The sequence below is a fragment of the Sander vitreus genome, chromosome 24 (genome assembly GCF_031162955.1).
Source record: "Sander vitreus isolate 19-12246 chromosome 24, sanVit1, whole genome shotgun sequence".
Classification (NCBI taxonomy): Eukaryota; Metazoa; Chordata; class Actinopteri; order Perciformes; family Percidae; genus Sander; species Sander vitreus.
This window is the reverse complement of record NC_135878.1, coordinates 12,824,069-12,886,218: the sequence shown is the minus strand read 5'-3', so window position 1 is coordinate 12,886,218 and position 62,150 is coordinate 12,824,069. Positions and strand designations below refer to the sequence as shown.

The window sequence follows — 62,150 nt, the reverse complement described above, 5'->3', positions numbered from 1 at the left end:
CTCCATACTTGTCTTATTAGATCTTAGTGCTGCATTCAACACTATTGACCATACCATCCTTTGACAGAGACTGGAACATTTAGTTGGCATTAAAGGAATCGCACTAAGCTGGTTTAAGTCCTATTTCTCTGATCGATCTCAATTTGTCAATATCAACGATAAATCCTCCAAGTACGCTAAAGTTCCTCAAGGCTCAGTGCTTGGACCAATTCTTTTCTCCTTGTACATGCTTCCTCCAAGCAATATTATTAGGAAACAATTAACTTTCACTGTTATGCGGATGACACCCAATTATACTTATCAACCAAGCCAGACGAAACCAGTCAGTTAGCTAAACTTCAAGTATGCATTAAAGATATCAAATCCTGGATGACTTACAATTTCCTGATGTTAAACTCAAACAAAACTGAAGTTATTGTGCTGGGCCCTAAACACGTCCGAACATCATTATCCCAAGATATAATTACTCTAGATGGCATTGCCATGGCCTCCAGCACTACTGTCAGAAATCTAGGAGTTATTTTTGATCAGAATATATCCTTTAACGCCCACTTAAAACAAACCTCTAGAACAGCCTTTTTTCACCTTTGTAACATTGCCAAAATTAGGAACATCCTGTCTCAAAAAGATGCTGAAAAACTAGTCAATGCATTTGTTACTTCCAGGCTGGACTACTGTAATTCCCTATTATCAGGATGCTTAAATAAAACTCTTAGGACTCTCCAGCTGATCCAGAATGCTGCAGCGCGTGTTCTGACAAGAACTAAGAAAAGAGATCATATTTCTCCTGTATTAGCTTCTCTGCACTGGCTTCCTTTAAAATCCAGAATTGAATTTAAAATCCTTCTCCTGACCTACAAAACTCTAAATGGTCATGCACCATCATATCTTGATGAGCTCATAGTACCTTATTGTCCCACTAGAGCACTGCACTCCCAGAATGCAGAGTTACTTGTGGTTCCTAGAGTCTCTAAAAGTAGAATGGGAGCCAGAGCATTTAGCTATCAGGCTCCTCTCCTGTGGAACCAGCTCCCGGTCTGGGTTCTGGAGGCAGACATCGTCACCACCTTTAAGAGTAAACTTAAAACTCTCCTCTTCGATAAAGCTTATACTTAGGGAGTGAGGAGGTCCAGCGTTCGCCCAGACCGGCAGGGATGGGTGTGTTGCCACAGTCATGGCGCACCCCCACCCTATCTCTGCTTCTCCCCATAGAAAGCTTACATATACTTAGGGAGTAATGAGTCGCAACGTTAGCCTAGACCGGCGGTGGAAGGTGTGTAGCCACAACCACGGAACACAGCCTCCCTATCTCCCCTTCTCTGCAGCTCTTAGTTATGCGGTTATAGTTTTAGACTACCGGGGTACGTCCTTGGACACACTAAGCTTCTCTCTCCTCTCTCTTTCCATCTTGGTGTATTCGTGTCACAGAAATGCTTGTTACTAACATAGCTCTGGGGAGCTTATTCCCCGGAGTCCTTATGTTCTTTTTCCGCCCAGCATCATCATCTTGGATCATGATGGCACCTACATCATAGTGGCAGCTGTCGCCGTGGTCATGCCCTACGCCCTGCTGTGCCCTATTACACCCTGCTACGCACTACAATGCCCGGCTTCGACTTGCTATGTCCGGCCAACGCCCTGCCACGCCCTGCTGTGCTCTACGACACCATGAACTATTATAACTATTACAATATCTTTATTGTGACTATTATTGCCATTGTTCATCATACCCCCAACCGGCACCGTCAGACACCACCTACCAAAAGCCTGGGTCTGTCCGAGGTTTCTTCCTAAAAGGGAGGGTTTTTCCTTGCCACTGTCGCACTTACGCATTCATGCATGCTCTTGGGGGAATCACTGGAATTGTTGGGTCCTTGTAAATTATAGAGTGTGGTCTAGACCGACTCTATCTGTAAAGTGTCCTGAGATAATTCCTGTTATGATTTGACACTATAAATAAAATTGAATTGAATTGAATAACTTTTTGGCTCTGGGAAATCAGGAATTAAGTTTGTTCTCATTGTTTAAAATGAACAGGTGACTGTATGTAAATGCTGGTGACAACAAAGTGTTGAGATAATCGACTGATTATCAGGCACTGCTGGGATTTGAACCCAGGATCTCCTGTTTACAAGACAGGCGCTTTAACCTCTAAGCTACAGCGCCTTGTACAGTTAAAAGAAACGGTATGCTCATTTTGTCGGGGCTGAACATGGCCCAGGTGTACACTAGGACACTGTAACATGACCCCCATGTGGGTGGGGATGGCACAGTGGATATGACACATGCCTTTGGTAAGGGAGACTTGGGTTTGATTCCCACTGTGATACAACAACCAATGTGTCCCTGAGCAAGACACTTAACCCCTAGTTGCTCGAGAGGCGTGTGACCTCTGACATATATAGCAATTGTAAGTCACTTTGGATAAAAATGACATATAATGTAACATCACTGTTGGGTGAGGCTTAAGGTGCATGTGATGCTGACTGTGTCAAAGGTGAAATGAACTTGAATTTTAAGGGCCAAGGCATTTAAGCGGCTGACTGCCTGATATGAGCTTCTTCCAGGCTCTTCCTTACAGAGTGGAGGAGAGGTAATAATCAATTTACTAGTTTTTAACAAAACAGCATAATGAACAGAAATGGCGGATGAATAAACCAGGTGTATATTGTAGCTTAAACTTGCATTGCTCGGGCTAATTTATCATACAGATTGAAACTCAACTTATAATTTAAAAAAAAATCTGAAAATACACCAAAAATAGTACGAACTAAATACTAAATCTAATGTATATAGCCTATATAGATAGAATATAAATGGGTATCTCCCCTGCCTTTGCCTGCTGCGCCATCTGTGTGTGTGTGACTGCTGGCCAGCGAGGTTGTTAGGCCGCATGCGATTGTGAAGTTTAACTCCGAAAAGGCAGTTAACCATAAATTCCCCTTAATCATATGATGGACATGTGTTGTGATATTTAAATAAACGATCCGTCAACGGAAAAATAAAAGCCTTGTATTAACGAGACCGGTCTGAGAAACCTTCAGCTTACAGCGGGGTCTCCGAGCGTGACTGTCCCAGAGACGAGCTAGTGACCCCGGCAGGCGCTAGCTGGCTGTCGCATCACTTTATGGAGCTTCTCAACTCCGAGTTTTTGGAGCAAATTCTCAATTCCGTTTTCTTAAGACTGCCTATATTCTAAATCTACACAGTTGATTGCTCCCGTAAAACGTTCTCAGAAGTAAATTTAGTGATAAATAAGATGGCGATCTCCCCCAACTTCAACAATATCATACCTGCAGAGCTTGAAATAACAATGATTCAAAATCTTTATTCATAGAGCACTTTTCAAAATACACGCTACAAAGCATTTTACCAAACAGCTAAATAACACATGACATGACAGAGAGTTTGGCTGTTCAGATGAGATGTTGAGTGTAACATTTCATAGACTCTTTCAATTATTTCATTATCAATTACTATTTATACATCTGTATTTATAGTACAATATCATCTCAGTTTTGTGCCATACCCCTCAGACCTCCATCCCCAAAAAGATAACCAAACTGGTGCACAGCTGATTCAGTCTGAAAGTCCTCTGTGCCTTCCTTAAATACAGGGGGCGGAGTGGTTTCTCTCCTTTGTGGATTCTCATGTGTTTCTGTAAGTGTCCACTGTCCAAAATCTTTCGGTAGGACTTTATAATAACTATCCATAATTCATCATTTGTTAAGCATTAGTTAACTATTGGTTAATTGGTTTGTTCATTAACAAGAGAAAAAGAACGACATTTAGTGAATTAAATTAATTCTGCATACTATATACTATCTAATACTGGCTATGCCTTGTTGTGAATAGAACGAAAGAGAGCTGTGCCTGAATCCACTGTCGTCACGGAGTTAAAGGCAGTGAATACCATTAAAATAGTGAGTCATTCCTTAGCACTAGGCCTTGAGTTCGCTAGCATTCATGCTAATCGGTGCTAATCATGGATGTATTAAGAGAACGGTGCTAATAGTGCAAAGCTAACTGGTTAGCTAAGGTGCTGTATTCATATGCTAATAGGGTAATTAGCCACAAAAGGCTAGCGGATTCCTATGTATTGCCTATGAAAAGGCTAATGATTCTATCTATTGGTTATGGAAAGTCATTGTGCTTTTTTCAACACTATTGCTAGCTGTGGGTATTTTGTTGAATGAATGTTAGTACAAATTGTGAGTTTAATTGTTTAACTGGAGTTTATGGTGAAGTAACTTTAAAGAGGCAAATTTTTAGTGTACTACTTTACTTTCTACTGTTACTGGTGCAGGGAGGGATAAATAAGCACGCATGTCTTAAAGATTACAACACTGTAGCTTAAGTTATGGGGAAATAATACAATTTGAGAGATTTTTACATGCATTTATGCAATTATATTAAGAATAGTGTTAATGTTACTAAGGTAGGTTCCATAAAACTTGAATTAGAAATGTATTTTTTGTATAAAGGTTACCTGTTAATATAAATGTACTTTTGATACCTGAAAGGGATTTATATACTTTTGATACTTAAGAGAAGAAATTTAAGAACGGTTGTAGAACTGAATAGAGATTTAGATATTTCAATATGGGTTAACTGAAATATCACTTCACTTTATTTTCATTGTAGCCTAAGCAATTGATTTTATTACTGAATAGTAATTGAGAGAACTGATTTGGCCTTATCTACAGGTGGAGGAGGTGGAGATTTGAGAAGCGCTATGCACGGGAGGTCCGGTCCAGAGAGGGATATTGGATCACATTGACTCTTCAGATCCCAGAGTCTTCCAGGGTTTAGAGATTCCCAGTTCAGTTGGCTGGGTGGCGAGCTACAGGATCGAGACTCTGATCTTATACAGATTGCCCTGGATTCCTTCTTCATGGTGGTAGGAAACTCATATGGGCCCCAACGTTGAACATCTCTGAACTCTTGTCATCAAAGAATATTTGAGCTCATAGAACTGAAAAGGGTTTCTTTTATGTGTGCACTTTATTATTTTAGTTATTTTTCATACCTGTGTTTTATCTGTATATGTGTATGCCATGTTTCTGTGTATATTAATACACGTCTTAAACTTTATCCTGGTTTCCTAGTCTCTTTATTGATGTTCAATTCTCTGGCTCTTAATCTAGTTTTCTTCTGGTTCTGGTCCAAATTCACACTGATATCAACTAAATAACACTACTACAAGCTATTTCATAAATGTAAATTCTTACTACATCGTAATAATGTTTACAAATACTGTTTTTACTTGTGTTTGTTGTATCTGCTAGCCTTTGCAACTCATTCATAAATGCTTTGTAAAGCATAGCAAGTCCTCACTTTAGATGGGCTCATGCCATTTAGTCAACAAATCAGTAGTAACTCCTGAGTTAATCATGAATTGATGTTTTGGTAAGTGGTTGTTCAAGATGCATTAACACACTAACTATCCATAGGCATATTTCTGAAGGCATGTCCAAATAGAACAATATGTGTGTGTCCAGGTTCTGTTAGCCTTTGCACCTCATTTATAAATGCTTTGTAAAGCATAGAAAGTACTCACTTTAGATGGGCTCACACAATATACTTAACTAATCATCAGTAACTCCTGAATTAGTCATGGATTACATTATTGGTAAGTATTTGTAACAGATGTGTTAACACCCCAGCTATTAGTTTAGGCCTTTTTCTAAATCATAACATTTTATTTAAGGCATGAACAAATGTAGGTGTAGTCTGTTAATCATTAACTTCCTAGTTTTAAACAACCTTTTACGTTCCTGAGTACCTAGTTGATAATGGTAAAATTAATTAATTTACAAATGGTTAATGCATCATTTTTGGAATTATTAAAAAATAAACTGAAACATTTTACATGAGCTTACTTACTATAGACCAACCATTTACTAACTGTATTTACAAATGCTTTACTGATTAGAATGAATGTAGGAACTATGCCTTACAAATGATAAACAAATAAATTACTAATAGTTTGTAGATAGTTTATGAAGGGAAAATTATTTAATTTACCAATGTTTTTTTGCAATACTTAGAAAGTGTCAAACCTCTATTTATAAACAATTATTGAGAGCTTTATTTACTATGAACAAACCATTCATGAGTGTGTATACAAATGCTTTATTTATGAGAATTAACATAGGAGCAATGCTTTACAAATGATGAACAAAGCATTTAGTAATAGTTTGCAACTGGTTTATAATGGGAAAATGATTTATAAATGGTTGTTTCATTATTTGTTAAGTATAAATCATGTACTTACAAACGTATTTTTCAAGATAGGCTTATTTATTATGAACAAACCATTTATAACTATGTGAAAAAATACTTTACTCATGATGAACTATGTATGAACAATTAATAAGTAATAATGAAAAAAACCATTAACTAATAGTTAACTAATGCTTAATAAATGATGAATTATGGATAGTTATTATAAAGTGCTACCAATCTTTCTTACAGATTGAGCAGCTAAATGGTTTCTCTCCTTTGTGGATTCTCATGCGTTTCTGTAAATGACCACTCTGTCCAAAATCTTTCTTAGACTGAGCAGTTAAGTGGTTTCTCTCCTGTGTGAGATCTCATGTGCCTCTTCATATCTCCATTGGTGCCAAATCTTTTCCCACACTCAGAGCAGCTAAATGGTTTCTCTCCAGTGTGGATTCTCATGTGTGTCTGTAAATTTCCACTCACTGTAAACGCTTTCTTACAGACTGAGCAGCTAAATGGTTTATCTCCTGTATGAGATCTCATGTGCCTCTTCACGTCTCCATTGGTGCCAAATCTTTTCCCACACTCAGAGCAGCTAAATGGTTTCTCTCCTGTGTGGATTCTCATGTGTGTCTGTAAATTTCCACTCTCTGTAAACGCTTTCTTACAGACTGAGCAGCTAAATGGTTTCTCTCCTGTATGAGATCTCATGTGCCTCGTCACATCTCCATTGGTGCCAAATTCTTTCCCACACTCAGCGCAGCTAAATGGTTTCTCTCCTGTGTGGATTATCATGTGTGTCTGTAAACTTCCACTCTCTGTAAACGCTTTCTTACAGACTGTGCAGCTAAATGGTTTCTCTCCTGTGTGGATTCTCATGTGTTTCTGTAAACTTCCACTAACTGTAAAAGCTTTCTTACAGACTGAGCAGCTAAATGGTTTCTCTCCTGTGTGGATTCTCATGTGCCTCTTAACATCTCCATTTGTGCTGAATCTTTTCCCACACTCAGAGCAGCTAAATGGTTTCTCTCCTGTGTGGATTCTCATGTGTTTCTGTAAATTTCCACTAACTGTAAAAGCTTTCTTACAGACTGAGCAGCTAAATGGTTTCTCTCCTGTGTGGATTCTCATGTGCCTCGTCACATCTCCATTGGTGCCGAATCTTTTCCCACACTCAGAGCAGCTAAATGGTTTCTCACCACTAGTACATCTTGAATCGCTAACAGGGAATGTATCATCATTCAGAGAGTTTAAACCTGACTGAGGTTCTCTGGTCTTCTTCCAATCATCACTGTCATCAGTCCCAGGTTCAGAAGCATCTCCAATCTTGGCATCAGTGTCTGGTTGTAAATGTGTATCTGGATCCGATTTCATGGCTGGTTCTGGTCCTCCACAGTCCTCTCCCTCAGCTTCTGTTTTTATCTCTTCAGTTTGTCTTTGATGAAGCTGTGAGAACTGAGGTTTCTCCTCATCATCTTCACTCTTCACAGGGACCGGAATGAATATGAACTTGGTGATATCAGCCTCCTCAGGCCCTTGAAGCTGCTCTCCCTCCTGACTGATCCGGAGTTCCCCCTGTTCTTCTTTAATGTGTGGGGGCTTTGTGTCCTCCTGGTCCAGACTGGAGCTCCACTCCTGCTGATGTTCTTCACCAACAATCACTTTCTGGACATCTGAAAGTAAAGGTGAAACACAAACTAACAGCTATTAATGTGAATCTTAAAGGAGAATTCCGGCCAAATTTACATTAATCTTGATCGCTATAGCTACGCGAGTACTTTTGATAGAAAAAAACCCGACCCGAATCAGTGCAGGCAACACGGAGTAGCTGCAGCTACGTACTACAAGCATCCCCTGAGCTAAAATGGCAGTTGTCGGGGCAAGTTTTAGAGTGCCTTTGTGCCTAAAGCTAGCCTTCAGTAACTGGAGGACATAGCAACACCACCGCCGCTCACTACTGTTTTTTTAGGGGGGAATACACTTCAACACGTGACATGACCTGTCCTCTGGAGGACATAGCCACACCACCGCCGCTCCGTGGATTGTTATTGGGATGATTATCACAGAAGCCTGTCTGAATACACTCACCGGACGGCAGCTAGCAGCTAACGGCTATCAGGGCAAGCTAGCTACCATCAAGATTGAGACAGGGACCAGGGTAGGTGAATTTAAACAATGTCTGAGTTGAAAATGCATCTTGTTGACACTTCAGGTCCCTGTTCATTTGGCACAGACATATTAATTGCATTTTGTGTCTGTTAAGAGGCACAAAGGCACTCTAAAACTTGACCCGACCACTGCCGTTTTACCTCAGGGGACGCTTGTAGTACGTGGCTGCAGCTTCTCCGTGTTACCTGCACTGATTCGGGTCGGGGTTTTTTTTCTATCGAAAGTACTCGCGTAGCTATAGCGATCAAGGTTAACGTAAAAATTGGCCAGAATTCTCCTTTAACAATACTTTGATAAGTAGCTCTATTCACTCTCATAATAAATAGGGGTGTCAGGATTTTCAATTAAATCTCGATTTAAAGATTTGTTTTCCAGCACTGATACTACCAATAACAAGGGGGACATCAATGCAATATGAGTTTACAGAGGGTCAGCTGAGTGCACCAAGCCAACAAGCTTTAACAATTGTTTGTTTACATAACTCACAGGGGAAGGCAAAATGCCATCACACTGGTAGCTCAAAAGAAGCATGAGGATTGTAAGGTTCTGTTATTTTTAGGGATGCAACAATTATACTTTGTTGGTACGATTATGGTCTGAAAAATAATCGTGGAATCATGATTACTATGCATTTATTTCACTGCTAATGTATGAAATCACATGAACACTGTAGATTTTAATTCATGTATTGCTGCCTTTTGAAAGAGAAATCACAGTAACAATTTTGAATGTTTTGAAATTATTATATGATCAACCTTTTTGTTTAAATTAATTTGAAAAGATTAGAGACTAGAGGCAAATCAGTCACATCACAAACAATGGCCAAGTTGGCAACAACATAGTGCTGGGTGGTATGACGAAAAATTTGTATCACGGTATTTAAGATTCTGGCGGTTTCACAGTATATCACGGTATTTTCTTTTTGCTTGACTGGGTCTTTATATAGGTTTATAATGGCTTATTTTACTGTCAGTATTCAGTACTGTCAGAATATAAAATGAAACGTTTCAATGTCATCATGTTTAGTAAAACTTCTGATTACTAAAGGGTTTGCCTGGCTCCACAACATTATATAATGTTATATGAAGGGGAATGCATGAAACAGTTATAGAATCTAAACTATTTTTTTATTGTGCAAAATACAAAGTAGTAAAATAAACTTAAATCAAATGAATACACATACAAACAACTTTAACATTGTTTTATAAAAACTACCTTGGCCACAGGTAAGTTAGGTTGTAGAAAGTGGGCGAGTGAACGTAGCTCTGCTGTCAGCCTCCTTCGTTGTTTGAATAATGTTAGCAGGTTGGCGGACGTATTTCAGTGAGGCAAGACATCTTAAATCCAGTGTTTTTGTCATTGCTTTGAACCCATCTTTCTCAACGGTCTGTAGCGGAACTGTAGGTTGATTGTTATTGCGTTCATTATGTTCCTCAGCTGCATGCTTGAATTGACAGGTCTTTAACGTTAGCACGGCTGAATAACGTTAGCGCAACCAAGTAATGTTGAAGTGACAGGCAACAACATTGGCTAAATTATGTCCAATATTTTTGAAACAAAAAACTTCGGAACAACAGACGGCTCCTCTCTTGAGTATACGTTGTTCTGGTGTATCTCCGGTCTTTCTTCATCCTCTAACTTTCTTCTTTTGTTCTCTGCAGTAGCGACCGGAGCCTCTCCCAGCTTAACAGACTGTTATGCTACCTGGCTAGCTAGCAGCTATAATGTTACGCAGCATGCCGTTCGGCGGTGTAAATTTGTAAATGTAAAATCACAAAATTGTCACAAGTCACAAATTGTTGCATGCTATGGTGTTTTATCCTGTTAAAGAGAGTTAGATGTGGGTTATTAATTGTTGTGTTATAAAGTTACTACCATGAGTGAGAAGGGTACGTAGTTAACAGGGCTCCCGTTCTCAAGTCACTCGCAGATTACTTCGGCCGTAGAGCTCTCTGCGGCAATGCAATGGTATTACTGTATATGAAAAATTCATATACGGGAAATTAATACCGGTATACCGCCCAGCACTACAACAACATGGTTGTCCTTAAGGAAATGCTTGCTCTTGGGGGAATTACTGGAATTTTTGGGTCTTTGTAAATTATAGAGTGTGGTCTAGACCTACTCCATCTGTAAAGTGTCCTGAGATAACTCTTGTTATGATTTGATACTATAAATACAATTGAATTAAGAAGTTGGACCTTTTTATGGCAAGAAACGGCCTTGCTAGCTGGTGTGTCTAAAATTTGGAGGAGCTGCTTGACAAGATCATGGGGAGATTAGCAGCATATTGCCAATGCTGGTTACACATTTATTTACAAATACTGAGTCACTTGTCAGACAATCTGGCGAAAACGCAGGTCTTTCCATTCATTGTGAATGCCTGCGACAAAAAGTTGTGAATGAGTCATCTTTTGGAGAAAAGCAACCCAACATCACCCTATGGTGGACAATTAGGTTACTGCTGATCATTCTTGTCAGTCTGCTTTTAACTTACCAGGAAACATTTTGGCCTTTACCGCTGCCACAAAAAGATTTTAACACTATGAAGGTAAAAAAATCAAAACAAGCACGGAACTGCCCAGGAGTTTGTGGTGATTCTTTCCTGCCATACTTAAGAGCAACCTGCGGTTCCATTTTGCTTTGTGTGCTGATTGGCGATCATTAATCGACGATTGAAAGAATGGTTGGTGAATGGTTTTTATGTGCATATATTAAAGTGATTTTTACTGACTTAGTATCAGAACTATAATATCTAGAATTTGTAATCCTTTTAAATTATTTTGCATTCAATTTTGAATGAAAGCGCAATCACTTGCATTTCATGTTGCCATGGTTTTTTGATCTCTTCATTTAAATGCCAATGTATTTTGCAATTGTCAATTTTGTCATTGAATTTGAATACGCATTTTGCAATTGACATTTCAATATACAAAGTTTCAATGCAATCCTCAATTCAGTTAAAACTATTTAGACTAAACATTAGAATGAAATCTTAATCAATTGCATTTCATTTTGCCATGTTTTTTTTGTCTCTTTTTCAATTGGCAATTCAATGTGCCAGTGAAACAGCCCCCCCCCCCAGTATATTGCATTAACATTTACTTGGTCACCCAGCCCATTTTCATGGCAGTTCGTGATATGGTAACGTAATTTAATCTATTGATTAGTGTACACGGACACGTTCATCACGTTCTTTTTCGTGTGTCTCAGCACAGATTTTAAACTAATGTATTTCATTGGGAAGCATCTTTCGTAATCACAGCACAATTCTTTCTGCCAGTCAGGCTGCAGCAGAGAAGCTGTATACAGCTTTGCTATCATTGGTATTTTTAGCCCAATAACCGCTGTTTTAATCAACATTTATTCACCAGATCTTATCATGGTTTACATGTATTTCTTTTATTGGTATTATTTTGGTCTATTTCGGCCAGGGAAGCTGGGTTGCTTTTTGTTTGATATTTTTTAAAACTATAGCGCTACATCTATCAACATTTATTTAGCTGTTATCATGGTATTCATTTCTATTGAGAAAAACAGGAGCCGAATCCACCCACCCCAGAAGAACTAGTAAACTAGCTTTGTAACAGGTTCTGAGGCGCGTCTATAGTGGGAGCTGTAGTTTTTAAATACAGTTGTGTTCAAAATAATAGCAGTCCATCATCACTAACCTCATAAATCTAATTTTTTGGTAGAAGTGATATTTCTACATGGCAAATAATTTACTAGTAAGTGTTGTAGAGTCATAGAAAACCAACAGACCCAACAGTCATGACATGCATGATGCTCATTCTGCATTATTGAATCTGTAATTGAAAGGGGCATGTTCAAAATAATAGCAGTGTTGTGTTCAATTAGTGAGGTGATTGATTCTGTGAAGAAACAGGTGTCAATTATGGCCCATATTTAAGGAAGCAAATGTTGTGCATGCTGGTTATAGTGCATTTCACACTGAAATACTCAGCAAAATGGGTTGTTCCAGACATTGCTCTGAGGAACAGCAGACTTTGATGAAAAAGTTGATTCGAGAGGGGAAAACATAAAGAAGTGCAGAAAAGTATAGGCTGCTCAGCCAGAATGATTTCAAATGCCTTGAAATGGCATCTAAAGCCTGACTGACGTGGGAAAAAACGGTCAACTACCATTCGAATGGATCAAAGAATAGCCAAAATGGCAAAGGCTCAACCAATGATCAGCTCCAGGAAAATCAAAGAAGACTTTAAAGTCACCTGTGAGTACTGTCAGGATCAGAAGAAGGCTATGTGAAGCAAAGCTATCAGCTAGAAGCCCCCGCTAAGTCCCATTGCTGAAAAAAAGACATACTGAATAGGTTGAAATTTGCCAAAGGACACATTCACTGGCATTCACCAACATTCTGTGGACTGATGAGAGCAAAATTGTTCTTTTTGGGTCTAGGGGCCGCAGACAGTTTGTCCGACGACCCCCATGTACTGAATTCAAGCCACAGCACACTGTGAAGACAGTAAAGCATGGTGGTGCAAAAATCATGTTATGGGGATGTTTCTCATACTGTGGTGTTGGGCCTATTTATCGCACACCAGGGTTCATGGATCAGTTTCAATACATCAAAATACTTGAATAGGTCATGTTGCCTTATGCTGAAGAGGAAATGCCTTTGAAATGGGTCTTTCAACAAGACAATGACCCAAAACACACCAGTAAGCGAGCAAAGATTGATGTTATGGAGTGGCCAGCCCAATCCCCAGACCTCAATCCCACAGAAAACTTGTGGGGTGACATCAAAAATGCTGTTTCTGAGGCAAAACCCAGTAATGCAGAGGAATTGTGGAATGTAGTTCAATCGTCCTGGGCTGGAATACCTGTTCACAGATGCCAGAAGTTGGTTGACTCCATGCAACACAGATGTGAAGCAGTTCTCAGAAATAATGGTTATACAACTAAATATTAGTGCAGTGATTCAAAGTAAAGCAAACTCTTGAGACATTTTTTCAGTTCATAGAGTAAATGTTTGAGTTTGTAAAGAAAAATGCAAATACTGTTATTTTTTTGAACAGCCTAATATTCCTTTTTCTTCACTTTCTGTAAAGGTATAACACAAACTTGATCAACTTTGGTCATGTTTTGATTTGGAAATGAATGTGCAGTGTTCCCAAGGCATTGATATTATGGAATTAAAAGCCATTCTAAGGATTTTGAGCATTATTCACTTTTTTAAACACAGTGCTATTATTCTGAACACAATGGTATATTGGTATATTTGTCATAAGTAGAAGTTGGCAGTGTAGAATTTAGGATACGCCCTGGGTTGTTTCGGGATGGGGAACACACTGGTGTCAGATTTTAAAAATTGAATTGTTAAATAGGTGAAAGTAACTTATTACCATATTTGACAGTGCCTACAGTGGGTAAACGTTGGAGACCATATCTACAAGACAGCTGAGGTCCAGAGCTTTCTATAACAGCTGGTCCTATGTGTGTAGCACCTTCTGTTGCTAAATGACAAGCCTTCAAACATGGACTGGGTTCAAGGTTCAGAGGTCAATATTTCAAAGCAGGAGTAATGTATCCTCTTCAGACTGACTGACTTTGCTATAGTCCTACAACAATATTTAAAATTTTACATATCATGGAGACCACTTTGCAGGCGATTGATAAGAGGATAATCTTCTGAATATAATAATTAATATGTTAGGCCTAGCATAAATTATTTCAAAAAGTCATTAATTTAAAACAACTAATAATGCAGTGTCATTTTAAATGAAACTAAGTCCCACACATAAATATGCTTGTGTTTTTTTTCCCCATCAACCGCAGAATTAGAAAATTGTATTTTTAAATAACAATGCATGGAATAAAATAAAAAATGCTTCTCTTTGTGTATAATTTATTTGTTTTTCACAACAGTACAAGTCAAAATAAATGCAAATTAGTCAAACAAGCCATTAGGCTGTATGTGACGGGGAGCATGGCTGCCGTCATGGTAGCGATGCGCTACCTACTTTATCTCTCAAAGACTGAGTGTAAAAGGTATATGTTTGTTTAGCGTGTCAATATGTTCTCTTAATAAATCACACCGTTTTCAAATCATCTGTTAAATCTAGCCATTCAAATTCCCTACAGTAATCCCGTAGCTTTCTTGCACACATATTTAACATCCAATACTGCGGTGATTTATATGCTATAGCTACAACTAGTGCTGCAGCTATCGATTATTTTAGTAATCGAGTATTCTACCGATTATTCCATCGATTAAGAAATACTTTTGTTTTATTGAAGAGCAATAATATACAATAGTTTGGTTTAATTTTCGGAAAAAACTAAATTGTTATTGCCTACATTGCTTTCAATATCATCTCTCCAAAAGCTAAACATATTAAGTGCAGATAAGTGCCATATTACATTTTTAAAGAAAACATTTTCTGAAATGCAATAACAACCTCAAACTAAGGCATACATTAAACATACATAAACATGTGCAACTTAACTTTCAGAACTACAAGTTTCAACCTGTTGAAACTTGTAGCTGTAGCTGTTTTTCCAAAGGGATAGTCAACAAGTCAGCTCTTTAGATCAAATTCTGGTCACCACTATGTGTTTTCTTGTCTTTGTTTTTGCTAGTTGTGTCCATACGACTGATTTATTTTTGCCGGGTCCTCTTCATGGAATGGATGATTAAGTTAGACTCAACGTCGTGCTATTACTGTGGTAAGCTAGTTCAATTTTGCAGTAGACACACTGTACAGAGTTTTAGTTTTAATGACGTTTGAACTGATACCAAACTTTCAACACTTCGTCGTTTTCTCCAGCCTGTCTCTTCTCTTAGCCCCTCTCTATTTACGCCCGGTGTGCAACAGTAATAATCATCCGTGTGGAAACACCATGAGGGATACAACGTTGGTAACGTTGATTAAACGAAGCTTCGAGGCAAATCATTTTGCATCGAGGATTTTTAGTAATCAAATTATTCGAGGAATCGTTTCAGCCCTAGCTACAACCATCAATACATCATTCTCGTATTGTTTAAAACCATACCATTTACTTCACAAACATGACCGTTTACAATAACCACGCAACACATGTCTTTGTTAACTATATGTCTGTTTATAGAGTTTAAAAGGTAACATACTGTAACATCTTTTTTTGTGTCTTACCGGCGTCTTCTGTCTTTGTGTATAATGGAAAGTTTGCCGCGATCTGCGGGTATAAATGACGCTATGACTTCCGGGGTAACAGGAAGTGACCCGGAATTATGAGTAATTATTTTATTAGCCGTCAAGGTATCTTGTGGCTTTGTGAAATGTTTGTGTGAATCATATAAATAATATTCGGTAAATTTCGAGCTTGATAGATATATTAACTTTGGCTGTATTAAGCTTTTATTGTCTACTCACCTGAGCCACCCCTGTATTTTACTTTTGTGTTGGTATGTTCCAATTTTAGTGGCGGGCTTCAGGCTTATATAGAATGGCAGTGTCATTTGCTAGAGAGAAACTGGAGGGAGGAGCACGCAAGTCTGTTGGATGCCCTCAGAGTTGTGACTTGTTTAAAGGTCAATTAGAAAACAGTTGTATGTTTGTATAATGTGATTTTTTTGACTCTCAAGTCAATTTACTTGAAAGTAGTTTTTTCTGCTTTCCTTAATTTTTATATTTTCATATTTGCCTTATGGGCCTTAATTGGGGTAAATAATAAAAATCCCATCTTTTCAAAATCATCTCCGACTCCTCCTGAGTGTTTACATCTGCTCACGACTTCTCATCTACATCTACCCTCAACACTGTATTTCTAAACACTCAACTTTTGTATGGTATTTTTCTGCGAAAGGCAAATCAAAGTGCTTAGCATGAAACACTATTTTTTCATTATTGGTATTTTTATTGTATAATTCGTACAACGTGCAGAAATCTTTCACAGACGGCGAGCGGTAATTACTACATCACTTCCAGAATATTTCGCTGATTATTTTTTTAAACGTTATTACGGCGCATAACTTACTGGAACAAAGCTGAGCAACGTGTTGTTGCTGGTGACAAAACCACTGATTAAATATATGTACATTGAAGCAATATTGTCGTTAAAAACCCGCTGATCGCTGTCCGATTCGCTGATATGAATGCCCGCATTGCATTGTGGGATATCGGCTTTGAATGCGCCCAGCTCGGCTCATATCACAGTGTTCTGTTTTACAGCATACTGTAATATTTCACCGGTAATAAGACCGAAATAATATTATTAAAATAAAGAAATGAACACAATGATAATATCTAAATAAATGTTGATAAATGTAGCGCTGTAGTTTTAAAAATATCAATAAACAACAAAGCAACCCAGCTTCCCTGGCCGAAATAGACCAAAATAATACCAATAAAAGAAATACATGTAAACCATGATAAGATCTGGTGAATAAATGTTGATTAAAACAGCGGTTATTGGGCTAAAAATACCAATGATAGCAAAGCTGTATACAGCTTCTCTGCTGCAGCCTGACTGGCAGAAAGAATTGTGCTGTGATCACGAAAGATGCTTCCTATTGAAATACATTAGTTTAAAATCTGTGCTGAGACACACAAAAAAACCCGAGATGAATGTGTCCATGTACACGAATCAATAGATTAAATTACGTGACCATATCACAAACTGCCATGAGACTGGGCTGGGTCATCGTGCTTTTTGGTCTCTTTATTCAGTTGGCAATGCAACATGTCAGACGTCTCATCAAGGCGGGGCTTCAGTTACGACGTCACATCCTTGTTTACTGACTGACAGTCCCAGGCTTCCACTTCACTCAAATCCAGTTGTTAACGCCAGTCAAGGCCACTTCTGTTCTCCTTGTTCGGAAAGTTTAACGTTAAACCTTAGATAACGGCCAAACTGTCTGTTCAGCCTAAACTTTAGACATTACCAGTAATTTATTGCAGTGAGACCGTTGTTGGTATTTTGGGTTTATTTACATGATGAGGCATTACAATTAGCATTACCCTGGGTTAGTAGCTTGATAAAAATCTTGGCTAACACAAGCAAAGTAACTTTGCTAAAGTTAGCCACGTTTACTGCTGGTTGCTCACTAATTTACGCTAGTGACAACAGCGAAGGCAGAAAAATGTCTGACGTAAACACACAAGCATTTCAACCCCTTATCAACCTAACACCAGTCAGGAAAGCGTCAATGGGAAGCCTTTAGCCAACTGTAACGTTATATACTCTCGTTCTATAGCCGGCCAAAGACCAAGTGGTACACTTTCGGAATGTTCGTATGTATTCATTCCTCACCATATGCAGACGAAGTTCCATCAAGTAAGCCCACAGGCAGTAAAAAAAAATTGGTTGTCTAAAATGTAAACAGCGTATTAATGATCCTATAATGTCCTAACAAAAAACTTTTTTTGATGTGAGCAAATCCAGGCTGAAGCAGTGGATGTTGAACATAAGGAGGAAGACGTGTTAGAGTCACTACTAGGAAATGGTCTTTATTCACAGTTTTAATAAATCAAAGCATAATAATGAAGCTAAATAAGAGAGCTCTGTCAAACACATGAAATGTGCCAATTTCAAGGTGTGGGTACGTACAGTATGTATGCAAGTCTACACAAATAATGGTCCTCCATTCACCTGGTCTGACAAGCTTTTGACACACTGCCATCATTCAAGTTATCATTAAGGAGTCTTGTTTTAAAGCAACACTAGAGAACTTTTCCCGCTTCGGTCCCCCTACAGGTTGGAAGCGGAATTGTCCATTACATTACATTATGCAAGTTTGCCAGATCGGGAAGCGCGAGCTGTAGTTCCAATAAGACAACCTGTAGGGGGACCGAAGCGGAAAAAGTTCTCTAGTGTTGCTTTAACAGGAAAGGTATCCTGACGGTGACAACTGTTTGACCACATACAAAACCTGATGTGTTGACTCCATCTGCACGTGGAGAGAGACCATATCGGCATCTTTCTCTGTTCTTAAAGACCTTGTTAATATGATGCTTCAATCAACTTACAGTTCAGTCTTACTGATGTAATACAGTTTCAAAGGTTAAACATCCCCACTACAGTTTCACACAAGTGAAAAAAGTACTTTCAAGTTTGGGATTAACAGGGTCTAGATTAGGATAAAGCTCTTACTGGCCAACTAGCTGTTCATTTCTGTGCATCTCTCTTGTAACACATGTACTGTTGTTACCATGTGCATCTTTACACTTATATAATTATATCCTGAGTGTATTCAAGCTTAGTTTTAATAGTTAAATAGATGTATAGAAATTATATTTAGTTAAAGGGGAACTATGCAGTTTTTTTAGCTTAATTTAATTTACTTTAACTGAACAGCTTCAGAGTCATTGTAATGGTTATATGACTTTTTTCGGGTTGAATGGTGGTCGCCTCCCTTCCCCCTAGCGCCTGTGAGCGGAAAAACCACCCTTGCAACTTTCGGCGATTTACCGAAATTAGTGAGCAACCAGCAGTAAACGTGGCTAACTTTAGCAAAGTTACTTTGCTTGTGTTAGCAAGCTACTAACCCAGGGTAATGCTAATTGTAATGCCTCATCATGTAAATAAACCCAAAATACGAACAACGGTCTCACTGCAATAAATTACTGGTAATGTCTAAAGTTTAGGCTGAACTGCCAGTTTGGACGTTATCTAAGGTATAACGTTAAACTTACCGAACACTGAGAACAGAAGTGGCCTTGACTGGCGTTGACAACTGGATTTGAGTGAAGTGGAAGCCCGGGACTGTCGGTCAGTAAACAAGGAAGTGACATCCTAACTGAAGCCCCGCCTTGATGAGATGTCTGACATGTTGCATTGCCAATTGAATAAAGAGATCAAAAAAGTGTGGTGACCAAGTTAAAGACCAATGTTAATGCAATAGACTGGGGGGCGCTGTTTCACTGGCACACTGAATTGCCAATTGAATAAAGAGACCAAAAAACAATGGCAATAGGAAATGCAATTGATTGCACTTTCAGTCAAATTTGTGGAAAACTGAATTGAGGGTGCATTGGAACTTTGCATATTGAATTGTCAATTGTAAAATACATACTCAAATTGAATGACGAAATTGCAAACTGAATTGACAATTGCAAAATACATTGCCATTTGACCATAAAGAGACCACAAAACCTCCATAGTCTATATCCTTGACGTTCCACTTCCGGGATTGCTCCAGTGCCGCAGGGATATCTGCCGAATGCATGCGTTTTCTGTTTCCTTCCGTTTTCATTGTGTTGGAATTTTAAATTTGTTGGATTAATGCGGACTATTGTTGACTGCTCCTCAGATCTCTGCAGGGAAAATTAAGACAGCTAGCTAGCCTACAGTGTTTCCCACACATAGACTAATGTGTGGCGGTGCTCTGCACTATCACCACCGGCCAGCGCACATTGCGTTTTGTTATTATCTTTTAAACGCTATTTAAAACACGTTCAGCTGCATTTCCTTAAACTGCTCTTCTCCGTCTCTCTGTCACTTGTGTCTCGCTCGCACACACACACACAGCTCCTCCCACCGTGCAGCGGTTGGTGTTTTTAGCCCCCAACGGCTTAAAACACCATCGAGCCCACCGTGCACACAGCGTCTGTCTCCATAAAGGAGAGAAGATGGCTGGTGAAATTCACTAGTTCACAAAAGGTTGGTATCTATCTCGTGAACACCTTTACACAATCACATATTAAAAAGTGCTATAAAAATATTTTATGTTCTGAATACAATGTTGAGTCCCGACCCGACTCGTAGCAAACAAGCGATTGCGCCTGCTTCAGAAAGTTAACTAGTCGCAAGTTTGCGGTAACATGCAGTTGGGTTGTCGAGGTAAAAACACTATATGTAGCAGCTGTGAATCAAATAAACTTATTATAAATAATGTTATGGCATTTTTTTACTCTTACACTGAATGTTTGCTGCTTCAATCCAGACGAGTATTGAAAAGTATTTTCCGCGACTGAAAAAGGCACGGGTTGAGGATGAGGACCAGCCTGAACCGGAGGTATCAGTCTGAAACCGAGCTGAACAGTCCGACCAGTGGAATTAGTAATGTTATTAATTTGTTTACAATATTTTCAAGCTTCAACCAGTGAAAGTCAGGGTCAGGGAGAGAAAGAGAGAGATACGTTAGGCATTGAAGTAGGAGAGGAGGACCACATCACTCAGTTTTTGGTACTCGATTGTTACGAAAATAAGTATTCCCACCCCCCCCCCACAGACAACACACCTGGAGTAGCCAGACCCTCCTTCAGGGCGCTCTGAATAGATAGATAGATAGATAGATAGATAGATAGATAGATAGATGTCCTCAGGCCTGGACCCTTTGAATTTCGGGTAGATATGACAATGTACACTCAAGTTACAACTTCTTTGTTCATCAATAAATGCTCAAAATGGCCGCCACGCCACGCCCACACCATTAAACGAAAAGTTTTGCTTTTAATAACTTTATCGTTGAGGTCTTTAGATGACACAAACCAAATTTGAAGTTGATCGGATGAAATCTCTCAGAGTAGTTTGTTAAAGTATAGCACCTATTGTTTTGGGCCTACTTCCTGTTGCCACTAGAGGGCGCTATGACTTTGAGTCAATTTTGGCCGGTAGATGTCCTCAGGGTTGGACTCTTATGAAAAAAAAGTTTTGAGCCAATTGGCCAACGTACACTCAAGTTACACCCACTTCCTGTTTCGATGATGAAACGCACAAAATGGCCGCCCTGCCACGGCCAGGCCCCATGACCAAAAAATGTTCTTTTCATATCTTTTCATCTTCACGGTCTTAAGATGGTACAGACCAAATGTGAAGTCGATCGGATGAAATCTCTAGGAGGATGTGTGGAAATGGCCAAAATCAAACTAATTTCGAACTTTCATTTCAAAACGGCGGACTTCCTGTTGCGTTAAGGGTATGGCTCCAATAAGGTTTTTTGGACGTCTTGACATGCTACATATGTGTACCATGTTTCGTTAGTCTATGTTAAACGTACTGCAGGGGCTCCATTTTTTTTTTTTTTTGTAGGGGGCGCTAGCGAGCCATATTTGTGCGCCTATTCCCGAAACCCTTAAAATACGTAAATTGTCACCAGGCTTGATGCAACTGTCAATTTTGGTGAGTTTTTGAGTATATTAAGCTCCTCAAAAAGTTTATTAATTTGCTGGAAGAAGGAAGAATTCCTTTAGTTTCAATAGGGCCTTCACCGCTGTCAGCGCTCGGGCCCTAATAATGAAAAAGGAAGTCTTCTAATGTCAACCATTCTTTGTTGAACTTTAATGCTTTACAAACACCAAAGCAAGCAAGGCTGTGACTACATTTTGGAGAGGGACATTAGGTAGATCAATACACTGGTTGACTACGTTTCCAGAGCCGCGGCTCCGAATCGTAACGTTAGTTGGGACGGACGCGTTGTTGCTTTAGGCTAACTATATTAGCTTTAGCCTGGCTGGTAGCAGCTTTCTGCGGTGAAAAATGACCGGGAGGTCTCGTGATTATGTTGCATTAATCAGATGATTTAGTTTGTCTTTGCAGCGAACATAAAACACTGAGTACTGTAGCTTCACTACCCATGGAAAAGATGTGCATCACTGTCAGCTGCAGCTGTCGCGTACGGTACTTTTCTACGAAACCCAGTTGGACTAACGTTACGTCACATACACACGTTGCCCACCTGGCCACCTGTCTTAAAGGGGAAGGGTCAGCTGCTAACAATCATGTAAAAGGAAAAAGTTTACTTTTCTATCAAGCTGCAAAAATGTTTTAGTGTCAACTATGTGACTATCGCACATGCGCACATTGTGATGTAGACGATGAAACAAAATATCGTGCAGCCTTATTTTGTAAAGTATGTATGTATGTGTATATATATATATATTTTAAAGGTTTCGGGATATATATATATATATTTTTTTTTTTTGCTCCCACACCCTGCATCCTTTCCATGGATGTTTAATCACATTAGATATAATAGCCATTTCAGTGTTGACAAAAAAAAGACAGTAGTGAGACAGACCCTGTATGAGGCTGTAATACAGTACATTGGCTGTAATACTATAGTACTGGCATTCTGCAGTCTGCTAATTCTTGATAACAGATTATTAATGTACTTTTTCAGTTATGACTGACTTTCAAACTGGATAATAATAAAAGTTATATGGCATTATAAACCAGAGTCAGCTCATACAACAATGAATCTCATCCAACAGGGTAACTCTAACGTTAAGTAAGACAAAATATAAGAAGAATATGTAACATTGTAAACGTCTCCCACCTCTCCGCTGGCCAGCTGACAGTTTCCTCTCAGAGTTCATGTTGAAGTGCCTCTTCTCGACTTCTCCTCGACTTCTCCCCGACCTGCGTTTGAGGAAAAAGATATATAAACATACAAACAACATATAAAATAACACGTTAGCAGGAGCTAGCTGCGGATAACGTTAGCTTAGCGCGCGGATTCCCTGCAACAACACTAAACGCGTTTCCGGTCAGAGAAAGAAAACAGACCTGCTCTTTGTAGCTTCGTTTCAGGTTTTAAAACCTCATGCAGCAGTTTGTGATGTTTCTCTCTGGAAGGAGACCAAACACTGGCGCGTTTTAATCCGCCGTCCTCATCACGAGGTAAAATGCAAACAATGGGACGGAGGTCGTAGCATCTTCCGGGACCCGGAAACACAAACACAACTTCCGCTACACTCCTCTGCCCTTCAGAATAAAAAAGTGTCTTAAGAGTCGATTTTACCCACTGTCCTTTAATAAGATGAGATAAGATCAGTGGTTGAATGTAACTTAGTACATTTGCTCATGTACTGTACTTTTAAGCGGTGGTGTAGTATAATGTATTGTAGTGGGTATACTGTATTTATTTAGCCTATGTGAAGAAGAAATTAACAGATTAAAATTCTAAATATATCAAAAATATAATGGAGAGTATGTTGTTATGTGTCATTGGGCATTTTTAAGTGGGTTTGTGGAAATCCTGGAGCTTTCCTAGTGGGTATACTGTGTATACCTGCGTATCACGTAGACTACACCACTGCTTTTAAGGTATTATCATACTATATAAGAATATAAGGGATACATCTACTGTAATATAGAAAATAATATACAGAACAGTTGAACTATTCTAAATAGATGGCTTCAGAAGAACTTATCCATCTTTGGATTTATTTTGCTTTTCGAGATGGAGAATTTATCTAGACTCATCTATCCAGCTTATAACTTGGATATCTGATAAATCCATTCATCCATCCATCGTCAACCGCATATTGGGGTCAGCAGCTCCAACAGGGGGCCCTAAACTTCCCTTTCCTGAGCCACATTAGCCAGCTCTGACTGGGGGATCCCGAGGCGTTCCTAGGCCATGACGCCCACTGCATGCCGGTTAGATTTGTGTCCGACTTGATCCCGACTTGCTCTGACGTCATTCACAGGTGGGCAACGATAACCTTGCGAGATCAAGGCGGCCGCAGGTTTGAGCAGTTGCTTTTCACCGACTGCATTACCCAGGCAGACCCAAGGCATGCTGGGAAATGCCTGGCTCTCAGCTGATCTAACAGCTGATTGGTTCAGAATCGACTCAAAATGATGACATTCTATATGAACTTTTAATTGTTTTTGAATCGGAGGGATTTTAATTGCTATTGGCCTCATTTAAAGGCTTATTCTGTACAGAACACATGTTGCGTGGCTGGTAATGACATTTAGAAATCATTGAGACTAAACCCGCTCAGATTACAGATCATCTACAGTCTGTTCAGTAAGATCAGCAACAGATCGCATCACAACTTCAACTTCATATGAAAAAATAAGCATCATTAAGGAGAAGTGACATAGAAATTCACATCTACTGAATATATTTGTGTTTTGGACTATTGGGATGGGCAAAACAGACAATTTAAAGACCTCACTTTGGACTCTGACAAAATGTGCTGTACACTTTTCTCTATTTACTGGTGTTTTATAGACTCAATTATTTATTCCTTGAATATATTCATCAACAATAATATAATGGTTAGTTGCAGCTGTAACTCTGTCTCCTCTGACAGACTCTGCTGATGTTAACACGTCTACCGGAAATAATGAAAAGACACCGACAGCATCAATGTGATAGGAACATCTCAGCCTGCCCTGGTTGTAATGGTGACATAACACCTATATTTAGTAATCTGTCATCTGCGTCATATCAAGTTAAAGATCAGTTCCACAGAAATGCAGTTCAGAGAAGTTGACTCAACAAAGTTCACTACCAGTGGTGGAATGTAACTTAGTACATTTACTCAAGTACTGTACGTAAGTACAAATGTTGAGGTGCTTGTACTTTACTTGAGTCTTTTCTTCTCATGCCACTCTCTACTTCTACTCCGCTACATTTCAGAAAGAAATATTGTTCTTTTTACTCCACTACATTCATCTGACAGCTTTAGTTACTAGTTACTTTACACATTACGCACGCAAAACACATGTAGTTTATACAATAAGATGTTTTGTTATAAATTAAACTACCCAACAATGTTTAGGCCTACAATACAGCTGATATAATTAAATTATTAAACACTTAGTTGACTGACAGAACAGTTTGGATTGTTTCCAGTTTCTAAAATATGAGGATTTTTCTGCATTGAGTACTTTCACTTTTAAGACTTTAAGTACATTTTCCCGATTAAACTTGCATACTTTTTCTTAAGAAACATTTTTGATGCATGACTTTTACTAATGTAACAGAGTATTTTTATAGTTTGGTATTAGTAATTTTTTTTTTCTGCCTTTAATTACCGGGACATATGCTGTATATATAGACATATATCTATATTTCAATATGTGTTGTTGACTACAGATTTAACTACATTATTTTGGCCATGTGTGACTGTGAAAGTATATGAATTATTATGTGAGTGTGTGTGGATTGGCTCTGACGGCATCCGCATCAATTAGGGATGGCACGGTTCACAAAACCCACGGTTCGGTTCATATCACGGTTTTTGGTTCTGTACGGTTCTTATTTTTTCTTTTAATCTTTAACACTCCAGAATGATATGCTATATAGCTAAAATTAGCATATTGGATGCATGTTGCACAATGCTTGCACACAGGAGCAGTTCTATCTATTGTTTTATTTCCGCTGTCATCATAGGTAACATGAAATCCAAAATGTTCCCACACACCAGACTATATACGACGCTGGCGCATCCTCCAACTCCGGGCAGCCTTCTTTATCTCTCCCACTTGCCATTTCTACACGTGACGTGACCTGCAGCACTCCACGCTCCACTTGAGGAGTGGTCGGCTCGGCTCGCCGCCTCTCAAAATCTGACGAAAATCTTTTAAACTGACCTTTGTTGATAAAAAAAACAAACAAACAGATAGATTCAGCAACTGTATGGCCTATTTCTCGCTTAAAATGTTTTCAGAAACACGTTTCGGTGAACTATTTTCGTAAAATATGAGATCGTATTCACAACGAGACGCCATTAGAGTCTGTTTTGAAATTCAGGAGCAGCAAGAAAGACCCACATGACAGAGAAAACATATCTCAACTTTTAACCTTCTGAAATAATCAATGAAGTTACGCTGTTGGACAGCTCTGCTCTGTTTACAGTTTAGAGAATATTGTCCTCATTAATAATGTATTAATGTACCATCCAACCCTTATAACATAGAATATGTACAGTAGATTTATAGGCCTGACACGTTCTGCTCATCTTGCATCCATTTAACAATTATTTTACATACAAGCATCCTAATCGGGATTCATGTGGACCAACCAATAATGATAATAAACTTTATTTGCATAACACGTTTCGTACAAGAAACAGCCTAAAGCTCAGTAATTTATAATAATGAAATGACATGCAGTGAGTGCTTTACACGAAACAACATAATTAATGCAGAATAAGATTAATAAACAAAATGAAAAATAAAATAAAAATGGTGATGCAGTAATATTTTCTACCGGGTTGTCCACGTTTATAGACCCAGCATGAAACACAGTGAAAACGCACGAGGCGAAGTATCCAGATGTGCTCGTTTCATCGGCAGACCCACGTCAATAACATCCGCCGCCGCCGCATGATCACGCAGCCGAGTGTAAGGACAGTCGGATTCTCCTGGCACCGCTGTTGTATTTTACTATTTCCTTTTTGAATTCTCCTTCACACCTTTTCCTGACCTCATGACGTTTACCATCGGGGTTAAGGAAAAGTGGTTAGTAAAGGACTTTGGAAGGTAATTGTTGACTTTTCGCCCGCAGCCTCTCCTCCCCTGTGCCGGCGTCTGTGTGTTTGACTGCAGGAGTGGAGCCAGGTGTGAGGGAGTCAGGAGTCCAGCTGCATGTCGTCAGCAATCTGCTTTATACTGTACACCTGCTTTCTCCTGCAACTCAGCGTCAGATCGGAGACACTTTGCCGTCAGTCTCGTTCCTGCAATACTGTTCTTCTGTTTGCTTCGTTGTATATCATTCACTAAACCCCTGTCTCTAATGTCAGTAATCAGCGGGGGAAGTTTTACGCTTATTTCTGTTAGTTTAAATCTTTAACTTAGACAGGAGTTACGAGGAGACATGCCAGTTGAAATAATATCTTTTCTGACAACAATGCTAATGCCAGTATTTTCTCCTTTTGAAATTTCCGTTCCGTGATGGAATGTCTGTGTTTTGGCCTGTGTGTTGTTATCAATTGCCCAGTTTGACAGCCAGGCCGGGTTGACAGATATACCTGTAAAATAGTAAACCCAGAGCGCTACAGCTGTAACGTTAGTACAGCAATGAAAGCAGCAAACAAACGAACAGGATCAACGGAGATAGATTCTACCCAGCATGTTTCATGACCCAACAGTTGCATGACCAGAGACGTTACAAACCCCGGGTAAATATTGGAGATGTATGTGAAAGATGGAGACAGCTTAGAGCCTAAAAGGATGCCGAGTTGGCTAATTTCCTCCTGAACAGGTAGCTAAGCATTAGCTTCAGGCTAATTTGTCACGGCTACAAGGGACGGGCATTTTATGTCATTTCAACATGCGTGTACTCGCATTGAATGATATAGCTAGAGTACCCGAGTTGGTTACTCGCAAAAACAAATTGAGACACAGCCAGTAAAGGGATCCCGACTGGTCCTGGCTAACGCTGCCATGCTAACCCTGCTAACTGCTAACGTTACCGGAGGACCAGGCAAGCGGGCCACGGCTGTTTACAACGTGTAGCCTGTTCAGTGGCCGTAGCCAACAACGGTGAGTTATTTTAAGCACTTTTTATTTTACTATATCTCTTTACATAAATATTTTTTTCTCCTTAAAAAACGAATAAAAAAAGAAAAAAAATGAAATTTGAATGGTATTATAGGCACTGATACCGTGCAGGCTTCAGAGCTGCAGCACCCACGGAAAATACTGAGCATCCACGTGTGCCAGACTGCCAGTAGGCTACATTCATTTAAAATTAAACATTGCAGTTGTTGCTAAGTGGAGCGCGTGAGCGCTGATCGCAGTTATGTGTCAGTTAAACTTCCCATCTCCAATCCTATCTGCATTTGTGAGAAGTGGCGCTGTCCTGAGTCGAAAGATAGCCTACCTTCGGCTTTATTATCGAGTTAATAGGCGTGTGTGTTCGTGTCGGCCGCTGTCCATTCCCTAAGGTTCTGAAATGAAAATTTGTGTGTTGTGTTATGTAAACAAACGATCGGGGAAATAAACACCTCTTGTCCGCGAGTCTCCTGAGAGAGCTCCAGCCAGCTCACAGCGGGGTCTGTGAAGGTGGACAGGCCGACCGGCATGCCAGCAATCCCGGCAGGCTCCCCGCCGGCTGTCACGTCAGACTGTGGAGCTTCTGAAATCCGACACAGTCAGACCAAATTTGCAATTAGCCATCAGATTTCGTAAAACAGCCCATATTTGAGCCCTATATAGTTGATTTCTCGCATAAAAAAAGTCTCAGAAGTGAATTTAGTTATGAAATAGCAGACGAACAATGTATGAAGTTTCCAGTTGTTGGCCACAACAGCAATCCATGGTTGTTGTGATTGTTGCGGCGCTTTGCACACCAACACACTTGACTCTGAATTTCTGATTGGGCGGGCCAGCTGTCAATGTGGGCGGGCCCCGTCCAGGCCTGCCCACAGCTCCGCGCCTACCTGCAAAGTTTATAGGTTATTATAGAAGAGACTAGGATTAGTGTGTGTCTGACAGGGTGGGGGGCGTGGCATGACGATGGTGGCTCTCCATGATGATATCGTTCATCGGCACAACCCTAGATCACAGACTTACTGATGCTAAACTGGAGAATATGAATTCTGTATACTTTATACAGAGTGAGCGGCAGCTTCTTATGGAAATATGATAACGTGAAACACATTTGGCAAAAATAAAAATAGAAGCACGGCCGCGGGAGAAAGCGTGGCAGATTGAAAATGTCATAATTATACCATTCTGGGAGTTAGGCTAATCATTTGCACAAACAGTTGTAGCCTACTCTTTGCCTTAAAAGTGAACAGAAGAGAATGCTACTCATGCAATTTACCACGAGGATCAATTGGAACTACTAATCTACAATGCTAGAATATCATGCGTAAATATTTCTCTCTCTCGTATGGGCTGAAATATAAATTTCTTAAGTAACATATTAACTCCCACTGCTAGCTTTTAAGGTAAATTGTACAGCTGTTTGTTTGTGCAAATGACAAGCGAGTCCTTGAATGGTATTTATTTAAGAACAGTAGTTTGTAAATGTATGTTTTTACACTATTATTCAGAGTTTCCTTCTTTACATATTATATGCTTTGCTTCCTCATGGGCCCATATACGGTCATAGAAAAGGAAGACACTGAAGAAATTGGACTCTGAAATCTAGAAACTGTAATGAAGTGATAAATTCCATGTACACTGTGAACATAACTAACACAGTGATATTCATCAGTAACTTCCCCGCAGCAGAATATAAGGCCAAAACCCATTGAGGTGTCCTCTCCCTGTTGTTACATGAATGTACAGTAGCCTACACTATATAGTTACTGGTCCAGTGGACTAATATGAAATTAGGATGTACAGTTAGGATAGGTTTTTATAATTGTACAATCCTCCCAAATTATAGTCCCAGTTCACTGGAGAAAACACAAATTGTGTGCTAAGAATGCCAAATACGATGCACATGGTAGAGTAACATACATGATTCTTTATTCTTAAAGAATACAAAAAAGAAATAAATCGACTAAAATAATGAAAGGCGGTATAGGTCTCTGAGCAGTCTGCCCTTGTTGGAACCCCTATAGAAACACTTCTATAAATAGGACTTTATATAATGCCCTTCACCACTGACTCCATTTAAAATACTTTTGTAACTTTATCAGCCTTTTCCAAGTATCCCAACAACTGCCGTAATACAGTGCATTCATCAAATTCCTGAAAACGATATGAACAGCAGTATAGCAGCAACAATGGCTGTCACATGAATAATTATTAAAATAACGGTCACAACTTTAAATAATAACAGTGCTTAACTGAACAGCCCATAACCTGGTCGGGACCACCAACACACTGGTGAAAAGCTGCTTCGGTCTGATAGACTTCTCCAGCCTTGAGTACAGGGGGCAGAGCCAACCACTGACAATCAAATCAGGATCACCTCAGTAGAGCAGACAGGGGAGAAGAAAAACAAGGGGGGACTGTGTAACACTCACGTGTTGGGCTCTCATGTGTCTATGTAAACTTCTACTCACTGTAAAACCCATCTTACAGACTGAGCAGCTAAATGGTTTCTCTCCTGTGTGGATTCTCATGTGTGTGTGTAAATCTCCACTCCGTTTAAAAGCTTTCTTACAGACTGAGCAGCTAAATGGTCTCTCTCCTGTGTGGGTTCTCATGTGTTTCTGTAAATGTCCGCTCTCTATAAAAGCTTTCCTACAGACTGAGCAGCTAAATGGTCTCTCTCCTGTGTGGATCCTCATGTGTCTATATAAATGTCCACTATCTATAAAAGCTTTCCTACAGACTGAGCAGCTAAATGGTCTCTCTCCTGTGTGGATCCTCATGTGTTTCTGTAAACTCCCACTCACTGTAAAAGCTTTCTTACAGACTGAGCAGCTAAACGGTTTGTCTCCTGTGTGAGATCTTGTGGGTCTCTTCAGATGTCCACTAGTGCCAAACCTTTCCTCACACTCGTCCTCACCAGCACTGCACCTTAAATCACTAACAGGGAATGTATCATTATTCAGAGAGTTTAAACCTGACTGAGGTTCTCTGGTCTCCTTCCAATCAGCACTATCATCAGTCTCAGGTTCAGAAGAGTCTCCGGTCTCGTCATCAGTGTCTGGTTGTAAATGTGTATCTGGCTCTGAGTTCCTGGCTGGTTCTGTTGCCATCTGTTCAGTTTGTCTTCGATGAAGCTGTGAGAAATGAGGTTTCTCCTCATCGTCTTCACTCTTCACAGGGACAGGGGTGAATGTGAACTTGGTGATATCGGCCTCCTCCGGCCCTTGAAGCTGCTCTCCGTCCTGGCTGATCCGGAGTTCCTCCTGTTCCTCTTTAATGTGTGGGGGGTTTGTGTCCTCCTGGTCCAGACTGGAGCTCCACTCCTGCTGATGTTCTTCACCAACAATCACTTTCTGGACATCCAAAGGTAGCGCTGAAACACAAACAAATGGCTATTAATGTGAATCTCAACAATACTTTGCCAATTTGATATATTCACTCTCGTAAGGACTAGGGGTGTCAGGATTCTCAATTCAATCTTAGATTCAAAGCTTTTTTGGGTAACACTTTATTTGAAGGGGTGCGCATAAGACTGACATTACACCATCATTATTATGACGTGACGCCTGTCATGAACATGGAGTCCTTTTGAGTATTCATGACTGTTGTCATTAAGTGTCATTTGGTAAATTATGACACTTTTAATGCAAAGTTAGCACTGTCCGAGATGTCTTCGTCATGACAACTTGACATTAATGAAGACAACAATCTCTGCGTTATGACAACTTGACATTAAACAAGACAATACAACCTGTCGATGTCTTTGTAATGACAACTTGACATTGTCCTAGACAACATACCCAGTCATAAATATGTCATGACAGGCCCAATTATCAAAACTTTAATAAACTATTTAGCTTTAAGCGTAAACTGTCATTAAGAGGTTGGTTTTTACATTGGCTGTCATGAGAGCATTATAATTGTGTCATGAATATTTTTTTTACAACAATTATGACCTGTCATGAAGTTTGATTTCATCGTCAAATGCTTGTATGACGGTGTCATGAATAATATCCTTGACCTCAAGTAAAGTGGAACCATTTGGACTTAGTTATAAAACGACAGTTTGACGACAGTGAATGCAGTACCGAGGTGATTTATTGAGTTTCGGACTTGTTGATAACTACAGTTAGCTGCCGTTAGCTCTGTTAGCTGTAACGTTACAGCTGTCCAATTAGCTAGCTAGCTGACTCACCCCTGGGCTGCAAAGAGCTAAACCCGGAATGAAAACCACTTCGGTAACGTTAATGCATTCCCGGTCATAAACTGGCCTCCTCCGTAAGTCTCGGAGGCTGTTTTTAGTCCCGGTCTGGCGACACCGACTCAGCTAAAGCGCTAGCATGGCGGAATGAATTGAATCCGACTGAATCGCTCCGAAACTGCCCTGGTGGAAAATCAGCTTCACGCACATTCAGCGCTGTTGGCTACTGTAAATGCTAATCAATATCTGCACCCTCCCTACTCGTTGCCTTCGTTGGTTTGATTGGTTAGGTTTAGGCATAAGGAGTGCAATTGGTTAGGGTAAGAATACCAGGGTTGGCCAATCAGAGGCAGAGTAGGGCGGGACATGTCTTCACCATCAAATTTGCTTAGCACGGAACTTTTGGTGTCTGTGACCACGGCTAGATGGATGGGACCAAACACAGCAGAGACCAGTTTTACGACTGAGAATACACTGCCGAGAGGGTTTTCCTTCCAGGTTTGGCTCTTAGCAGCCCCGGGGTGAGTCAGCTAACTGAATTCACTAGCTAACGGCAGTTAACTACAGTTAGCGATTACTTTAGTAAGCTGCCGTAAGCTAGTTTTAGCAACAAGAAACGTTAGCCTAAAGCTAACATTATCCGTTCAAAATTCATTAAATCACCCCCGGTACTGCATTCACTGTTGTCAAACTGCTTTTATAACTTTTGAGACATCTTATGACGTCCATCTCAGCAAAGAACAGAGAAATGTCGAGTTACAGCAGCGCGGTCTAGAAGCACAGCAGTCAAGCAGCTGAGAAGAGCAGAGAGGGCGACTCGGCAGTCTACTAACTTGTTGATCAGCCTACCAATATAAGCGGCTCTGTTTTAGGCTACAAAAACGTGCATGCAGGTTAAAATTTAGGCTCAAAAAGGTTTTGTCGTAATTTAGCAATAAGCAGACGTTAACTCCTCTAGCTGCTAGTGGGGCTGGGCGATAAATCGATTTTATCGATTAACTCAAATGTGTAGTTAACGTCGATTTGTTTAAATGAAAATCAATTTTATCCTTAACATCCGCCGACGCTCCCCTTTGGGCACCCGTAGCTCTGAACTGGCTCAGCCCTCACCCCGCGCATTTGCCATAGAGATACACAAACAACATGGCAGCGACAGGGACTAACATTAATTATTTTCTTAACTAGTCGTCTCATTACTTACTTATCCTTAATCTCCGCCGAAATGACCGGTGTTGCACCGGCAGCTTGCAGTGCTCTGTCCCCGGCTGAGAGTCACCTGTTCTCGGATAGCAGACCACCAGCCGCTGACCTGAAGAGGAGCACCATGTGGGGCACCAGAGGCGGTGTTGAGGAACTCTTTTGCGGCTCAACACATCACTAAATGCATGATACGACCGAGCCAGTCTGTAGCGGCAAGCAATAGCAATCGCCCGCTCTGTAGCACGGAGCTCCTCTTCGACGTTTGTTTTTACAGCTAGTTAGCTACTACGAAGGAACTTGCTACAGGTATGCTACATTAAAGAGACCATGGGATGTTAATGTACATTACTCAGCAACAGGTGAAAACAGGGACACGGTTGCGTTGTAACATTAAAATTATTTGAACTTTTAGCAAGGAACGAGAAGTGATTACCTGTAGGCCTATGTGTGAAAATAGCTTTATCTCACACATCCGTTTTGTTGTTGTTGTTGAATATATAGCCCCCCCCCAAAAAAAAAAAAAAACAATGGTAGGGAAAACACTCAAACCACAAAATATATGAATATATGTATGAATGAATAATCATAATGGTATACATGCCCCATGTGTGGGTAGGAGTCAAAACAAAATAAGCCCTAAGCTGCTAGGCTAATGTATGCAGTTGAACGCGCAATTGTACTGCAGCGCTAATGTTCCCACCTCAGCTGAGAACAGAGAATGGCTATGCCTTACCTACCGTGTATTATATTAAACGTTACCTGTAGAAATAATTCATAATAATGGTAGACAACATAGATATATCCCCTATATATTCAATCCAGTCTGTTCATGAAGTGACGAGCAACTTGACTTTTTTTTCTCCATAATCTCTTGAAAACAGGATAGAACACAATGATGATAACTAAACAATGACTTTTGCATTTATTATATTTCATATCACACGACATACGAACGCCTGTAAACTTTCACCAGCAAAATCATTTCACCAAATAATTTGGTAATAACAATAAATAATCTGCTGTCATATTTTAGTTCACAGTCACTGAACTTTATTTGAACGGTGCTTAACAAATGCACATTCAGAAATACAAAGTATTATTATCGTCATGTCGGCCCATTTCCTCTGCCTCATTCAGGCTCTGCCTCCCTCCTCTCCGTCTTTTTTTTTGTTGTTAACACTGAAATAGCTATCGTATCTAACGTGATGAAATGTCCATGGTCATTCCCGACTGCACCTGAATGCAGCTTTATTTCACTGAGAAAGAGAGAAAGAAATGAGACAGATTGACTGTGCTTTGTTGTTTGTCAAACATTCAGCTGGACATAAACTCTTGGGCAGTTCAGTGCTTGTGTTTCGTTTCTTTTTTTACCCTCATAGTGTTTTAAATACTTTCTTGTGGCAGCAATAGAGGCAGTGATGTTTGCTGTCAGGACTCTCTCACTGCCTCAAAACACAATGCTGCAACAAATATTGCGATTAATTGTGCAGCCCTAGTTTTAGCCGCACCGTGTGACGGCCAACCAGGTAATGTGAATGCAGCTAATCACTCACGGATCCGCCCCCTCTCCCACACATTGAAAAAAACTCTGGACTTATCGCTCTCTCCTCGTTTTTTGACAAGGAATAATAAAAAAAAAATGTTTAAAAGTCGTCAAATTTGCAGGTCGTGCGCGTGCGAGCAGTTGCAAAACGTAATTGCACCGTCTCAAAAAAATGGCCGCAAAATAATCAGTGAGGAGACCTGAAATAAATTAATAATTAAAAAAAAGGGCGGTGATGATGTCATCAGCAAAGTAGAATGAGTCGGGTGGTGGCGGTCAGAGAGTCCCTGTACAGTAAACAGGAAACATCACTGCCACGAGAAAGTTTTAAAAACACCAAACACAAGCACTGAACTGTCCAGGAGTTTGTGGGACAGCTGACTGTATTGCCAAACAACAATACACAGCCACTTTTCTTTTTCTCCTTCTGTGGAATAAAGCTCCATTCAATTGCAGTCGGGTCCGCTGAGACCTGTAAATGATGCGACGGAAAACAGTAGGCCTTATTGTCAAATATAACGTTTACTTGTGCTACACTGAAGGCACTAGTAGACTGGTACATTGCTGATTAAAGACATAACTATTGACCTCAAGAGAACAAATAGTTCTTGTGTGTTTTGAGTGTTGTGAGCTCTGTCTCTGGCTCGCTCATCACTCATTATTTACCACACTGGGTGTTTGACGTTTAGATGCTGTACTCCCATTTCCAAGACAGAGAGGAGGGAGGCAGAGTCTGTATGAGGCTGTAATACAGTACAATGACATTAATAACAGTTATAACAGGGCTTGGTTGAATTCAACGGCATTCTGCGGTCTGCTAATTCTTGATAACAGACCGTTGATAAGAATAACAGACCGTTGCTATGCATAGCAGAGCGTCGCCATGGACGCAGCGTGGTTAATTTATCAGCTGTGGCAAAAAAGTGGATAGTAATAAAAGTTATGGCATTATAAACCATAGCCAGCTCATACAACAACGAATCTCTTCCGACAGGGTAACGTTAAGTAAGAAAAAAAAAGAGAGAAAAGAATGTGTAACATTGTAAACGTCTCCCACCTCTCCGCTGGCCAGCTGACAGTTTCCTCTCAGAGTTCATGTTGAAGTGCCTCTCCTCGACTTCTCCCCGACCTGCGTTTGAGGAAAAATACGAAGCTCACAACATAAAAATAAAAATAACACGCGTTAGCAGGAGCTAACTGCGGCTAACGTTAGCTTAGCGCGCGGACTCCCTGCAACAACAGCAGTAAACGCGTTTCCGGTCAGAGAAAGAAAACGGACCTGCTCTTTGTAGCTTCGTTTCAGGTTTTAAAACCTCATGCAGCAGTTTGTGGTGTTTCTTTCTGTAGGAAACTAAACACTGGCGCGTTTTACTCCGCCGTCCTCATCACGAGCTAAAATGCAAACAATGGGACGGAGGTCGTAGCATCTTCCGAGACCCGGAATCACAAACACAATTTCCGCTACACTCCTCTGCCCTTCAGAATAAAAAAAGTGTCTTAAGAGTCGATTTTACCCACTGTCCTTTAATAAGATAAGATCAGATCAGTGGTTAAATGTAACTAAGTACATTTATTCGTGTACTGTACTTAGGTTTAATTCTGAGGTATTGTCATACTTTGTCATACTTTATATGAATTGTATGTTTGATTGACTGCACTACTACTACAGTACTAAATGAGGTCTCTCTGTTCTCTAAAGCCTCTTGTTGACGTTTAAATATGAAAAAATGTGAACGATATACAATATTCACGATTACCCTCTGATTATTGTGTATAATATACCTGTAACTTTGAAGTTAAATATGTAAGGATCATAGTTACAAATAATAAGAATATAAGGGAAACTGTAATATAGAAAATGATATACAGGAGATTCAAAGATTCAAAATCCTTTATTAATCCCACAATGGGGAAATTCACACTGTTGCAGCAGCAAGGAATAGTAGGAAAAGTAACAGAACAGTAGAACTATTCTAAATAGATGGCTTTAGAGGGACTTATCTATCTTTGGATTTATTTTGCTAACGGAGATGAAGAATTCATCTAGACTTATCTATCCATCTTATTTCTTGGACGTGTCTGATAAATCCATCCATCATCTTCCGCTTATCCAGAGTTGGGTTGCGGGGGCAGCAGCTCCAGCAAACTTCCCTTTCCTGAGACACATTAGCCAGCTCTGACTGGGGGATCCCGAGGCGTTCCCAGGCCAGGGAGGAGATATAATCCCTCCACCTAGTCCTGGGTCTTCCCTGAAGCCTTCTGGATGTGCCTGGAACACCTCCCTAGGGCGGCCACTTGTACCCTCCCTAGGGTGGCCGCTTGTACCCAGTTGTTACCGTCTGATTATCTGATAAATCAATCAAAACAATTAATCTACACAACTTCAACTTCATATGGAAAAATAAGCATCATTATACAAGGAGAAGTGATATTGTAAAAATCTGTTGAGGAAGGGGGTCTAAATCCTATTATCTCTGATCCAATGAAGTGTGACATCAAATTAAAATGGTTACAAAAGGTTCCTTAGGAAAGGTGAAAATGTTTGGTTTGATATTCCATTGAAATCTTCAGTAAATTTAGTGGTATTGATTTCTTTATTAAGATGTGACTTTGATATTTCCAAACTACCAGTCAAGTTATCTGCTTTCAATCAACAAGTGTGTCGAGGAAACACTGGGAGAGAAGAAGCTGCTCTTTTTCTTCCTCTTCAGTCCGGTGTCTGTGTGCGTCTGATCCCAGGATGCCATCATAACCTCATAACTTCAAATTCCAAGTCTAAAAAATACATCATAGTGATGTCAAAACAAGTCTAAACAGTGTCAGGAACCCAGTCAGTTTCTGAGAAATCACACATCAGATGATGTAGTTCTAGTATCTGTCCACTAAATGGAGTTAACTGACCATCTAATGAAATAACTTTCATCACTGGTCCACTACTACTGTATATTTGGGACATTACGAGGCAGAAAGTTGCCAGAGATCCCCGGGCGAGGCTGTTCACTGTGTTCCTTAGTCCTGGTTCCTATCAAAGTGGGACCAGAACCTCCAGAACCTCAGGCTGCCACAGATGGAGTCTGCTTTTAAACCTCTTCTTCAAACAAACTCTGGCCTTTAAATACTGTAAAGGCCTTTTTTCTTGCTTATCCATGTAAAGACTTCATATCTTTGTTTTAATCACATATAGTAAATTGTATTTCTTGTTAAGAAGATATCTTAGAAATCAGGTTCCAGCTGAATAATCAGACTACTTCAGTTTGGTGATATATAAATACATCTTTTCATTAAAGGTCCCATGGCATGAAAATTTCACTTAATGAGGTTTTTTAACATTAATATGAGTTCCCCTAGCCTGCCTATGGTCCCCCAGTGGCTAGAAATGGCTATAGGTGTAAACCAAGCCCTGCTTATCCTGCTCTGCCTTTGAGAAAATGAAAATTCAGATGGGCCAATCTGGAATCTTCCCTATATGAGACCTCCCCTTTCTCTGCTTTGCCCGCCCAGTGAATTTTGCCCGCCCATGAGAATGAGAGAGACATCATGGCTTGCAAACAAGCAAAGCATGGCAGTTGGTCAAGGCCACACCCCCACCCTCCACCTTGCAGACACAGAAATGGCACGTCCTAAGGAAAGCTCATTGTGGGACTGGCTCTAGTGGCTGTAATTCTGCACCAAAGCTGAATTTCGGGAAAGAGACTTCAGATACAATATTAGGGGACCACTAAGGCCTATATAAAAGCATCCAAAAAGCAGCATGTCATCGGAACTTTAAAAGTTAAACTACAGAATGGTGTGGATAATACATTCGTAACGTCCTCCTCATAACTATGGTCCTTTTAACCAGCGGTAACTTTCTCAGGAGTTCATTTCCATGACTTTACACTTCCTGGAATGCCCCGTTGCCCCCAGAAATTCCGCCGTATGTCCTACAGCAGAGAGAAATGAGAGAGTGACTGAGAGGGTGGAGGGGGGGGAGGCAGGTGTGGTGGTTAAAGGAGCAGGGGAGGTGGTGAAGTTGTTGTAAATGGTGTCATAGGCGCCGATTTATGTTTACCTCCGTGGGTGCTCACAGGTGCACGTCCTTTAAAGAAAAAAAAAGAAGTCAAAACTTGTTTGCATTTCAGAACCTCAGGAAATGGACAGCGGCCGACACAAACACACACGCCTATTAATTCAATAATTAAGCCGTAAAGTAGTCTTTCTACTCAGGACAGCGCCACTTCTCACAAAAAGTTTAACTGACACATAACCGCGATCAGCTTCGTGGGAAATTAAGAATCAATGCCACCGACATAACCAATCACACTATGACAGACGCTCCATTTAGCACCAACTGCAATGTTTAATTTTAAATGAATGTAGCCTACTGGCAGTCTGGCACACGTGGGTATGCCAGACAGTATGCACAGTATTTTCCATGGGTGCTCGAACTCCGGAGCACCCACGGTATCGGCGCCTATGAATGGTGTTGATTTTGGATTGAAAAAGTGAGAGAAAAGAGTTGCATTTGTCCACTGTGAAGGTTGTAGAAACTTTGTCAGGTGGGTTAAGAAGTTTGTTTATTGTAGAAAAACAGGGGAGCACGCGAAAGCAAAAACCAAAACGTAACGGTAGGAGGTAAACATCAGTACATATTGAGAAGTGTGAGCTCCAAGATCTGTGGTACATTCCCACTGCAAATATGCCATTAACATTGATTGAGTAAAAGGGCCAAAACTCGTCTACGTTGATTTTAGCACCCCCTAATGGCCGATCTTCACCAAATTTGGTACAGAGCCTCAGAGCGGCATGAGTTTCGTGTTGATTGCATTTACTGTGGCTGAGATAATGCAATTGCAAATTTCCCATTTAAATGCATTGAGTTATTGGCCAAAACAAATAAACGTTGCTTATACGACCCCCTAAAGGCCGATCTTCGCCAAATTTGGTACAGAGCATCGTAGTGGGATGTTGAACAAGTATCCCAAGGTCTTTGCTGATAACATTTAATTTGGCCGAGATATGATATGATATGTGTGGTAGCTAGCTTGGAAAATGTGTTTGGTCGTCAAATGCGCATACTTTAACGAAGCAAAATTTTAGTAGTAACTTTTGGTCAGGCCCATCTGTAGATGCTATTTACCAGGTTTCGTGCAGATCGGTTGCACGGCCTAGGATGAGTTCGAAAAAGTTGTTTATTGCGCATTGCGCAATATTGCGAAAAAACTTTTGAGTGGAAATGGACGTGGCCTATATTACGTATTCAGCTTGATTCGAGGAAGACGTGGATGTAAGGATTTCTAATGTGCGATATGTAATGTGGGAGTTAAAGGCAAAAAAATCATTATAGTGCCACCTAGTGGTCCACATGTGTACTTTGTGGTAGGTGTGGTCCATGACCCATTGTCTATCTACCCTGTAAATTTAAAGTTGTTCACATTAGTGTAAGTAGTAAATTTAGACTTGGGTCCCATAGGCCATGCCCACTTTGACCCCTCAGTACCCCACTCTAGGGTTGGCCTCAGGAGTGGCCCTAGATGGTACCCAACAAATTTTGTAAAAATCGGATGAGCGGTTCATGAGATTTAAACTTTTTGTACTTGTAGTGCCCCCTAGTGACCAATTTTCATGAAACACGTGAGCGACCTCCAGAGGGTCACAGCAAACAAGAATCTAAAGATCGCTGTTGATAGCATTTATTTTGGCTGAGATTTGGCAAAGTTGGTGTTTTCATAGTTAGCTACACAAATTTGTTTGTGCGTAATATGCGCAATTTTTAACCTATCAAAATTCTTTTTATTAACTTTTTGTCAGGCCCATCTGGAAATGCTACCTGCAAAATTTTGTGCCAATTGGTCACACGGTCTATGAGGTGATCTAGGCGGAAATGGGCGTAACCTATATCACGTGATTCAGTTGGATCCAGGGAACGTGTGGATGTATGGTTTTTGAATGTCCGGTGTACGGTGTGGGAGTTATAGGGCCAAACGCGTTGTTTCTGCTATAGCGCCACCTAGTGGTGGAAGTGGGTCAATTGTTGCGCCTGAGGTCCTTGCGGAGTTTCGGACCAGTCCTGAAAATGGCAACCCCCCACCATGTATGGTTTAGGCTGTAGTCGGAGTTTTAGGCGGAGAAGAAAAATAATATTAATCTAAAACAATAGGGTTCCACAGCCCTGCTGTGCAAACGGCGTAGCTCTATTATTTTTACAAAAATGTCTGCTACGGAGCCATAACGTGAGATACAAGGTAATGGAGACTTTTATACATTGTCGTGTTTCTTTAGAAATAAACAATGGACAAATAGAGTCTTTAAACGCTTCAGATGTAAAGTTATTCACTGTTAAAGTGATGCCAAAACAAATGGCGTGGGGCGGGCCGGCGCAGGGGGTGTTGGGTTGAATGCTCAGCTCAGTACATTTTTTATTTTATTACACAATTACTTGTCTGATTAATTTCTGGTGGCATTTGTGTTTGTAGCAGTCTCATAGATAAGTAGTGTGGAAACGTGCTAACACTTTATGAATGTGCTTTTACTTACCAGATCACGTATGCCAGGGCTGTGTGGGTGGAGCATGGCAAGGAAGTGGAGGGAACTGCCCCAGACAACTGGATTGATGTCGACAACAAAACTATTAGATGGCCAAAAAAAGGGGAAAAGGCAGCTTTCCTCAATCAACACCCCCCTCAGGATGACTGGATGAAATTCACCTTGGTGAAGCGTAAAATGATCTAATAAGGTTCATTACTCTTTGACAAAATAAAAATTGTAAGGCAGCCAAATTACAAAAACCAAGTCAAAGTTAGGTGTGCTCCAATCAGGATTTTTGGGGCCGATTACTGGAAGCTGTATCGGATGAGCACCCTTAGTCAAAATGCTAGTAGTACGGTCATTTTTATTGTAATTGTAGTGTCTGTGTCTTTAACCTTACAGTAAACATTCGTGAATGCGATGATTATGACATGACAAGCTATGTCGAGGAGAAAGATGAGGAAAATGAGCAAGTTTGATGACTATGTTCTTGGTATGATTCTATGATAATTGTTGAATCTGTCTTGAGAATCAAAGTCTATACACTGAATTTATATGGGGCCCTCAAGTTTTAGGTCACTTTTTTAAAACTAATAATTCATGTTATAAAATGTTAATTTGTACAATTACAGAGTGTGACGATTTGGAGGAAGAAGCGAACGTGACTGGTAGTGGTTTCCCAAGCTGTAACAATGCACACCTATCTAGTTCTTATATAATTGCAATGTTATAAGATTACAAAGTTAATGCTCATTATTTTTATGACTGGTACTTCCATTTATTGTATATACTGCATCTGTCTAGGTGCAATTATCAAGGCGCACTCCTTTCCCATTCCACCAACAAAGGTGACAAAGTCCATCCAGATAGAGTCTGCTGGATCTAGCAAAACTTTCACTGGTATCCATCACTTGAATCTACAAATTTCTTGCATAATTATAACATGAAGGTGGTTACAAAATCATTGTTAATAATTTACATATGCTAATTTTCAGACACTGGACATTCAAATTCAGCCAGGTCTCACCAAGTGCAGGGTGCTGGGTTCAGGGACAGGTCCACAGGCAGTGAGTAATCATCATATTAAACCAGTCACCTTGAATACCAAATCTTTTTTAGCACAAACAATTTAATCAGCCACATAAATCCCAGTGAAATCTTAGAGCATATTTCTTCTGTATGTCTTCTGTATTTCCATGAACCTGCATTTAACTTAGAGCTTAGATCAGGCCCAAAAAATCAAGCGACCCTATCCAAGCCCGTGCACGTTGTGTCCGAGCCTGGCCTGGCCCAACACATTAACTGTAATTATGAGCCCGAGCCCGATTTAAACCCGACAAGTTTTTAATACGTGGGCCGTTATAACTGACGTTCTCGATTGCATGCTGACGCACTGGCCGTGAACAGTGCTGCAGATAGGGGAGACACGATGTAGCACAGTTTACCTCACACTCAAGTCAGTGCAGGACATACACCCAGAGCTACGGGAGAAGCTGGAGAGGCATAGCTTTCTCCCCACCGAATAAGGCTAAATATCGGCCCGAGGGTCGGGTCTGATTCAGGCTCGGGCAGAGTAATTAACTGTAAATTAACTCAGTGTTTTGTTTTTCAGACTCTGGACATTCAAATGCAAACCAAGCCAGCCAGTCGAGGGGTGCTGGGCCCAGTCACCAGTCCAGCCACAGTGATGGATCCCAGCACAGCGACGGGTCCCAGCACAGCAACCGGTACCGACACAGAAAGCGATCCAGGCACAGCGACGGGTCCAGGCACAGTGACAGATTCCAGCAAAGCAAACGGTACCGACGCAGGAATCAGTCCAGGCACAGCGATTTGTCTAAAGACGGTATTCCTCCGAATGCAATTCACAGTGGCAAGAATGTAAATGTTCTAAAGTAGCGGCCATGTTATAGTGCATATTTTGAACAACTGGTTTTGTGTTTAACATTCTGAGCTTCATGATAGACCACTCAATTTATTCTCTTTCAAGTATCATCATGGCCAAGAGTAGATAGATCTCTTTGCACTGACTGCTGAACTTAATGAATCATATTGGCACACAACTTGCTACAAGAGCTATATCCACTATTATAAGTAATAAGTAATATTTGACAAATTTTGTCTTTCAGATTATGAAAGTGTTCAAACGCCAATCTCAAGATACTCTGGGAGGTCTTTCTCAGAGCAGAGTAACAGGTCCTCTGCATATGAATCCAGTACCAAGGCCTCATAGGGAAACTGACTTAAGATTTCCAATGGCCATGGCAAGTAAGTACTAAAGTGTTGAAGCTGGTAAAAAAAAAAAAAACACTAAAAATTAATTGAACAGGACATGGTTTAACTTTGTACATCTGTTTAAGGATAACAGTAGTATACTTTTCCTATTGGCTCCTTGCCAGCAGTTTAGACTGACATAGCGACTTTTACATATGTGGTCCTTTTTGTTTTTGTTTTTTTGTTTCAGAAAAAAGTCTTAACTAAAGTCTTATCCACATGGAGGTCAGAAGGCCGGGAAAAAGCGAGCCTCTCCTGTCATCCGCCCATATAGAGCTACTGGAGACAATGGAGGAGTTTGAGAGAGAGGAGGAACGCCTCAAGGACAAGTAAGCCTTTAAGTCCCTGGTATGATTTGCATTGATAGTTAACGTTAAAAAGATGTCTGGCTGACTGGCTCCTCAATGGACGTCTTTTTAACGTTGACTTTTTATGTCACTTGGACGTCAAAAGTGATTGTTCCGTATTCGGTTTAGGATTCGGCAGAATCTTAACCAGCGGATTCGGTATTCAGCCGAACCCCAAAAATCTGGATTTGGTGCATCCCTATTCAGTACATTGTGTACAGTTGACAGTAAATAAATATAAACTGACAGTAGGTTTACCATCAAGACAAGCTAGCTATCCAACCATGTCATTGTCCCCAAATCAACATTAAGACTTTCACGAACAAATGATCCGCCATGTATACTGTCTCCCGCAGCCTGAAGTAGCAATCTCAACAGCGAATGGGGCGAGAGATGATCACTGTACAATAAAGTCAGTTCAGACGGGCAGTGTAACTTACTTCTTGCAGCTCGTGTGTTAGCCCCATCATGTGGTGTTTAGAGGACGAGGCACTGAAGGACTATACACTCAGTGTTGGAAATAACAGATTCACATTTCCTTTTATATTTGCTTTATGTCACGGCTTGGTTGAATCCGACGGCGTTCTGCAGTCTGCTAATTCTTGATAACGTTGCTAAGAATGGCTGACGCAGTTCTGATCACTCTGGAGGACAGCGATCAATCTGCTGAAAGAAGTTTGGGTAATTTATCAGCTGTGGCAAAAAGTGGAGCAACTCCTGTCCTCCAATACAGGCACATCAATTTAGAAAAGTAAACAGTCTAATTCACCAGAACTCATTAGTAGTTGTCCTATATCACTTTTTAATGGAAACCCTGCAGCCAATCGGAATTCACCCCGACCATTGGTATGATGTGATGTTCCTCACCTGACAGTTGTGTGCTACAGTGATGTGTTTCTCTGCGTAGAACTCCACTGAATCTCTCTCCAGACCAGGGACAATGCAGGATGACAGAATCTGCTCGTACTGCTTCATACACAGCGGCTTCCCTCTTATGTAGTCAGCTGGTAGTGTACCACTGCAAACATACAAACACGAAACACTAACTCAGCCATTCAGTGTTGCATACAATTTTGGCCATTGATGACCCTGAAGCTGCTGCATCAGCGGCTGTTCAGGATAAACTTTGAGTAATGTAGCTCTACCTCCATCTTTAACGTAAGTTTAGTCTCTTCACCTACATAATAAGAGAAACTAAGGAGGCCTACTGTCACACTGGCACTGGGCTCTCCCTCAGCCACGCCCACTACCCAGTCTCCTTACAATCAGTATCATCGTTCACTATCCCCAGCCTATTAGCACTCCTCGCCTGTTGCCTGTTTGAACTTGTTAACTCATCTACAAGAACCCCCTCCATTCCTCAGTTGTTGTCTGGTCTCATCACTAGATGACTCTACGTGTCATACAGACTCTCCCAGTTTTGCTGCTGTGCCAGATCTTCCTGTGTTTGTCTCCAGTGAAGTTAAGTTTATCTCCTGGGCTTTTGTGCTTCAAAGTTTATTGGAACAGTTTAACTTGAAGTCTTTTTCCGTATTTTTGACTTGAAGTCTCCTGAGTTTTTTCTGTATTTTTGACTGGAAGTCTCCTGAGTTTTTCTGTATTTTTGACCTTTGGTGCCCTGACAAAAACCTCCATTAAAGACATTTGGATGTTATTCTGAGTCTGAGTCCGTGACACCTACACTAGCTGGAAGGTAGTACAGAGGTCCGTTTCAGAAAGCAGGTTTAGTGAAAACTCTGAGTTTGTTGTTTGTTACCCTGAGATGAGGGGAAACCCTGGGTTCTCCGTTTCAGAAAGGGAGGTTAATCAAACCTGAGAGAGAGGGGTAACTCCAGCCCGTTTCAGAAAGAGAGGTAACTTAACCTCAGAGTCTGTGAACCTAACCTGGTCGGGAGCAGGTTTTCTTCAATGAACCTTGAGTTTCTCTCAGTCTCCTCCTTCTGACACAGCGTTCTTTCATTTCCTCATTCATTCATTCATTCAGTCTGTGTCAGGTGTATTTTAGCGCAGTTTGTTATCTGCATGAATAAAAAACGTATTGGTTTATGGCAGATTATAAAACCTTTTTTTCTCAAACACTGCATGTCCTTTTGTCGATGATCCTGTTGATGAAAAGGCTGTATTACTTCACAGAGAGTTTACGTCAGGAGATGATAGAGTCCTGACTAGATGTATTTTAATTTCCACATAACCGATTTGAGAGGTATTTTCTTCACAGTCGATCATATACCTTCATGTATAACATCCACCATCGTGGACATGCTTTTACCAGCAGAGTCTTTGTGTTGCATTACGTTTTTTGCAAACAGTAGTTTTCGTTACAACATTGGTGATGCGGATCATATTAGTAACAAACCAGTAAAAGCCATTAAAAAGAATTAAATGATTATAAATGATATTTCTGTTAATGGTCATGGTGCTGCAGCCTCAGAATGGGATTAGCTTACTTTTTCGCCTGCAGGATTGCACCTAAATGAAATGATAGGTGTAGCCTACTACCATTCCAGTTTTCACCAGTAATATTATAGGTTACCTGTGATTAAATATGAAATGAATACACTGTCAATGCTTACGCATTGACTTGAGCAGCAATTTTCTCCCACACCAATTTTCTCCCACACCAATTTTCTCTCTTTTGCAGCAGCAGATGTTGCTTTTTTTTAACTAAATACATGATCAAACTCGCTGTATGTGCGCATGAATATTTCCGCCGACTGTTTGTGGTTGTTACCATGGTGAATCGTAGTATCATGGCTCCATTCATGCTGCCTTTTTATTGTGGTGGTGCACGCGCTTAGCTCTGAGTTAACCTACTCCGAGTTGATTGAACCAACTCAAATCAGCTGTTCTGGAACCGAAAACTCAGAGTTTCCTATCTCAGGGTAAATCAACTCAGACATCAGGGTTAGACTCAGAGTTTGTTAAACCTCCTTCCTGAAATGGACCCCTGATATAGTCAGCTCACAGTTCACCGTGTGATTATAGGAAACACCAGGCCTCTGGCTGATGGGTGTGTCTGGAATAAAACACATACAAGCACATTCTATATCACCTTCATTCCCACGACACTGACACGGGTCCAGATTAGGGGTAGTCGGTGTGTGGTCTATTTCTGGTGATTTGTTGCTTTCTCCTTCAAGGGCTGCCTATGACATAATAAAAACACATTTGTTTAAATAAACACACACACACACACACCTTCAAACATGTGATAACCCCTCCACACAATGCTACAGACCCATAAAACACACTAACAGGTACTCACCTCTTCAGCTCCTCTTTGAGGTAGAACTTGGATTGGGTCAATTACGACTGTGGGCACCGTTGATCCTTCTGTGTCCTGGAAATCTGCTACGTCCCCACATTGTAAACCCCCTCCTGTTGGCCCCTTATCATCACCATATCTCTCTGGGAAACGTAACACCTCCAATGAAGGGGTGAATGACACCCCTACCTCTGGATGCTCTCTCTGCAAACGCTGCTACAGCATTTAGCGCCTGAAAACATATGGGGTCGAACAGTTTCAATATACAGATAAAGATTTTTACCACGTTAGTTGAGCATATCTAGTTAGATACAAAGTTTGGTACCTCTACAGCATAATCAGGGCCCTCGGTTACCAGAGTAGATGCAGCCTCATCACTAGCAATGGTCAACCATGATGATTTGGGTGGGGAAGACCCCTGAGACACACACACACACTTTATGAGAAAATAACCCCTTTTAAATATTACATTATTTTACTTGCTCTTTTTCAACTCACCACAATAGATATCTTCCTTATACGGTGAAGACGACTTGGTTTGGGGATATTATCGTCCACAAATACTGGTTCACATCCGTGTTAGAGCCCAAGGATTTCAACTCTTGCTTTTATTGAAACCCCCTCACCACACTGTCGCTTTTGTAGAGGTAAGATACAATAAGATACCATTAGTGATATAAAACACCTTGTATAAAATAAATAATAAAATCACATAAACATTTCTGTAGATAATTACCCAATTTCAGCTTGCTTAGTGCTTTCAGCTCGATTTCTTTTTCTTATTAAACCAGAGGATTGGTTTAATAACTGACTTATATCCTGTAATACTGATCTCCCTGCACAAAAACAACAGAAATACATGAACCCCCAAACACTGACATAAAATAGCGCTGTCTTTTTTCAATATATATATAAATAATTTACCTTGTTGAAAATCATCATCATCGTCCCAAGAACGCTTGCTCCTAATCTTTGCAGAAGGACCTATTGATGCAGACTAGCTAGATAAACATATATGCCACAAAAATGTTTTAATTCATGAATGATATGAACTTATATTAATATAATATCTTAGAATAGGCTTAAACATAACATTTTTTATTTACTCACCCTTTGTAGACATGGCTGTAAGACGTTTTTCCTCTTGCTTTTCCCCAAAGGAGTTTAAAAGAAAAATCCACCGTTGGTCTGTTTGAGATGATCGAAGGGACAAAATCCCTTAAAATCCCATATCTCCACAGTCTGGGACCGAACTCTATCCTCCAAGATGACAACTCTCGCCCCCACAGGGTGGGGTTTATCAGAGACAACCTCCAGAATGTGGGAGTGGAGAGGATGGAATGGCCTGCTAGCAGTGCTGACCTCAACCCCATTGAACGCTTGATGGGATCAGCTTGGGCGTGCTGTTCGTGCCAGAGTGATCAACACAACCGCGTTGGCTGACTTGCGACAAATGCTGGATAAAGAATAGAATGCCATCCCACAGCAGTGTGTAACCAGACTGGTGACCAGTCTAGGTAGTCCAGGTAAAGCGAGCTAATGCTGACAGGGAGAGAGAGAGAGAGAGAGAGAGAGAGAGAGAGAGACTGTATCACTAACAGCCAAAGCGATGGTCTTTTTCACAAATAGGTTGTACGTAAGAGGAAAAAAAACGTAGCTTCCACTTAAGGGGCCCTATCTTGCACCCTGCGCAGCACAGTGCAAAGCCCGACTCAAGTGTCTTTGCTAGTTTAAGACCGACGCAGTTGTCAATTTCCCGTCAAGCGCCCGCGACTAGGATTAGCGTGTGTCTGACAGGGTGGGGGGCGTGGCATCACGATGGTTGCTCTCCATCGTGATGTCGGCAAGCCATCACGATGGACGATGATATCGTCCATAGGCACAACCTTAACATTTAACAAATATTTTCATACAATAAACCTAATCGGGATTCATGTGGATAAATATGGGCAGGAGGGTAAGCGTGAGAAACTAATAATGATAATAAACTTTATTTGCAGAACACCTTCCATACAAAAACAGCCTACAGCTCAATGCTTTAGAATAATGAAATGACATGCAGTGAGTGCTTTACATGAAACAACATAATTAATGCAGAATAAGATGGGAAATAAAAGGGAGTTGCAGTAATATTTTCCACTGGGTTATCCAGGTTTATTGAGCCAGCGTGAAACAACCCGGTAAGAACCCACGGGGCTAAGTATCCAGATGTCTTTCTGTAGTCCACCTTCAGAACAGTGAAGTTTCACCGGCAGACCCATGTCAATAACATCCGCCATCACATGATTACAGCCGAGTGTAAGGACAGTCGGATTCTCCTCACACCGCGGTTGTATTTTCTTAATTCCTTTTGAATTCTCCTTCACATCTTTCCTTGACCTCATAACAGTTACCATCGGGGTTAAGGAAAAGTGTTTAGGGAAGGACATAGGAGGTCATTATTTTTTCTTTTCGACCGCAGCCTCAATCATCCGTGAGAAACGCGGAGTAGAGTCGCTGCTCCTTTGTGTCGAGGGGAGCCAGTTGAAGTGGTTTGGGCAGCTGGTAAGGCTGCCCCCTGGGCGCCTCCCTATGGAGGTGTTCCAGGTACGTCCAGGTGTGAGAAGGCCTCGGGGAAGACCCAGGTCTAGGTGGAGGTACTTTATCTCCATACTTGCCTGGGAACGCCTCAGGAACACCCAGGTCGGGGAGAAGTTGAGGAGAGGCACTTCAACATGAACTCAGAGGAAACTTTCAGCTGACCAGCGGAGAGGTGGGAGACGTTTACAATGTTATATTCTGCATTGAATGACTTTGCAATAACAACTAGTGTTAATTATGTGCCTTTAGTGGGACACATTAAGTGGTGGGTCTGGGTGTGCTTCCCCAGGAAATCTCAGCGTTCGGATACATTTTTTTGCATTTTTTGCATTAATGATGGAAACATCTTTATTTGTGAAGTAAAATACAGGTGATAATTCAAAATGTAAAAATATGTAATACAGTAAGGAGGCTTTCACTGCTATCATATTCGGAGGTTACACTTTACTTGAAGGTATCTACGTAAGAGTGACAACTTTTTACCCGGGTGGAACTGGGAGGATTCTGCTTGGGACCGGAGAGCGCCAGAGAGAGAAAGTGAGAACCACTGGACACTGTCTTTCGGCTCTCGGCTTCGGTTGCACAGAGCAGTTAGCCGCGACGCTAGCGGCTGGCTGCGGAGCTAGAGGCTGACCGGGCGTCCATCCCTAACACCAGGCTCAGGATCCGGGAGCGGCAGGCTAACTACCACCATGAGCGGTAGGTTAACATCAGGCCCAGGATCCAAGGGCAGCCATCAGACACTAGGCCGGGGAATCGGGAGCAGCCAGCTAACATCAGGCCTAAGCAGCTCAGTGTTCCGGCTGGGATTAAAGTATCAAGATGGCCACAAAAGAAATTAAAAAAGATATTGAAGAGCTAAAAACAGCCATGAACATGATGGGTGAGGAATTGGCGACCATAGCCAAACAACAGCGTACTATAATTAATCTTATGAATAAAATCTCTGATCTAAAAAAGTCGAATGAGGAACAGCAGCTCAAGATTAACTCTTTGGAAGCTCGTGTTTCTGACTTGGATCAGTACACTCGGATGATTGATGTCTTGATAACTGTTGTTGATTGAAGATTAAGCCTCGGTCTTATGCTCATGCTCTGAAGGGGGATGTGCGAGTCGAGAGCGCAGACCATGATGATTCAACTGAGGCTCAGGAGACAGCCTTCCTTCATGACAAAAACATATCCATAAACAGACACAATATTGAGGCATGTCACATTATTCCATCAAGAAACCAGACTGACAATAGGGGCTTTCCGACCGGAGGGATTTTTGCAGTTCTTAGAACTAAACGTTCCTAGAACACTTTTTTCGTCGTGTTCCGACAGGAAAAATTTGGGGATTTTTAAGTTCCTCTGGCCGCAGTAGCCTACTTTTTTTAGCTCCTACTTCAGAGCAGGGTCTTTTCCCTTTTCCCTTTTCCTAGGTGTACTTGATTGGTCGAACTTATAAGTCCCGCCCACTGCCAACTCGGAAACTTGCAGACAGAGCAACAACCAACAACGGGACATTTTTAACAATTTTCACCATCTTATTCATCATTAAATTCACTTCTGACAACGTTTTAGGCGAGAAATTAACTGTTTAGATTTCGAATGTAGGCAGTCTTACGAAAATTGATGCCGAATTGACAATTTGCTTAAAAGTTTTCAAAGCCTCTAGCTCGTCGCTCGTTGCTGGCTATGTACGCCACCGAGGAGGTGCAGATGGACCCGGAAGGATCCACAAGAAGAAACATAAAAGTCTTCGGGAAAATCTCATGTGAGCTGGTGCAAATGGGATTTTACCACACGGCCAAGCAGTGCAGAGAGAAGGTGAAGAAGCTGAAACAAGACTTCAAAAAGATAAAGGACCACAACAACCAGAGCGGTGCAAATCGCAAAACGAGCAAGTGGTACGGCATACTGGACGGTATTCTTGGTCACCGTCCAACATACTCTGGCAACGCCAACACGAGGGACTCTGCCACCGTGATCTTGGAGACAATCGTCGGCTCGAGAACACTGCACCGTTGGATGACCGTCTTCAAGGTTGGTACTAATTTTATACTAAGCAGAATGTGAAGAAAGTGTGCCTTATAGGTTGTGAAATGTAAAAGATGCCCAGAATAATATGTGGCTTGCTATCGATATTTTGATAGCTTGCTTCGTCATGTTAACACCAGTCGTTTTTGTCTAATTTAACCCTTGTATGTTGTTCATATATTTACACAGAAAATTAGCCAAGGCCAGTGATAATTATTCTTTTAGCAAACGCCATACAAGGGTTGCCCATCGGTCGTCTGCTATGCAGTCATTCTGTTTTTCTAATCCTAAAATGTCTTTGTTTTTTTTTGTTAGCTACTGCACCAGAACCCGAGGCCAGTTTCCTGCTGGATCCAGTCGTAACCAGCACCAGTGCTGGGTGGACCAGAGTTTCTGTGTCACCAGTAAACCCGTCGCCCTACACCAGGTAATGGAAATACAGGCCTATTGCACTGCATATTGAAATGTGTAATCTACTTAATAACGTAAAAGTGTAATACATAAAATTACAACAACAAACCACAAACATATCATGTACTCCCAGCAATTGATGTACTAAGTATCTCTCTCCACACTCCCTGTGTTTTCCAGCAAAAAAGAGAAAGAGGCCTGACTCCAGTATCCTTTCAACAGTGGAAAACTTGCTGGAGTCAGATGCTGAGCTGCGGAGGGACAGTGATTCCCGCTATGGTGAAATGCTGCAATTTCTCAAAGACCAAGCCAAAACAGAGGCAGAGGAGCGTGCAGCTTTGGTGGCAAGGGAGGAAGAGATGATGCGCTTCCAGGCTCACTGGATGGAGAGTCTCCTACGCAGCGTCAACAGGCTGGCACCCAGGCAGGAGGACCTGTGATCAACCCTTTATTTTTTTTAAAGATGTGTGTGGTTTTTGCAATTGTAAATAGTTTCCCTGCACAAATATACTTGTAAATAGTTTGTTTGCACATACGTGCACTTGCTAAAAGTTCATATGCACATGTAAATGGTTATTCTTGCACTTTTTAATATTGTTTTAAGTTTATCTTTGCACTTTATCTTTTGCTGTGTTGTGTTTTACTCTGATATAAATAAAAAAACAATAGAAAAGTGGGTTACTACAGTTATTTATACATGCACACATGAAGGTAGGCCTACCTGCTTGATTAAAATGAGCAGCAAGTTAAATGGCTGTGGTATAACAAAATATTGTGGTGGTTAGATGGCTGTGGTATAATAACAAAAGGTCTTTTGTGTTCACACAGCCATCTAAGCACAGCTGCTGACGTTCTTGTGAATTTTGTTATCGTCACAAAAGGTGGCACTGGCTAATTGAGTATCATGAGCACAAATGTCTGAATGCATCGTGGCTAATACAGAAACTCATGAGGAGTTTTTATCCACAAGCTGTTGGGCTCCTGAATGAAATGAAAATATGACAAACTGCACAAAGCACCTTGCACTTTAAGCCCCGGATCTACTTTAGTAGTACAAGGTTTTATTATATTTATGAGTTGGGGTAGTCTGTGGTTTATTGTTATCTTTAACTCCTTATTTACTCATGTGTTTAACTTAACTGCCTGGTTGCACTGTGTAGATGTTCCAAAACAATCCTCTTCCATCAACTATTGCCTGTAAAATAATGGAGTACCATCCCTTGCGGTTGAAATACTCTGTGTGGTACTCCTGGGGTGCCAAAATAGGTATGTGAGAGCCATCGATACCCCCCACGCATTGAGGCACCCCCCATTTTTGCTCAAAGTACAGAGACATTTCTTTGAGCCTTTCTGCATTTGGCATGTTAATGACGTCGGGAAGCAAGAGTTCTTCCACAGACGAGCAGAAGTCCTTCACACAGTTACATGCAGTTGAAATGCCAACTCCAAACAGATGCGCGATAGTCCTGTACTCTGAGTTTGTAGCAAGTTTCCAAAGAGCGACAGCAACCCTCTTTTCCAGTGACACAGAGAGACGGTAGTTAGTGTCCATTCTGTCCAATGCAGGCTTCAGGCGGCTGCAGACCTATGTAAACGTCTCTTTGGACATGCGGAAATTCTCTATCCACTGCGTATCGGTTAAACTGGGAACCACCGTTGTCCACCAGTTATCAACTTTGCACCGGACCCAAACGGATGGTGTACGACGTTGTGCAATGAGCCGCAGCAACATCTGAAACACAAACAAACATATTCTTGACTGTCTCTTGCAACTGGCCTACGTATGCTAACTCATAAGACAAACAGCACGCATTCAACCAGCTGATTGTTAATTAAACGTACCCGTTGTTTCGTTTGCCTGTTGCGCTCTGCTCTTCTATCTTCTTACATCATATTAATTAGGATCGTATTACGCTGGAGCCTTCTGTGCCTCTGTTATGTACTCCAGCCTAGTCTTTAAACGCCGCCGTTCAAACTTCGTTGTGAGGATCCCAGCAAAGTACAACAGGAACATTCCGACGGCCTCCTCCATGCTGGTTTGTTGTTTTTGTATGTGGCGCTAAGGTCTAGTGACGACGCTATAAAGACCGTTGCCGTGCTTGCGTCACTCCCTTACCCCTCCTACCAGTCCCTATGGGCACTTGGCCAGTGGGAATGCAAATGGAAAAAAAGATTTTGGGGGAAGAGTAGTTCTTAGAACTGCTTAGAAGTGTACTTTTCCTCTAAAAAGTACAAGTACTATCCTGTCGGAAAGCACCTAATCACATTGTCATTGTACGCTTTCCTAACAGAAAGCATAAAATTGACCTGCTCAGACAGGGCCGCAAATTGAAGGGCACAAATGTTCACATCAATGAGCATCTAACCAAAATGAATGCAGATATTGCAAGAAAGGCAAGGTTCTTGAAGAAACAAGGGATGATTCAAGCTACCTGGTCCTCCAACTGCAAGGTGTTTGTTAAATTGAATGGCCCACCAGAGCAGGCTAAAGTTATGTGTATCAGAAACATTGAGCAGCTCGACAAGTTTGGAAGTACCTAATTCAAATTCCTATGAATTGGGTCATGTAGCTTTTATATTATTTTATTTTTCCATTGTTAAAGCGTTAGCTTTTTGTTATGTCTAACAATAGGACTAGTTTTAATTTTTCTAGTTGTTCTGACAATGACCAAAGTGCGCCTGATTTGGAACAGAACATTGATCCAGAAAATAACTTTTATGTTAACATAAATAATAACTGCAGCTATTACACAGAGCAACAGTTCAATAATAATACTAAAATTGATTACGGCATATCTATCATTCATTTTAACAGCAGAAGTCTGTATTCAAACTTCCAGAATATAAAGGAATATTTAAGACAGTTCAAGAAACCCTTTAATATTATAGCCATTTCAGAAACATGGATTAATGCCGTTAGGGGCATGGATTTTGAGTTACACGGATATGAATTTAATTATGTGAATAGAGTAAACGGTTGTGGAGGGGGGGTGGCGCTTTTTATTGATGAAGGGCTAATTTACAACGTTGTTGAAAATATGACAGTAGTCATGGATGATATAATGGAGTGTATCTTAATTGAATTATGTATGAAAAAAATGAAGAATGTCATAGTAAGTTGTGTATATAGGAAACCAGGATCCAATGTTGAAATATTCACAGAAATAATGGAAAAAATGTTTAATAAAGTTAAGCATAAAGTCAACTATATATGTGGGGATTTCAACATTGACCTACTAAATCCCAACAAACACAAATCGATGGAAGAGTTTATTGAAACACTGTATAGTTTGAGTCTTTTTCCAACAATCACAAAACCTACCAGAATAACATGCAATGGTGCCACTCTGAGAGATAACATTTTTACAAACAATATGGAAATCAATTCTTTAAGTGGAATATTACTCAATGACATAAGTGACCACCTACCAATCTTTGTGACTCATGACTGTAATTTTATTGGGAAAATTGAGTGCAATGAGACTATATTCAAGAGATTAAGGACTGAAGAAACTATTTCTGCATTTAGAATGGAGCTAATAAAGTATAATTGGAAGGAAGTAAAGAAGGACGCTGACCCTAACAAGGCATATGAACTATTCTTTAATAAAATATAATATTTACAACTTTATATAATAAAAACTGTCCAATAAAACAATACTGTAATAAAAGGAAACATTCAGAAACACCCTGGATGTCCAAAGGAATTCAAAATGCCTGTAAGAAAAGAATACCCTTTATAGGAATTTCATAAAATATAGAACGAAAGAATCTGAGTTAAAATATAAGTAATATAAAAACAAATTAACTACCATAATGAGGGTATGTAAGGGACCATTCGGTATTTATGGAATGGACCACCGGAGGAAAATAGGGGAGGGTCATGTCTTTTTATTCTTTTTTATTTCTTTTTCAGTCCGGGGGGGGTCACCCAACTTTTGTATTCATGAAACAGCAACATTTCAAAGTGGCTTGTTTGGTGCATATTTTTCCATGTAGCTCTTAGTCTCGGCCCTCCTTCGCTACCAGATGGGTCTGACCCATAAGTTTGCTGTGGGGCAGGAGGAGCTGCCCCCTAGTGACTGAAATGGATAATTGCATTGTTTAAAAAATTAGTGGAATAATTACGTCTGACATGATCAGATATTTTATAAATATCTTAACACAAAACAACTAAATGGTGGTAGGTAATACATCTGATTTCATATAGTGCTTTAGTAAAAAGTATTTCCTGGCTGACGATGGGAGCAGCAGGATGTAAAAAATGAAAATGACTGTTGCTAGTCTGGACATCTTACCGTGCCAAGGTTGCAATAAAGGTTTCCTAAATGCCACATTTGATGTCAGCTTACTAATTGATTGCGGGTTTTGTGTAGATTTGGAGTTTTATACGTTTATTCCACTTTGTTTAAACGGCGAAGTGGATGAAGCCTAGTGATGAGTCCATAGCAACCAGTTTGTGTGTTGAATGTTACCCAGAGTGCCTTGCTGAATGGTCTCAATATTTTATTGTTTTATTTCAAGTGAATACTAGTTCACTAGAGGAGTAACTTAGTATTTGAAGTAATGCAGTAATGCAGGAAGTGTGCATTTAGTTTCCATGCTTCTTGTGTTTCCACAATGTTAGTGAGTAAATCTACTGAAATGGCCACCACACCATAACAGAGGAGTGTGATGCGTCAGATGAGAATGCAGAGGTTTAGTCACATATGTCATGGCTGTAAAAAAACAATGGGAATCTGTATAGATGCCAAACGCAAACCAGTACAGAAGGTATCGATAAATTGCTGGAGGAGGGTCATGCCTTTTTTCCAAATCGTTTTGAAGGGTCATAGAATTTTTTTTACTGTCGAGGGGAGGGTCATGTCTTTTTTGGCTAAAGGTCCCAAAACTCCTCCGGTGGCCCCTTAAATAAATAACGAACAGTCCCTACGAAGGATTATTATAACAAATTACTAGAAAATAACAAAGATAATGTTAAAGGAACATGGAATACAATAAATACCATTATTACAAAAGGACTTAATAAAATTAATTATCCGGAAAACTTCAATGAGAATGACAAGATGTGGTCAAATATGAATGAAGTGGTTGACAGATTCAACAATTACTTTGTTAATGTGGGTCCTAATCTGGCCAATGACATAAATTACACAAGGACGAATTACTCTGTGATGGACCATGTGGACAATAACTCATATTCATTGCTTTTAGGAACTGTAGAAGGCAGGGAAATTATAGAGATTGTAAATAAATGTAATAATAAAACTTGTGATGACATTGATATGTCTCTAGTAAAAAAAGTAATAGACGGGATAGTTGGTCTTTTGGACAGCTGTCAAGTCAACAGTCTTCCCCATGATTGTGTAGCCTACAGAACTAGACTGAGAGACCATTTAAAGGCCTTTGCAGGTGTTTTGAGTTAATTAGCTGATTAGAGTGTGGCACCAGGTGTCTTCAATATTGAACCTTGACACAATATTCTAATTTTCTGAGATACTGAATTTGAGGTTTTCATTAGTTGTCAGTTATAATCATCAAAATTAAAAGAAAAAAACACTTGAAATATATCAGGCTGTGTGGAATGAATGTATATTTTATACAAGTTTCACTTTTTGAATGGAATTACTGAAATAAATCAACTTTTTCATGATATTCTAATTATATGACCAGCACCTGTGTGTGTGTATATATAATCTATCGTTTAAAACAGGAGCATTTCCTGATAAGATGAAAGTAGCTAAAGTCATCGCATTGTATAAATCTGGTGACTCACATATTTTCAATAACTATAGACTAATATCTCTGCTTTCTCAATTCTCAAAAATACTTGAAAAACTATTTGTCAAAAGGCTAGATAACTTCATTGATAAAAACAATTTACTAATGGACAGTCAGTATGGATTCAGATCCGGTAGATCAACATCTATAGCACTTATTGAGTTAGTTGAAAGATTAACAAATTGTATTGAAAATAAAAACTATGCAGTGGGGATTTTCATAGATCTGAAAAAAGCTTTTGATACTGTTGATCACAAAATCCTGTTAAAAAAATTGGAAAGGTATGGCATAAGAGGTGTGGCCTTTAACTGGATAAAAAACTATATTGAAAACAGGAGTAAGTTTGTTCAAATGGGTAATCACCAGTCAACGAGTCTTAATATTTCCTGTGGCGTTCCACAGGGGTCAGTTTTAGGCCCTAAATTGTTTATCCTTTACTTAAATGACATTTGTAAATCATCACATGTACTAAAATTTACTATTTTTGCAGATGACACAAATATTTTTGGTTGTGGGGATAACTTGCAGCAGACGCTGGAAATGGTCACTAATGAAATGAATAAATTAAAACTCTGGTTTGAGTCAAATAAGTTATCTTTAAACTTGAACAAAACTAAATTCATGATATTCGGAAATCGCACTATATATAGAGATGTTAAAATAGTAATTGATAATGAAACAATTGAAAGAGTCTATGAAAATAAATGTATGGGTGTTGTTCTTGACCATAAACTCTGCTGGAAGCCACACATTAAATATCTGTGCATGAAGATGGCCAGGAGTATTGGTACCTTGAACAAAAATACATTACATACTCTGTACTGCACACTTATTGTACCATATGTTATATTGTGTGGAAGTTTGGGGAAATACTTACAAAAGGAACTTGAAAAAAATGTTGCGCATTGCAAAAAAGAGCAATTAGGATAATAAATCACATCGGGTATTATGAGCACACCAATCATCTGTTCTTTAATTCACATTTGCTGAAATTTATGGACATTGTTACATTCAAATCTGCACAATTGATGTTTAAAGTTAAAGAAAATAATTTACCATGTAACGTAAGTGCAATGTTTAATGAAAGAGACGGTGGATATCATCTAAGAGGTCATTGTATGTTCAAGCAACCTCTTGTGCGAACTACTGTTAAAAGCATGTGCGTTTCAGTTTGTGGGGTGACCTTTTGGAATGGACTGAACAATGACATCAAACAGAGCTATAATATCATTCAGTTCAAAAATAGATTAAAGACATCATTACTTGATCAATACAGAAAAGAATGAACTGAAACATAGGATTGGAATTAGTAATCTGCATATCTATTTTACTTTGTATAATATGATTTTGTGAAATAAGGCGCAGGACCAAATAAGCTATTTGCTTCCGCCTGCTCCTAATCCCTTTTTTATTTTTATTTTGTTTTTTGTTGTTAGATTCTGATTGTTTGTGATTTATTTTATGTTTTTTATGTCTTGCAACATTGTTGATTGTTCAGGATAAATAACAAAAAAAATAATAAAATAAATGAAAGACCTAAAGTTATACGATCCACTAGTCTCGATAGCAGTATCGATATCTCGGGTTTTGAGAAATTTGGAACCGGGTCCTTATAGAACCTGGTCTCGAGACCTATACCTATTTATTTCATAGGGTCTTAAGGAAAATACTAATTTCCATCCCTGGTGTGTGTATGTGGCTTTTGAAATTCAGGTCTGAGTCCATGGTTACATCTAGCTTTTAGCGAATGAATGCCATACTATTAATTATGTGTGTGTAATGTTACATGTGCGTCTAGCTTTCATGGCGTTGCACCCATCGTCCATAAAAGTCAACCATGGCAAAACGCGTACATGATGTTGCACAGCACTGTTGGTGAAAATCATGAGTCTCAAGTCTCTCGTGGTTATGAGTGTTGTATCACCTGCTGCATTTCAGAACAATGCGTAGCTATATTTAAGAATTGAAAACATGTAATATGTTATTCTGACTCATTTATCTGTTATATTACAGTATCAGCTTTAATTAGTTGTGTGGTACTCCGTGTAACCAGGCTATTGTAATATGACAAAAACCACCAGGAATGCTTTACTTTCAAGTTACTACCTGTATTTTGCCTTTTAACATGAACATACAGTTAGTACAGAGCAAATATTGTGGTGTTTGTTGGTGTTGGGACCAGGAAAATATTGCTAAAATTAATAACAAACCTATGTAATATGCATGGCGTCTACAACTAATGACAGACTATAAATTCAGGCGCGCAAACTCCTCACCTTTCTGCGAAATTCGGTCAAAATGGGAAAATATTTGAGGGGCGGGGGGTCCGGCCACAGTTTTATAATTAACGGAAAATATTTTTTACATCTCTCATGTGTTCTGTGCTAATGCTTCCTACTGCACACATCCACAATTCAAGACACACTTTTATCATTATCAATTAACGACAGCAAACGGATAGTGCTACTAAAGAAGTTATCATTGATAATTGACGTGATCATTTACTAATTGTTAGCTAAGTTAACTTAAGTGTGTTAGCTAGCGATGCTAGCTTACAGTCTCCTCTCCAGCTTGTCATTACAAACGTTATATCTAGTTCAATTACGTTAGCTTACGTTAATGGGAAGCTATGCCGATTTCCCACCGGTGTTTGTGTCTTTGCAGTGTGGGATGAACGGAGTTTGGCTCATTGCACTAAACGTTAACTAACTTACCTGACAAACTACATAACATTAATCTTATTGAAAATATGAGTACTTACAGTGTGCTCCAAATGCACATTTTTCCATTCATTTAGCTAAATGTATTGACCTTAAATTTCAGGTCAAGTCAGGCCTTAACAGGCTGCATGGAGAGCAGCTGGCTGCCTGCCTGACTGAGGGTTTCCATCACTGGGTTAAGCCCAGAGGGCATTCGAGCTGCTCTTCTCAAAGCCCAGGAACATTACATGTCCCAAATCAGGGTGCAGACTTTGTAAAAGAGGGAGGTAGGGAGAGTTAGAAAATAATATATCTTATTGTCCACCATGACAAGTTGTCTGTTTAACTTCAGACAGTGAGCTGGATTACCTTTTACTCTTTTGCCCAAGTAAAGTATACTTGTTTTCACCATATGACCTGTCTTTGTTATCCACAAGCCTTTTCAGGTCTGGCTTGTACTCAGTTGTGGCCACACGAAGCAACTCTTTCGTAGTGTGTCGGTAAGAACAGAACAATGTTTTGCTTTACTTGTTTCAGTGTAGAAAACACTGATTCACAGACAGAAGTTGCTGCAAACATTGACATTAGCTTGAGTGCAGCCTGTTTAACATTGGGATATCTGTCTGTGGGCACTGTTTTCCAGAACTCTGTGGTTCCTTCTCTCAACACAGACAGTCTGTCATCCTCACAAAGTTCAATCATCTCCAACTTGGACGCTGCTTCATTTGTCACTAAAGGGGCTTTCAAACAGTCAGCAGTGAAAGGGTTAATGAGGAAGGTGCTCTGTGGCCGTGTTTCCCTCAGGTTGCTGGATCTGTCCTCAAAACTCTGCTGCAGATTTTCAACCAGTGTTGCATAGCATGCAGTGCTTCTTTGTAAGACCTCAGCTGCTCCTCCACTTGCCTTCAACAAGGAGGGGAAATGTGTGAGCTCTCTCTTCTGAAGATGGGTCTGGAATAGCTTGAGCTTGTTGACAAATGTGTAAACACTTTGCACCAGGTCAGGCAGCAGATCTTTCCTTGCAGATCTACATTCAGTTTGTTCAGATGATGCAGCATGTCCACCAGAAATCCCAAATCTGAAATCCACTGGGGGTCATGTAGCTGAGGATATTCCTTATGTTTCTCTCCCAGAAACAGCTTCACTGGGTTCAACATTTCAAAAAAGCGAAGAAAGCATGTTACTTGAAAGCCATCTCACAGTGCATTGGAAAAGCAGATCACTGGGAAGATCTTCATCAAGTTCAGCTATGAGGTTTTTTTGCGATTGAGAGCATGAGTGCGAATAAAATTCACAATGTCTAGCACTGGTTTCATGACGTGGTCCAAGTTCAGCTTTTTAGACACCAGATGCTCTTGATGGATGATGCAGTGAAATGTCCAAAAATCTGGGAAACGGTCGTCAGCTTTACACAGCCCAACAAGGCCATTTGCAGCTCCTAACATAGCTGGGGCACCGTCTGTGGCTATTGCTGTCAGTTTTGACAACTACAAATTTGCCTTCTCAGCAACATGAGTGTCTCTTTCAGGTCGATGCCACGGGTCCTGTCTTTTAACGGCACAATGTCAAGCAGCTCTTCCTTAACCCTTGTGTTGTCCTTTGTGTCACTGGGACCTGTCCAGATTATTTGACGTTTTGTATTGGCCTGGCATTGAGCTTCGAGGTCCTTCGGGTCACCGTGACCAAGTTACTTTAGCTGTGACTGTCCTGTTTGCCGTACCTGAAGTTGCTGCATTTTGGCTGCTGTC

At 40.3% G+C, this 62,150-nt stretch overlaps 1 protein-coding gene and 1 non-coding gene across 2 annotated transcripts; both read right to left on the bottom strand.

Moving 5' to 3' along the window:
* Positions 1–2,093: 2,093 nt before the first annotated feature.
* On the bottom strand, positions 2,094–2,166 carry trnat-ugu (transfer RNA threonine (anticodon UGU)). Its single transcript has one exon. It is a non-coding gene; the product is annotated as a tRNA-Thr (tRNA).
* A 1,218-nt stretch (positions 2,167–3,384) lies between these two features.
* On the bottom strand, positions 3,385–35,940 carry LOC144512837 (uncharacterized). Its single transcript, XM_078243790.1, is given in 6 exon segments — positions 3,385–6,558; positions 6,560–7,898; positions 8,314–8,323; positions 16,843–16,863; positions 30,063–30,946; positions 35,575–35,940. Coding segments are annotated over 6 exon segments (2,394 nt in total). The 5' UTR covers positions 35,615–35,940; the 3' UTR covers positions 3,385–6,458.
* Positions 35,941–62,150: the final 26,210 nt, after the last annotated feature.